Source organism: Microcaecilia unicolor, chromosome 11 (genome assembly GCF_901765095.1).
Source record: "Microcaecilia unicolor chromosome 11, aMicUni1.1, whole genome shotgun sequence".
Lineage (NCBI taxonomy): Eukaryota > Metazoa > Chordata > Amphibia > Gymnophiona > Siphonopidae > Microcaecilia > Microcaecilia unicolor.
Genome location: NC_044041.1, coordinates 38,080,450 through 38,144,809, shown reverse-complemented (window position 1 = coordinate 38,144,809; position 64,360 = coordinate 38,080,450). Strand labels below are relative to the sequence as shown.

The following is a 64,360-nucleotide window of genomic DNA, read 5'->3' as shown; positions in this document are numbered from 1 at the left end:
AAAGCTGTTACAGAGGACTGACTTCTCTTTCTTTTATTTGGCAAACAGATAATAGTAAGTACTGATATAACCAGTTTTTATTTGACTGTTCTGGGCTCTGATTGACCTGGAGTTTTATAAATTACCCAGCAGTGGCTAACTGTTGCTTCAGTTTTGGCCTTTGAAGAAGAGGGAGACGGATCTCTTTACTAAGGCTCTGTGAACAATTATGTGTCCCGATCTTCCCAGGTACTGTTTAGACAGTATATAAATGTTTAGTTAGCGTTATAATTGATCCATATTTCAGTTACCTGTTATTGTTTGCCAATTGCACATTTTTGTCCACTGTTTCAAGTTCTGAGAATAAACACAATTGTTCATTCTTCCTGTCTGGCCTGATAAAGAATCCTGGTGCTTTGTGTGCTGGGTCTCTGAGTGCTTTCTGAGAACTGAGGGACCACTGAGAGTGTGGGCTCCAGTAACCTAGAAATCACTGGAGATAATTTGGGAGTGGGAAACTTGCCCAGAGGTGGTTGTGGCCCAGTCAGTAGGAGGATGCTAGTGTAGAGCACAAGTAGCAGGTGGACCTGAGCTGTGCTGGGGGATAAACCCTCTAAGTGGCTGTGGGGTAACCCTAGGTGGCTAGCTATGCGTTTCGTGACAGACCTTTGGCCTTTTTTTTTTTTGGTGGCAGCTTGATGGGATTGTCAAGCTCGTTGTGTGGCATGAGGGTCACCATCCACTGAGTGGTTCAGAGTCTTTTTTTTTTTTTAATCTGTAATCTCCAAACACAGAGCACAGTGAACAAGTGCAGCAGTAACAGGGTCCCTTTCCTTTTTTGTTTTGTAGTGTTGGGAGATTAGCAGTATGCTGATGGCAACCGGTAGTGGCCAGCAGACACTGGCAATGCCTGTTCTAACACAAAAGCAACCAGATGGCCTCAGCAAGGAGGCGCTGCAGGAATGGCCTGTGCAGAGTTCTGAGGTAAGAGTAGACTCCTGGGCAGAGGCCTGTGAGTTGGCAGGGGCCAGATACCACAGCAGCTGAGATCCGGCAGATCTACATGCTAGAGCAACAACGGTGAGAGAAATGCGAAGACCAGCTGCAGGGAGAGGAACGGGACTGAAGAATGGGAACATGAATTCCAGCTGCAGAAAATGAAGTTGGAGATGGACATGGCTTGTGTTGAAAGCTCCGGCCCAATCCCTGCGCCGAGGCAGGATCCACAGCCTGGATCGGGCTCAACTTGTTTTCACAGTTTGATGCCAAAGGTGACATAGATGGATATCTAACTGCCTTTGAAAAAATGTGCTTCCTCAATGAGATTTCTCAGAAAAACTGGGTGTTCTAGCTGGGAGGAAAGCTCACTCGTAGGCACTTCAAGCACCTCGAATATTGTGTTCAATTCTGGTCGCCATATCTCAAAAAAGATAGCGTGGAATTAGAAAAGGTGCAGAGAAGGGTGACGAAAATGATAAAGGGGATGGGACGACTTCCCTACGAGGAAAGGCTAAAGCGGCTGGGGCTCTTCATCTTGGAGAAAAGGCGGCTGAGGGGAGATATGACAGAGATCTATAAAATAATGAGTGGAGTTGAATGGGTAGATGTGAAGCGTCTGTTCACGCTTTCCAAAAATACTAGAACTAGGGGGCATGCGATGAAGCTACAATGCAATAAATTTAAAATGAATTGGAGAAAATTTTTCTTCACTCAATGTGTAATTAAACTCTGGAATTCATTGCCAGAGAATGTGGTAAAGGCGGTTAGCTTACTGGAGTTTTAAAAAAATGTTTGGACGGCTTCCTAAAGGAAAAGTCCATAGACCATTATTAAATGGACTTGGGGAAAATCCACTATTTCTGGGATAAGCAGTACAAAATGTTTTGTACTTTTTTGGGGATCTTGCCAGGTATTTGTGATCTGGATTGTCCACTGTTGGAAACAGGATGCTGGGCTTGATGGGCCTTTGGTCTTTCCCAGTATGACAATACTTATGTACTTATATATGTACTTAAGGACTGTCCCTGAAGACGTGCTCCCAGTTTGAGGATGTGCGCAAAGCTTTGTTGAATCGTTACACCATTCCCCCCCCCCCCCCCCCGAGACCTCTAGACTAAAGGTCTAGACTTTGCAAAAGGGGGTGTATAATACAGTGAGTTTGTGGTACAGTAAGATACCAGCATCAGTGGTGGCTCAGTGGAGCTGAAGTTAAAACACCGGAGGACTGCCAAAACCTGATAGTCCTGGAGCAGTTTCTTTAGTATTGTTGTCCAGCGGTGAGGGAACATGTTCAAGATCACCAGCCCCATACTCCAGCGAAGGCGGCTGAGTTGGCTGACATCTTTATGGCTAACCGTCCCTAGATGGCAAAGAGAAGCTGTCTTATCCATAACAGCCGGGAGCTAAGGGCAGCCAAGCCCCTAAGCCAAATATCCCTGCAACGTCAGAGGCTGTTAGCAAACCCTCCAGTGTTTCCCAAAAACCTAAAGCCCAGGCATGAATGTCCTTGTTAGTGTGGACGTACAGGACATTTCAAAGCAGATTGCCCAGATAATCCCAAGCCTGCATTAAACAGCATTTCAGTTCCTGCCTCAAGGCTGGTGGCTTTCGTGGGTGGCTCCAGTCCCGTGAAGGAGGCCCACAGAGTTGCCGCAGCACAAAAAGTTACTGGCCATCAAGCAAGGAAGCTACATAACACTACAGCACTCCAGTAACTGTGGACCAGACCTAGGTGGCTGGGCTTGTGGACACTGGATCTAGCATGACTTTGTTACAACCGGAGCTAGTGCCAGAAGCTGCTGTTCTACCAGGGCGCACTGCAGAGGTAATGCTAGCCAATGGATCCAGAGAGACTGTACCCATTGCTCGAGTATTCCTGGATTGGGGTACCAAGCCTGGATACAGAGAAGTAGGCATAATGAAAAACATGCTGGTACTAATGCTGTGTGGGATTGACATGGGTCCAATCAACATTACCCTTGATAGCGGAGTCAGCATTTCTCTATGGTGACCCGTAATCAGGCCAGGGCGGCCTGACATGCAGAGGCAGCAGTGATCACCTCTCCAGATCCTGAGCCAGTCCAGGTGAAACCAGCTGACCAAGTAACGGGAGGAGTTGCTCCAGTACTTCCAGCAGCTGTGACTATGGAACACCTGTTGATCAGATTGTTGACTCTGATTTGTCAGAGTCACCAGCAGCGACCCTTTCAGATATGGATACTGATATAAGACATGGTCAGCCAACCACTGAGACTGGTAAAGATTGTATTTTATGTAAAGGGGGCTTGTATAAAGAGACTGATCGTAATAGGCCCTGGACAGCAGGCAAGCAGCTTATAGTGCCCAGGGCATATAGAGAACAACATTTTGTACATAACATTCCACTTGCAGGACATCAGGGGCTGACATGCACATGCACTAGATTGACCCAGAACTTCTAGTGGCTGGGAGTATCTTGAGCCATAGCTGACTGGGGATAATTTGGGAACAGAAGAGTTGCCCAGAGGCGGTTGTGACCCAGTCACTAGGAGGAAGGTGCTAGTGTAGAGCACAAGTAGCAGGTGCAGGTGGACCTGAGCTGTGCTGGGGATAGACCCTCTGAGTGGCTGTGGGGTAACCTGAGGTGGTTGGCTAGGTGTTTTGTGATGATGTAAAAAAAAATTGAAGCCACTAAGGTTAGTCTATGTTTCCCTGTCCCTGCGCAGCCATTGTGCATACACTCAAAACAAACAAACCTATGAGCCGCTGCATCCACATTGTCATTCTTTATTGTTGGTAGCATTTTTATCAAATCTCACTTATTTTCAAACGTGCCAGCTTGTGCAGCATATGGATGTACACAGAGGAATTATAATAATGGAATAACTTTTCACATGTAGTAAAGTAATTTGTTACAAATTGTAATCCATGTGTCAGTGGGAGAGGCTGTGGGTAGGGACACCCTAGCATGTGTTATGTTTGTGCAGAGATTTTTTCCTCTGGTAATGGGCCACTTTAAACAGACATTATGTTATGAGAGTCAGGTAGTCAACATTCACAGATTTTATCTATTTATTACTCTTCCTCCTAATCATTTCTAGAGCGTTGACATATGCAGTGCTGTACACATTATTGATAGGTACTTTTTCTGCCCCTAGAGGGCTCACCATCAAAGTTTTTTTTTTTTTTTGTTGTACCTGGGGCAATGGAAGGTTAAGGGGCCCTTTTTACTAAGTTGCATAGGTGCCTACACCTACCTAATGTGCGTCAATTTGGCGTTACTGTCCAGCTACTGCATGCCCTTGCGGTAATTTCCTTTATGATGCGTGTCCACTATTTGCACTGGGAAATAATTTGTATTGTCTGGCATGTGCCAGAAATCGGCCGGTAATCATCAGTCAGTGACCGTATCCGATTACCACACGGATAATGCGTGAGTCCTCACTGCTAAGTTAATGGCTGGCAGTAAGGTCTCAGACACAAAATGGATGTGCCTGTTTTTATATTGCTGCACACCAATTTTGGCAATAATTTAAAAAAAAAAAAAAAAAAAGTATTTTTTTTTTACAGGTGTGCTGAAATTTGCACACACCCAAACATGCGCCTATGCTAAAGTAGCCCCAATTTTGTTGCACCTTAGTGAAAGGGCCCCTAAGTGACTTGCCCAAGGTCACAAGGAGTTGCGTTGGGAATTGAACCCAGGTTTCCCAAGATCAAAGCCCGCTCCACTAACCATTAGGCTACTCCTGCACTCATTTACTTATTAAACAGGGATTAGGTTGAAATCTGGGCGCATTTAAAAATACCCCCCCCCCCCCCCCCCCTTAGATCAAAAGTCATAGACGGTTTGTGGGAACTTGCTCCTTGTGCACTACCTTTTAAGGCACTGCCTCTCTAACCGGCACAGCTTTTGAGATGGACCACCTGTAGGAAGTCCATTATTTCTACTAACGTTTTACTGTGTGTTGCTTTCAATTGCGTTTGCTATTGTTTTGGGTGTACTTGTGACTCCGCCTACTGCCACCAAACTACGCCTACTGGCTTCAACCCATGGGCTAGATAGCCTACCGTCGCTCCTGTTCTTAAGCTAATTTCCTTGAACGGGACAGACGCCGGGATGTGGCGCGTCACCTGTCAATCACGTGACTTGGCGAATGTCACGTGATTGCGGCCTGTCTCCACCATGGCGGCGCACTTGTCCTACGGGCGGGTGAATCTGAACGTGCTACGAGAGGCGATGCGCAAGGAGCTGCGCGAATTCCTGGACAAATGCGCGGGTACTAAGGTGAGGACTCCCTCCTCCTATCTGCTCTGGGTTTTTTTTCTCCTCTCTTCTTCCCCCTCCGCCTCCTTTATTCCCTGAGCTAGCTCCCCTTCATCCACCTCTGATTTATAAGTCCAGTTAGAACTTGCAACCCCACCCACCTTCTAATCCCTTTATGGTTAAAGCATGGCAGTGACAGCCTTCAGGAGGAGTTTACACACCAGTGCTGTCACAGACTAGAAACTACATCCCTAGTTAGAACTTGCACCCCACCCCCTTCCAACCCTTTGCATGGCAGTGACAGCTTTCAGGGGGAGTTTACACACCAGTGCTGTCACAGACGCTAGGAAACTGCATCCCCGGCCACGGACAGTCTGATGAAAAACACTTTGGGTTATCAGGATTCCAAACCTGGCGCTGGTACTTCTCCTTTCCTAAAATCTTCCTTATAATATACTTATTCAGTATAACATTTTGTTTCTAATTCAGAAACTCTTTATCTCTGGCCAACCCCCTATTCTGCTGTAACATCTGTCACCTCATACTACCCTCCGGGCCTTATGTTCATCGGATCAATACCTTTTAGTTATGCCCCACCCCCACACCTTTTTTTTTTTTTAACAACTGATGCCAGTTAAACCTTTTGGAAAACGTGTTTGTTTATGGACACATTTTTTGGAATAGTCTCCCTTCAGAATTACAGCGGCTACACTGTCACTTAGCATTCAAAGCAGCTCTTAGGCGCATATATCTAAAAAAATTATATGTTTTATCATATCACTTTGGGCCTTGCTGTGCGGGCTCTTGGTGTGGAGCCTTTGAGTTGGGACATTAGGCCTGTTGTTCGCTGTCTTCTGATACAGTTTTACCTAAATTCGCTTAACTCCCCCTTCTCTCTCTTTTTTTTTTTTTTTTTTTTACCTTTATTAACTGTTTTGTTTCCTGTTATTTTTCCTATGTACAAAGTGTAGTTTATTTCCTATTATAATCTCTTCTATTTTATTGTAAACCTCTATGATGTTATGCACCCTTTGGTGGTATATAAGAAAGTAAGGAAACTTAATAATATATGTTGAAGGTATTTTCCCCAAAGGTAGTTCAAGTTAGCTTCAACTCCTCATGCTAAGACCCTGAAAGCGCTGGTATGTTGACACTTGTGAATGGCTCTCTTTAGTATTATTTGTGTTTTAACTATGCCTCGAATTATTTATTTATTTGTTGCATTTGTATCCCACATTTTCCCACCTATTTGCAGGCTCAATGTGGCTTACAGTATGCCGTAAAGGCGATCGCCATTTCCGGAACAAGAAATAGAACGTATTATTACATTAAAGTTCATAAATGTTGAAGTAAATTATAAAGTAAGTTGGATAAACAGTTCATTTCAGGCATGAGAGATAGGGGGGTAGGACGTTAACTATGAATCAACTAGAGCTTCTGCATTTATTTTCCTGGTGCTTAGCCTCTGGATTAATCTTCCTCCTAGCATCAGAGCCAAACTCTCCCTAATAAAGTTTAAATCATTATTGAAGATCCATTACTATTAGCTGAAATTCAATCTACTCACCACTTAGATGTGCCTCCAGTGGCCTGCATGATCACAGAGATACAGTGTTTAAGCTTAACTTTTTCTCCCCTTCTCTTCCTAGTTCTTGTTAATGACCAAAGTATGAGTGAGCTCCTTTTCTTATCCTCCCTCTGATTTTATCTTTTGTAAACACCTTCACCTTTAGTTAACAAAGGAAGTATATGGAACTCTGGAATAAACATAAATATAAATCATTAACTACAGGTAGCAAGGACTTCTCTAAATCAGTGATTACCACCAACCAAATAGTATCTAGAGAGATGTCAGCTGATCTGATTGAAAATGTACCTGAAAGATTAAAGATAGTATCTTAAGTCATTAACACCTACTACACCCAAAGTTACAGTATGCAAAACAAGAATCTCCATGCCATCTTCCCCAATGTGACACCAAGTCCTCCTGCTACCTGTAGATTTTCCAGAACCGAGATAGTTGGAGGTATATACCCCACTTTCTCAATGAGCTGAGTGGGTGAATCTTCCTAGCATTCTGCCAGTAAACCACTAACTTTGCAAGCAGAAGAGTGTGAGGATTACGGTAGCAGGGAAGGGGCCTCAGGTCCGGGTTTAGTGGTACTTCCAGCCCTTGGGACTGCTTCAGTGCTCCTACAAAATGCCCAGGCACTGCTCCAAACCACAAAGGTATCAATAGGGCTGCTTGGGGTGCATTAAAGTAGGTGCTCCACTAATGAACACAACCTACTCTACAATTTCAATGTGAAAAGCAATAACACAAATGTTCAAAAGTTAAGAATAAGAAACCAAAAAGTCTTGATTGCATAAGTCTTCATAGCTGAGCAATGATGTAATAAAGTGTAGTAATAACAATTATTAAACTGATGTGATATTTTGTTTTGATTTTTTTTAAAGGCAATAGTTTGGGATGAGTATCTTACTGGACCCTTTGGATTAATTGCACAGTATTCACTATTAAAGGTAAACTTCAAAGATTCCCGCACGGAATTCAGTGATATAATGGACAAGACCTATTTCAACGTTTTTCAACCAGTGTGCTATGGAAGTTGAAGGTTATTTAGCTTTTAAAAGTTTTCTTCTCCAAGCCCCTTGGGAGTCAATGCGTTATGGCCGCTTAGGTGTTAGTGGGGGACAGCAAGGGGGGGGAGGGGAGTTGGGGGTTAGGGATAGGCCTACACATATAAAAATGTTGATGATAGATGTCTGCAGAGAAGTGTACTTGATGGTTATTGATATGATTGTTTCTGATGCATAATAATATCTGTTATATTGGATTGTCATCAATAAAAATTGTTGAAACATAAAAGTTTTCTTGTCTGTAGCGGTCAGCAGCAGCAATTCATGCACCCTGTTTTTGCTGACCCTGGAGCCTTCTTTCTGATGTAACTTCCTGCTTCTGCATAGGTGCGAAGTGTCAGAAAGAAGGTTCTGGTCTTGGAGTGAGTAAGATGTATGAATCGCTGCTCGCTACCGCCAACTGCTAGAGACAGGAAAACATTTAATAGGTATAATGGGGGGGGAGAGAGACAAGAGGAGATACCTGGTTTCTGGTTGGAAGATGCTGGACTATTTGTGAAGGAGAAGAAGAAATTGAAGTTGGGGGGGGGGGGGAGATGGTAAATACTGGACTACTTGGGGATGGGGAGAAGGTAGAATACTGGACCATGTGTGTGGGAAGGAGGTAAAATACTGGACTGGGTGTTGGAGGGGGGAAGAAGGTAAAATGCTGGACTGGGTGTGGGGGGGGGGGAGAAGGTAAAATGCTGGACTGGGTGTGTGTGGGGAGGGGTGGGGGGGAAGAAGGTAAAATGCTGGACTGGGTGTGGGGTGGGGGTGGAAGAAGGTAAAATGCTAGACCATATGTGGGGGTTTGCCTTGACAATTTTAGCACAGTGTAAGTATACAGTAAGATAAAAAAGTTGAAAATCTCTACGTATTTGGATATAAGCTCTTTGAAGCATATGTAGTATTCAAACAAAGCAAAGGGGGACACAAAACTTCCACAGTAAATGAAGACCAAAAGATGGAAGTAAATGTTCCAGGATAAATCAGAACAAAGTCCAAATGTCTAAATACTCTTTATTCTTCAGTGGTTGCTCAAATAGATGTACAATCTTGACCCCATATTTGGGCTTTGTTCTGATGTATCCTGAAACATTTACTTTCTCCCTTTTGTGTAGTATTCAAAAGGCATATATTGCAAACAGGAGACTGGCCTAAAGGTTTCCCAAACCCTACAGTAGTAGTGTAGAGATGCATCGGTCCATATTTGTTCAGTTGTGGTGTTACTGTTCTAATGGTTATTCTGTTTTAAGTTGTAATACACACAAAACAGTATGGCACAGGATTGGTAGAATATAAGATTGTTAAATGTGTATAGTATTGTGTGCTTCTCCATTGCATTGGGAGGGGAAGTGACATGATTTGGGAGGTTATGCACACATTGCTTGTGTGACCCTTTCACTTATAAATAATGCCACTGAATTGTATTTTTCCTCAGGAACATGAAGTGGAAAAAATGTTCACCCTTAAGGCTGGCCGCCTCCCAGCAGCAGATGTCAAAAATGTCATTTTTTTTGTCAGGCCTAGACTGGAGCTCATGGATATTATTGCAGAAAACGTACTTAGGTAAAGTCTGTAGTTTTCTGAAAATATCAATTTGTAAAAATAATTAGGAGCCTCGTGGTGACTCTGCAGCTGTGCTGTGCACTGTTCAAGCTTCATTCCTTGGCCTGGTTCAGCTCCCTACGTTAGCTCTTGACGAAGCAGAGGGCGTAGTTCTGCAATCCCTGCAACAGAGGGAGCCCCAGTTATCAATGATAACATAGTAACATAGTAGATGACGGCAGAAAAATGACACTAGTAATTGGACCTGGTGCCCATGATTAGACCATTTTGATGGAGAATTATGGTGTGTGGCTGCCAACCAAGGACTGTGACTGTAATGACAAGGTTAAGAGAGTAGTTGACTTTGGAATTCAATTACCTGACACTTAAAAATAGCTTAAAGCTTAACTATTTGTACAGTACTTTGGGCTCTCAGGATTTGGGGACGATTGAATTCTAGGATTGCATTGCTGCTAGGATGATTTTCTTATATGATTTTAAAAATATTGACATTGGAGCCTTTTTACTATAGCTTAGTGTGTGCTAAATGCTAAAAAGCCCATTGGTCCATTAGTGTGTGCTAAACTTTAGTAAAAGGGCCCCATTATGTTTATATTTTTTACATTTGGGTGTGTTTTTTGTTTGTTTATTTAAACATATACTTTGTTAGGCTAAAGATTTTATTGTTATAATAATTATTTATATGCTGCTCCAGCCAAGAGCTCAGGGTTGTTTACAATAAGAAAATCATCAAAATTCAATAAAGATATCTTTATAAAAAATCTTACAATGAGCTAAGCAGAAATGCACTAATGCTATAATCTGCATTCAATTTGGATCTTGGACTTTGGAAAAGTAGAATGTAGATTTCAAATTAAATATAAAATACAGAAAAAAAAATACCTGGGGAGCTGTGAATAAAGATTGATGGTCCCAAAGCCAACAGAGGCCGGTTCTAATTGAGCTAGAATGTTTGTCTGTTATTTCTTTTACTGTTGTATTGTAATTTTTTGTTCATATGCATTGTCATTTTTCTCTTTCTTTTTGCCTGTGGTGTTTTGTCATGTTCTGCTTGTTAATGAAAAGATTAAAAAAAATAAATTAAAAATAATTGAGGATAAGCAATTCTGGTCCTTGAGTGCCACAGGTACATCAGGTTTTCAGGATATCCACAATGAGTGTGTGTGTGAGAGATTTGCGTACAGTGAAGGTACTACATACAAATTTTATATCATGCATATTTATTTTTATTATTATTTTTTTATTTATTACATTTGTATCCCACATTTTCCCACCTATTTGCAGGCTCAATGTGGCTTACATAATACCGGAGAGGCGTTTGCAGACTCCGGTGTGAACAAATATGATGTGATGTGGTAAAATAAAGTTCATGTAGCATTGCCATATTAAGGAATTGTGCAATGGAAGAGTTGTTATGTCCATACGTACTTTAGTTTTGTTGTGTTGCAGAGATCAGGTATTTAAGTTGGATCGGTAGGGTATGCTTTTTTAAACAGGTTTGTTTTTAATGATTTCCGGAATTTTAGGTGGTCGGACGTCATTTTCAAGGCTTTTGGTAGTGCATTCCGCAGTTGCGTACTTATGTAGGAGAAACTGGATGTGGAGGTTGATTTGTATTTTAGTCCTTTGCAGCTTGGGTAGTGTAGATTTAGGAATGTACTTGTTGATTCGGATGAGTTTCTAGTTGGTAGGTCGATCAAGTCTGTCATACTACTACTACTTATCATTTCTAAAGCACTGCTAGACGTACGCAGCGCTGTACACTTGAACATGAAGAGACAGTCCCTGCTCGACAGAGCTTACAATCTAATTAGGATGGACAAACAAGAGATAAGGGAATATTAAAGTGAGGATGATAAAATAAGGGTTCTGAACAAGTGAATAAGGGTTAGGAGTTAAAAGCAGCATCAAAAAGTATCCCGGGGCTTCGCCGTGGATGATTTTGTGAACCAGGATGCAAATTTTGAAAGCAATGCGTTCTTTGATTGGGAGCCAGTGTAGCTTTTCGTTGAGGGGATTTGCGCTTTCAAATCGCGTTTTTCCAAATATAAGCCTAGCTGCCGTGTTTTGTGTGGTCTGAAGTTTCTTTAAGGTTTGTTCTTTGCATCCCGTATAAATTCCATTGCAGTAATCTATGTGGCTTAGTACCATAGATTGTATCAGGTTGCGAAATATTTCCCTCAGGAAGAGTTGTTTCAAGCGTTTGAGTTTCCACATTGAATGGAACATTTTCTTTGTTGTGGATGCCACTTGGATCTCTAGCGTTAGATTATGGTCCAGCGTGACACCGAGGATTTTCAGGCTGTCTGAGATAGGAAGGGTGTAGTCTGTGGTGTTCATACTTGTGGGGTTGTCCGAGCTGTGTTGAGATGAGAGGATGAGACCATGTGTTTTTTTTCTTTATTGAGTTTTAGTTGAAATGCATTTGCCCATGAGTCCATGATGTTCAGGCTGAGATTGTTTACGTTAGTGATTTCTGTCAGTTTGGTTTTGTAAGGAATGTATGTTATGACATCTGCATATATGAAAGAGTTGAGGCCTTGGTTGGATAAGGTCTTGGCTAATGGGGTCATCATTAGGTTGAAGAGGGTCGCTGATAGCGGTGATCCCTTGTGGTACTCCACAGTCTGCTTTCCACAGTGATGATATGCCAGAGTTTGATTTTACTTGGTATTTTCTTGTGGTTAGGAAGCCCTTGATCCAGCTAAGTATATTCATTGCGGATATCTTGAAAACCTGACCTACCTGTGGCACTTGAAGATCAGAGTTGTCTGTCTCTTAGTTTATAACTGAATCTTTTAATTTTAGGTTTTAACCAATAAAGCATCACTGATGAAAATAAATAAAATAGATGTTTATTGTCTATTCACGAAAAATTCCTCATTTCCCCTTCTCTGCCTTGGCTCCTGTGTCCTGTTTTCCTGACTTTTCTATAGGGATGACTCAGATACGCAAACCCACTAGAATTATCTGCACTGCAAAAACATAAATTAATACTGATATTTTTGTGTCATGAAAGAAACCCTAATTAAATGGAGCATAAACACCTAAATTTACACTTTAGATGTTTGTAAAGTTAGATACCCTCTTGGTAATGGTGCATTTCTCATGTACACATAGGTTTAAAATTAGAATTTATACAAAACCTTTCAGGCGCATTGGATTTTAAAGCATGTTAAGTCCTCCAGGTCTGGGATGGGGGGGGGGGGGGGGGGGGGGGGGGGGGGGGGGTAGAGGAGGGGTAAGGGGGAGGGTGGGTGAGGATAGATACATCCTGATGGAAAGAATAAAAATGTTGAAATATATATATAAAAATCAAAATTGCTGTAGTTAGTTAGCAAACTACTGTATAGTTACATCGAGGTTTGATGGATGTTATATGCAGAGCTCTGTATGGCAATGTTTATGTTGCTGCAGTATCAATAAAAATCGTTTAAATACAAAAGCATGTTAAGTCATAGCGTTACAGAAACCTACATATAGCCACCCCCCTTGGATGACCTGGCAGCACTTTCTGACAATTGGTGTACATGACATGAGAGTTAGAATAGAGGATGACATGGGGGACAAAGTTTGTCCCTATCCCTATCCCCACCCTGTCCCCGTGAACTCAAATTCCACTGAAATAGTTCCATCATTTTTGATAAAAGACAAATTGCTATTTCAGTGGAATTTGAGTTCACGGGGACAGGGTAGGGATGGGGTCAAAGCTTTTGGGGACAGGAATAAACTTTGTTCCCGTGTCACTTTCTAATGTGGAATAGTTTAACGGTGAAAGCAGCAGGAGAAGCCAATATTCAAATCGCCCCTCCTTCTGTTGACCCTCCTTGTGATCTTAGGCAAGTTATTTAACTTTCTGTTGCCTCAGCCACAGGCTGTAAGCTCTCTAGGTCAAGGACATACTATATCTGTATTATAAATCACCTTGGGAATGTGAGTAGACAAATCTAAGGGAAAATCCAGTTCCTTGGAGGGTTAGGTGGAAGGAATAGGGTTATTTTCCAGTTATAGATGGTTAAACAGCATGCATGTCATTTTGGTCAATGTCTTTCTCAGGCCTTCATGATCAAAAGCCCTGCGCTGTTCCCTTACATGGTCTGTAGCCCCGCCCAGCGCATCCCAGGATGCAATGGGCGGGGCTGGGCGCCGCCATTTTTCAGCGGCGTCGACAGGAAGAGGAGGGAGGCAGGCAGGCTGCGTCCCTCCTCCAACAAAAGGTGGGGGGGGGGGCGGCCGGGAGGGACGGAGGGTGACCACGGACCACCAGGGATTCAATGCAGAACGCTGGGGGGGGGGGGAGGAGTTGGGGTCCACCAGACCTCCAGCCCCCACCCCCCGTCGATGGATAACAGGGTGTGTTAGCTTTTGGCCGGAGGCGGCCACCACGATTTATGGGGGTTTGGGAGGCTGGAGACCCAACGAACCTCCAGCCCCCCCCTCCCCCTGTCGCTGAGTGGGAGGGTGGGACAGCGTTTGGCCGGAGGCGGCCACCACGATTTATGGGGGTTCGGGGGGGGGGGGGCTGGAGACCCACTGGATCTCCAGCCCTCCCTGGGCATGGAGGGGGTCGGATCGTCGGGGGGGACCGGAGGTCCACCGGACCTCCACTCTCCCATTTGCGTTTGCTTTGGGGGGGAACGGGGGCCTGCCAGCATGCAACTGCATGCTGGACAGGGCTCACCATTCCTCCCCAATGATCCGCAAAGTCTAACGCCAGCTCAGAGCTGGCGTTGATTTTGCTGCGGCCAGCAACCCAATATTTGGCGCGCTGGCCGCTGATCATTGGGGATGAATGCGTTAAGCGCTGATTAGCATGCATTTGCAAGCTAATTGCGCTAGAAGCCCTGTTTAGCATGCATTTGCATGCTACTTGTGCTAAGAGCCCTCCAGTGCATTGTTTCAGGCGCTCGAGGGCTCTGATCATGGGTCGGCAGCAAACTCCGGCGCTAGTATGGCGTTAACAGCCTCTAGCGCCGGAGTTTGCTTTTGATCATGAGGGTATCAGTGAACAGTACAGGAGGATTTTGTGTGCTCCATTATTTTAATGCATGAATTAAGGATTAAAGTTTAAGGCAGTGCAGTAGGCTTATGCTAATGATTACTTGTACAAACACATTTATTTTCTAGTGAGGATCGTCTTCGCTGTCCAAGGGATCTTCACATCTTGTTTGTACCACGACGTAGCTTGCTTTGTGAACAGCGGCTGAAGGATCAGGGGGTCTTGGGCTCCTTTGTTTACAGAGAGGAGTACGGTCTGGATTTAATTCCATTCGATGGTGATCTGCTATCTATGGAGTCTGAAACATCGTTTAAAGTAAGTGTTATTTGGGAGGAAAATCCTTCAGAGAGAGTTTGTGATTTCCTCAGGTAGTTATGCTCTTTGTTCTTTCCTGCCTGTTGGCAGCCATTACACAGGCATTCTGTTGGACACCTAAAAAAATCAAGTTCCATTTACACAGGACTCGAGGTCCCTTGGCTCCATCAAGAAGCATATTGATATCCAAACAGCACAGGACAAGTAGTGGTGTGTTTTTTTTTAACTGCCCCTATGCATTTGCTTGCTAGCTGTATCTTATTAATCTGTAATATGGTCCTAGGAGTGCGCGAGTTATGGCAAAGCAGAGGTTTAAAGGTCCCTGGTAGCATTTAGTCTTAATATAGCCTGCTCTGGTGTACAAGTCAGGAGTGATGGGGGATGGAAGAGCCCTGACCTGAAAGATTTTAGATTAGAAATATTTAGCACTGTGCATTTTACCTAAACCAGATCAGGGTTTAAACTGCCCTTTATTGTTCTCTGTTAACTCTGTTTTCTTCTATGTTGCTTTTCATTAGGAGTGTTATTTAGAAAATGACCAAACAAGCCTGTACCATGCTGCAAAGGGACTGATGACTCTGCAAGCTCTGTATGGAACAATTCCCCAGATCATTGGGAAGGGCGAATGCGCTCGGGTAAAAAAAAGTTTCCTCTCCCTCTCTCTGTCTAATTATTATCCTCTTTGTGTTGCATTCCATTTGCAGTTCCTTTGCACTCTGGTGTGTCAGCTTTTGCAGATAGCAGGCCCAGACATGTTCTCACTTCATAGTATGTGGCTCTGTTTAGCTGCAGTTCTTGTGAATGACAAAACTTGTAGCACCCCTGATGTGCGCTAATTAGCTCATTGTGTGCAATGGTTATAGAAGTAGCTGCAGATATGTAAGGACACTTTACAGGATTTCTGTGTTTTGGAACCTTTCTCCACAGCTTACACACCCATGGAACACTTTCCTACTGCTACAAAGAGAGCACAGTTAATTCTGACTTTAGTGACTCCAGCTCGGACCAGCAGTTCAATGGTAGTGCTGCTCACTGTCATGCAGAGGAACTGGGTTTGATTTCTTGGACTGGCGTAAAACCTAATGTCAGCGCTAGAGGTAATTAGCACCAGACTAGCAGTGATGCTAATGTGCACAGAAGGCTCTAGGGCAGGAAACAACGTGTGCACCAAAGATTGGCACACATTGCATTTCCTCCCACTATTCCAGAACCTGTGGAATAGTTGTGTCCATCAACTAGCAGGTGGAGATAGAGAACTGAAAACTGAGCTTAGACAGATCTTTCTTGGCATCCAGTCCAGCTCCTCCTGCAGGTAGATGAACACACTTTTCAGCCTCTGGCTCTGATGGGCCGATGATCAGAAGCAAACGCAGGCACTGGAGGCTGTTAGCGCCATACTAGCGCCTGCGTTTGTTACCGCCCCATGATCAGAGCCCCCGAGCACGTGAAACAATGCACTCATGGGCTCTGAATGCAACTAGCATGCGAATGCATGCAAAACAGGGCTAAACATATTCATCCCCAGTGATCAGCACGCCAAAGATCGGCTCGCTGGCTGCAGCAAACCCTATGCCAGCTTGGAACTGGTGTTAGGGTTTGCAGACCATTGGGGAGGAATGGTGAGTCTTGTCTAGCATGCATTTGCATGCTAGCAGGCCCCCATTCCCCCCAATGCAGCAGCCCCCGCAGGAACCCCGAGCCAAGTCAACCTGATTGAGACCCCCCCCCCCCCCCCCAAGCAACGGGGCTGGAGGTCCAGCGTACCTCCAGTCCCCCTGACTCAGGTTCAGGAGGAGCTGGAGATCCAAGGGGTCTCCAGTCACCTCCTAACTCCCCCCCAGCATTCCTGAAATGTCCCTGGTGGCCCAGTGGGCCGCGGTCAATCCCCCCACTCCCCTACCTTAAGGTGGAGGAGGAAGGTGGCCTCTCTCCTCTTCCATCGGCGCAACTTCAAAATGGCGGTGCCCAGCCCTGCCCAGTGCTTCCTGGGATATACCCCAGCCAAACAACAATTGCAAACTACATCTCCCCCCCTACCCCCCTAGAAGAAGCAGCATAATAAGTATCATCTACCACCTAGCTCTTAAAATTATTCAAAACCTGCCTGTGAGCCTAGTGGGAAATATAATTAGGACTCCCAAATTAGCAGGAAGGATTTCTGTCTCTTTGGATGACCTCGGGCCCCATTTAATTCCCATATCAACTCATGTAGCTTGTTTCTCCAGTACCAGAAACTAGGTGCCTGTTCTCTCGACCAATGATTGAGGATGCATTTATTTCTCAATTTATACACTTTTTGCAAGAAGAGGGTCTTCTCCTTACAATTAGCTCCCATGGAGACTATATTGCAAAGAACCAACCTCTCAAAGGAAAACCTGAGAAGGTACCCAAGCACCGATTTTAAGATGCCTGACCAGAAAGATTTAATCTGTATACACTGCCAAAACCCATGTAACATGGAAGAAGTGCTGGATTTACACTTGGGACACTGAGGGGAAGACACACACCCCACATGGAATGCCTGTCGTTGTGAGGAATATGCCCTGTGCATTACCTGGAATTGGCATTCCTTAATTCTGGACTATGGACTGCTGCCAGAATATCCCATAGAACTCCCCTCAAGAATGACATGACAAGAGGACGACCCAATTCCTTGGACTATGCCTCCAACAACACCACATAAGATTTATCCAGTAAGTATGAGCTAAGTCTTTTATGAAACCGTGAAACTTGACACCTGACCCTGGGTATCCCCTTCTAAGAACTTCCGAAGCCTACTTCCCATGGATAAGCAAAGATTTGACGGTGCCATGGAACACACATAGTGAGGCACTTGTAAATAGGCAAAATAATCAGATTCCCTGAGAGAAAAACACTGTCTAAGGTCCATAAACCTCAAAAGAGAACCATACAGCTGCATCAGATATTCCACCAAAAAGATGCTCTGTGATTCTCATCGATGAAAGACCTCGGATTCCAACCCCAGATGAAACTCAGCGTTACCCACTATGGGTAGGAGAACCATACACCAGCGATTTCCCCCCTACCCCCCCCCCCCCCCAATGGAGCAGAAGCTCCTTCCAGGTAATCCAAAGGGGTCTCAATAACAGGCTAGACGTTCCCATCCCAGGGAGACTTGACCACTCTGTATGAAGGAGGTAATGAAGGTACCATGGATGAAAATAATTCCACTCATACATCCATGAACAGTGTGGAACCCAAGACCCAGTCCCTTATGTGCCTCATAAGGCACGCCTGATTGTACAGCCTCGGGTCTGGCAGACCCAATCCACCCTGACTCCAACTACCCAGAAGAGAAAACCACTTTAGTTTCACCTTCAGGCCATTCCACAGAAATTTTCCCAAAAACTTTTTCAAAGAAGCAATATCTTGTCATAACAGGCGAATAGGAATTGCAAATAGCCAACACAGAGCACCATGTGAAACAAGCAAATTCTGCCCATTAAAGACAGAGGTAGAGTGCGCCAGGTCTGCAAAGATTCTGTAAGACCCGACAACCTGAGATTATTATGTCTCGATCTATTCTCCAGGTCATCAAAATGCTGCTCCAAGGCATCTATCCACTTCAAAAACTGCTGGTGGGCCTGAGATAGAGTTGGTCTGATCTTCTAAGTCTCCGGTCTCTTGGAGTTGCGCGTTTAAATCTAGATCAAATGCATCCAATCTCTCAGCCTCCTTGGCTCTGTCGAAAACTTGCTGTAGCTTTTTAGGTGGAGCTAATGGAAGGACTCTGAGGTGAATGGGGAGCCACCGTCTTGCTCTCCTGACCACGCTGCTTGTCCTGGTCCTTTGCTTTCAATGATCTAGCGGCCATCACACATTGAAATTGCCAACTAAACCTACACCAAAATAGCAGATGGTATCCCACAAGTGGGAGATAAGGTAAATACAAACTAGGGTGGAAAAAAAAACAGCATCTTAGTGGCATGAGAAGTCTGGGCACAGAGGAGCTGTACTTTTCAGCTACCGCGTTCTCTCATCATGTCACATGACCCATGGCTTTGGTCTGTTTAAGGGGCCGACTACAGAAGACTTGCTTGCGGAGAGTGGGCCGCTTGCAGCATCCTTCTCCTTTACCATGTCCAAAGTGCAACCTTAATTTAGTCCTTTGGCTGTGCAGAAGCCTCCTTTTGCGCTAATCCGGAAGGTTGCCTTGAAAGATCTTATGCTAAAGACAGCATTCTTGGTGGCTGTTGCATCGGAACGTAGGATTTCAGAACTTCAGGCCACTTTTCGGAGGCGGGGGTCTCCCTGGGCACAGTTCCTTCCCTTCTTCCGAAAGTGATATCAGCATTTTATTTCAACCAATCTGTGGAGCTTTTGTCCTTTTGCAGAGAGGATGAAGAGGCTCAGTATTCTTCCTTGAAGCTTCTCGATGTGCGTAGAGTACTCGTTAGATATCTGGAAGTCACAAATGAGTTTTGCAAATCGGACAGACTATTTATGCTTTTTGGTAACAGTGTTGCTAAATGGCTCAAGGAGACTATCGCATCAGCTTATTTTCTTTGGAGGAAGCAGGCTCCTCGGGCCTTGCTGGCTCATTCTACAATGTGTACAGTGACATCCTGGGTGGAGACTACCTTACTGTCTCCAGTGAATATTTGCAGGGTGATGATGTTGTCGACGCTGCATACCTTTGCCAAGTACTGCAGGGTGGACGTTGCTTGGAAGCTAGTTTTTGGGTGTTGGTCCTCAGGGTGGTAGCCGTGGCAGGATCCTACCCACTCTAGGTATTGCTTTTATATATCCCACAGCTTCTGGAATAGCAGGAAGCTAGATAATAGGAGAAATTAGGTCTTACCTGATGTTTCTTTCTATTGGTCCTTCCCACTATTCTGGAGGCCCGCCTGAGGTTTGAGATGTTTAGTTGGTGTGAAGTAATGGTCAAATAATGTCACCTTGCATGGTGCTTCCTCCATATCTCTTGATCTTTACAATCTGTCCAGAGACGAGAGATCCACACACATTTGCTCATCAGTTGAGGTCATTGGCTGTTCCCTCCCAATACGAGAAACAGTGCACAAAAAAAACCCTGCCCTTATGCTGGAAACCTACCACCAGCTCCGAGGTCACGTTGAGTTGTAAGAAGAGAGGATTTTTCATGATTTTCCTCTTAAAATCTTCCAGTTTTTATTTTGTTTGAAAGAGGAAGGAAGTCCATGCAAGCCTCTGAGCTGCCGGTGCTGAGGAACAAATGTGTGCGATTCCAAACAAAACCGAAAGTGGACGCACACATTGGCACCTGTTTTCTGCATGTAAATATTTATTTATTAGGATTTATTTACCACCTTTTTGAAGAAATTCACTCAATACGGTGTACAGCAAGAATAAGTTGAACATAAGCAATAGACAATTATAGCAGTAAACGTAGTCAAACAACAATACATAGTACGGCATAGTATGCTAAGTTATTGCAAAACGTTTGTATACATGCACCAGGCACATTCCTTCCCCTTGCACAGTGCACATATATAATTTGCATGCTGTTAACATTGAGTACTAAGAAGTTATTTTTCTTTGCTGCTTCCGCAGTATTTTCTGGCACTGTTCCCTATAGTGCTGGAATTCTGAGCATCAGCCCATCAGAGAAGGGAGTCCAATTTATCACTCAATAGCAACTCTTAGCAGCTGGATTTGGGGCCGATGGCTACAGGGTTCTAGAAGCAGCCTTGGGGTCTGACCTCCTTGCTAAGGACTGTCACCTAGGTGAGTTAGGAGGGGAATTTTAAAATCGGGAAGGAAAAAATTCCCTGGTAGTTGCAGAGGAAGGCTTCTTATGCTAGGTTTCAAACAAGCACAGGAGGAATCTCTGGGTCAAAAGTGAAAAAAAAATCTCATTCCTACCCCTTTCTCCTATATCTTATGTGTTCCCACTTTGAATAAAACACTTCATTCCGAAAACTGTGAGACTGAGCACAAGTCAACGAGTTTGTTTAACTTTTCTGCAGAACTCCCATGCTACCATCTCCAACTTACCCCAGGGGTGTTTTATTTTCAGCATGTGACGAATATGATGATGAGAATGAAAAGGGAATTCACAGGCAGCCAGAACTCAATCCTTCCAGTCTTTGACACTCTGTTGCTGCTGGATCGTAATGTCGATCTGTTAACACCATTAGCCACTCAGCTCACATATGAAGGACTTATCGATGAAGTCTACGGAATCCAGAATAGTAAGTGGTAGATTGTGTAGGTTTATAGAAAACGCATATTAGATATTTTTTCTCCAAAATCTATTAAATCAGCTAGCGAGACCTCTGCAAGGCAAGAAATCTGGTTTCAGTTCCTAGGACCAGCTTATGCTTCCTGGGTCAGCCACATTTGTAGCCCCTGGCTAGCAAGAGTGTCCCACTATTGCTGACAGTGACTTAGGGTACACAGACTCCAGGTTCAGGAAGACCAAAGATTGGAGCCTGGCAGTCAGAAAATAGGGAGAAAACCTGGGTGGTTGGGAATTCTGTCTGGATACATGGTATTAAAAATATTTTGTACGAGAGTGCATAAATATTTTTATTTTTTATTCCAGTTAGTCTTGGATTGTATGGGCTTTTTCCAAGCAGTGAGAGAGGCAGAAATCATTGTTTTGCTGGCTTTGATTGGGGGTTAAGCTTCTTCTGTATTTTGTGGTGACTTGTGTGTACCTGTCTGTTTCAGCTCACGTGAAGCTGCCACCAGAGAAGTTTGCTCCTAAAAAACAGGGTGAGGGTGGAAAGGAGCTTCCCACAGAACCCAAGAAGCTTCAGCTCAATTCTGCGGAGGAGCTGTATGCCGAGATCCGGGATAAGAACTTCAATGCAGTGGGTCCAGTGCTGAGCAAGAAAGCCAAAGTCATTTCGGCAGCATTTGAGGCATGCCTTCTCTCCTCTGATTTCAGTGATTTATTGCATCTGCACAGCATTTTCCTGCTATCATAAGAGGAATCATAGTAACATAGTAGATGAAGGCAGATAGAGACCTGCACGGTACATCCAGTCTGCACAATAAGATAAAATCATAGCAAATGATGCAATATAACATATATATTCTTGAGCAGTCCTTGACATTTTCAGGGCACAGACCGTAGCACTGGACATACTCCCCAACTACTGGAGTTGCTGTTGAAGCCCACTCCAGTCCATCTAGATCTGTCTAGTCATAATCAGGGCACAGGCTGTTGAAGTCTGCCTAGCACTGGCCTTTTCACAATTACTAGAGTTCCTGTCTAAGAACTGCAGTTTTTGTTTTGATTCATTCTCTTTCCAGTCGACTTGCGTAACTGACACAACACATTAATTATGCTATTTGCACAGTGCTTTTATATTCTCCTTTCCTAAATGGGTTCCATTCACACATACACTTTCTTCTCTACATCCTAGTAACTTTAAACAAGGGATTTGTTTTTAGAAACATTTATCCTCACACATAGTAATGTTATGGAGAATTTAACATGTACATTCTTATTGTCATACAGTGAGACTCTTGCTTCAGGCAGTAGAAGATCCCATGTTCCTGCCTATGCAGCTCTGTACATTCTCTGGTGTAAAAGACCAGCACAAACACCACACGCCATAGGCATTGACCTGCTTGTGTTCCAGAGCCAGACTGCAATGCCACTTTATGACTTGATAATTGTGATGAAGGAGGCTGTGTAATGTCGCCAATACCTAGACCGTCCCTAGTTCCAGTGGCGTACCAAGGACAGGGCGATGGGGGCGGTCCATCCCGGGTGCACACTGCTGGAGTGTGCAGAGAGCAGCTGCGCGCCTGTCTGCTCCGCTGGTTCCCTGCTCCCTCTGCCCTGGAACAGGTTACTTCCTGTTCCGGGCAGAGGGAGCCAGTGGAGCCGACAGGCACGCGGCTGCTCTCTGCACCCTCCAGCAGGTAAGAATGCACCCGGGGGGGGGGGGGGGTGTCGTGCTGCACCCTGGGGGGATGGACTCCGCTGCTGCCGGGGTGGGAGGGGTGCGCAGCGGCGATCCGCCCCGGGTGGCAGCCGACCTAGGATCGCCACTGCCTAGTTCCTTAAAAAAAAAAAAGTGAATTTGGGAACATTTCTGTTCAAGAGTTTTTAAAAGAGGGGAACCCCTCCACCCCTAGTAACTTACAATAAGAGATTGCACGTAATCCTTCCTTTCTTCCCCCATAATAAACATAGGATTTGTTGGTTCTTTCTCCAGTCTTCTGCTGTGACTTTGCACAGTTCCCAAACACAGTAAGTATAATATGCAGTTTATCACACAGAAATAATGTAATGCGTGCTGATGTTCAGTATTAACTTCCTAAAGAGAGGAGAACGGGAGCCAAATAACTGGGGAGAAGATTCCCAGCTTGCCAGATTTAATAGGTGATAATGAGATTGAAATATCCCAGCAGCAGAGGGCATTTAAATTGCAGACTTCATCATCACTTTTCCTGCCTATGCTTGCCCACAAGCTGCCTAGAGCTTGGCAGGGTTCATGTACCATTCTGCAGTTTTATCTAACATTAGTTTCATGTACAAGATAAACACAGATCAATATGTGGATGTAATTAATGATTCTTACAAGTGCTCCAGGAAGCATAGGTAAGGGCACTCACTGCGCCAAGAGTAGAGAATCTCATTGGGAAGCAAAGGAGACAGAAGATGAGGATATTTCTAAAACCTAAATCTGTAGACACTGAGAATTGATGCAGTGCCATGGTAGTTGACAGGAAACTTAGTGATTAGTTCAATGGACTACGAACCAGGGAAGCTGTGGTTCAAATCACATTTGTGCCACTGCTGCTCCTTGTGATCTTGAGTGAGTCACTTTATCTGTTATTGCCTGAAGTACCCACTTAAATTGTAAGCTCTCCATGGCAGGAACATAGTTATAGCTGAATACTTCTTACCACTGTACAGCATTGCTTTTCCAATAACAGTGTAAAGATAAGTAGCACTTGTGCTATCAGGGCAGCGTCTCCTGCATAACTGTATACACTGGAACTCCATGCTAGAATACACCAGTGGCGTAGCTAGGGTAGTTGACACCCGGGACTGGTCATTTTTTAACGCCCCCCCCCCCCCCCCCCCGAAATCCAGTACTAGGCATACCAAGAATACAAAACACTCAGGACCTATAGAGCAATTCTACCATACCATAAGCAGTAATTTGTACGAGTCACACAAGGAAAAGGAAAGCATCTTAAACACTACAGTGAACACTAGAACATCAATTCACCTATTGTAAAACGAAAACAGACAGATTAGTACAGATCGTCGATCCTGCACAGTCAATGCCAACCGAAAGCCATGTCTTTTTCACAAATAGATACACCCTAATCCACTATAGAATAAGTAATCATAAACTTTCTATTTAGACAAAAATTAACTGAACCACCGATGCCAGACTCTGCATACAATGCAACAGCACAGAAACAGAAAATGTCCTCTAGTACTGTGCAAAATATAAAGACAGCAGATGTAAATTTGAAAAAACTAACAAATACCAATCACCACTTTACAAATTAACAAATAGAAATAAAACAAATAATATTTTATTGGACTAATACATTTAGCTTTCAGAGGCCAAAACCTCCTTCCTCAGGTCAATTCAGTATAGTATTGTTACAGTGTCCTATCCTGACCTGAGGAAGGGGGTTTTGTTCTCCGAAAGTAAAATGTATTAAAATTAGTCCAATAAAAAGATTACCTTATTTACATGTTCTATTATAAACATTTATTAACACAGCTACAATACTACTTTATCCTAAAGCAAAAAAATAAAAATACATATTTACAGTTCGTTGTCTCTGGTTTCTGCTTTCCTCATCTTTTCACTGTCTTCCTTCTATCCAGCATCTGTCTTCGCTCTCTCTCTGCCATCCAGTGTCTGCCCTCTCTCTCTGCCCCTTCCATCCACTGTCTGCCCTCTGCCATCCACTGTCTGCCCTCTCTCTCTGCCCCTTCCATCCACTGTCTGCCCTCTCTCCCTTCCATCCACTTCTGCCCCTTCCATGCACCATCTGCCCCAGTCTGCCATCTCTCTCCTCCCCCTTCCATCAACATCTGCCCTTTCTCTCTGCCCCTTCAATCCGTCTGCCCTCCCTCTCCCATCCATCCAGGGTCTGCCCTCCCTCTCCCATCCATCCAGGGTCTGCCCTCCCTCACGTGCCCCCCTTCCATCCAGGATATGTCCCCTTCATCCACCACATGCCTTGCATCCCCCCCTTTCAGCCCCAGACCCATTCTCCCACCTGCCCCTGGCATGGACCCATTTTCCCTCCTGCCACCTTGTCAGACCCCACAGTTCCAGCTTCAGACCCCTTCTCCCATCTGAGCACTCCCCTCCCCCCTCTGAGCACCCCCACACTCCCCAATCCCCTTCTCCCCTCCCTGAGTACCCATCTGAGCTCCCCCACCTTCCCTAATCCCCTTTAAGCACCCCTCTGAGCTCCCCACCCCTCCCCAATCCCCTTCTCCCCTCTCTGAGCTCCCCACCCTCCCTAACCCCCTTTAAGCACCCCTCTGAGCTCCCCCACCCTTCCCCAATCACCTTCTCCCCTCTCTGAGCTCCCCTACCCCTCCCCAATCCCCTTCTCCCCTCCTTGATGCTCTCCCACCCTCCCTAATCCCCTTTAAGCACCCCTCTGAGCGCCCCCACCCTCCCCAATCCCCTTCTCCCCTCCTTGATGCTCTCCCACCCCTCCCCAATCCCCTTCTCCCCTCTGAGTCCCCCCCCACAGCTGTTTTTTTTCGAAGCGCCGGAGAGTGGCAGGCAGCGCGCCTCGCGTCTGCCCTGCTAGTAAAGAAGATCTCGCTGATGTCGTCGTCCTTCCCACACTGAGTCCCGCCTGCCCTCGCGGTAATAGGAAGTTGCCTCAGAGGGGGGCAGGACTCAATGTGGGAAGGGCAACGACGTCAACAAGATCTTCTTTACTAGCAGGGCAGATGCGAGGCGTGCTGCCTGCCACTCTCTGGCGCTTTGAAAAAAAAAGTTTTAAAGGCGGAGCAGCGGGAGCGGAGCACCCCCACCCGATGACACCCGGGGCGGACCGCCCCCACCGCCCCGCCCATGCTACGCCACTGGAATACACTAAAGTAATCCAGAACCAGCTAAGAAGAGCATATTTAATTTTCAAGGTTTGAGGTGATTTAACCTAGCCTGGAAGCTCAGACTTGGAGTAATAATCACTGACCTTTTCTGTTGGTTACAAATAAGATGCACATTGCGTCTGACAAAACATTAATTTTAAACCCAGAGGAAATTTACTCTCATGTTAAATGTGCAGACTGGTTTTATACATAACATGCAGGCCTCTATGTGCAACATAAGTTTATTTGTTTGTATTTTGCTCACAACATTTTCAGTAGTAGCTCAAGATGAGTTACATTCAGTTACTCTGGATATTTCTCTGTCCCTGGAGGGCTCACATTCTAATCTTGTACCTGAGGCAATGGAGGGTTAAGTGAGTTGCCCAAGATTACAAGGAGCAGCAGTGGGATTTGAACCGGCCACCTCTGGATATCAAGACTGGTGCTCTAACCACTAGGCCACTCCTCCACAGTTGTCCTAGTTCCCTCAAATACTCCAGCCTTAAATATGTCTTCCCCTAGACTCCACAAACACACAAAAAGTGGGGGAAGACCAATGAAGTTCCAGCACAGGAATATTTATTGATGATCGATCAACTTTGAAAATAATGTGAACCTGGAATTTCATTGGTTTCTCCCCAATTTTTGTGTACGTGGTTTCGTCTGTTGTCCATGGGGAGGGGAGGACCTCCTTCCCCTGGACTCCCACATCCTGTGGTCTTCAGGCCAAGCTCTAGAAAAGCAAACAGTGGAGGATGAGGAATTAGGTCTGGAGCTGAAGAGATGTTATGAAAAGGCAGAGTATAATCGAGTGTTATTTGCTGACTTGAATCCACCCTTTGAGTTTGGCTGTTTTTGAAGAAGATGGTGAGAATTGTGGCCATTGGGGATGAAAGAAAATTATATATTTGGGGAGCCCTAATGAAGTGTTTAAAGGAGGAGGGTTCTTCAGCTCTTGACCTTGAGATAACCAGAGATGGTACAGGGCTTTAACAAGTTATTGAGTTTTGAGTTCATAAGAGCATTGAAGATAAGGGGCAGTGAGCAATGTCTCATGATAAGCCAGGTTTCCCACAGCTAGTGGAAATTACCAGAGCTCAGAACTACTACTACTACTATTTAACATTTCTAGAGCGCTACAAAGTGTACGCAGCGCTGTACAAACACAGAAGAAAGACAGTCCCTGCTCAAAGAGAACCACTTCACAGCTGGAATAATATATATCTATATAACAGCATCATATGGTGTCCCAACATGTTAACTCAGTGGTTCCCAAACCTGGTCATGGAGGCACCCCATCCAGTCATTTTCTTTTTCAGGATATCCACAATAAGTTTTTGTGAGCGATTTGCATGCACTACCTCCACTGTATGCAAATCTCATAAATATTCAGTGTGGATAGCCTGAAAACCTGACTGGCTAGGGTACCTCCAGGACCAGGTTTGAGAACCACTGCACTAACTTGTATAGTTGTTTTGTAAAAATGTCATTTTTTTCCCCTTAATATTAGTACATCTGTAGCTTCTTATTTCCCAGCTATGAACTGTGGTGGTCTCTAACTGTGGTGGTCTCTATTTCCAGTAGTTGGTTCCTGATGGGGAGGGGCCTCAGAGGAGTGGCCAGATGCAGAATGAGAATCATCAGTAACAATAGTCCAGAAATGACTGGGGATACACATTCTTTGCCTTGGTCCGTATTTCATGCTAAGGTTTTAATTTAGTTTATTAGAGATTTGATATACTGCCCTTTAGAACATATCGGTTTAAAGTCAATAATCAGAGTGGAAAAGAACTCTATTGAATCTGAGAGCAGAGGAAAAAAAAGAGAAGCACTAGTATTCGAGGGCAGACGGCTGGGTGCTAACGTACAGTTGCTAGAGAGGGAAAAGCTACTGCAAAGAGGTGTACCTGGAGGGCCTGAAAACGGGGGTAAGATTGTTCCTTGTGGAGGTCAAGTGGAAGAGTGTTCCAGCGGGAAGGGGCCACACGCACAAAAAAAAAGCTGAACAGCGGGTGGACTTCAAGTGAGAGCAGCAGGTAGGGAGAGGGAAAGATGATAGGAGGGGGCCAAATGTAAGGACCTAGATGGAGTGTACAGCAAAATAAGGGCAGACAGACCGTGCTAAGTTTTATCACATGATCCTCCTTTTGGGCAGATGATTTTCCTTGCTCTAGCTTCTGATTTCTGAGTATTGTAATTTGGCATTAGCAAAGCAGTCTTGCCAAGACCCTGTGTTTTTGCTGCTTGGTCCACAGTCTTTTAAATGTTTTTTTTGTAATTTTCAAGATATAATTGTATATGCGTTGAAACTGCAATTTTTTTTTTAAAGGAACGGCACCACGCTAAAACAGTTGGGGAGATAAAGCAGTTTGTCTCACAGCTACCACATATGCAGGCAGCTAGGACTTCATTGGCTAACCACACATCCATCGCCGAGCTCATCAAAATTATAACAAGTAAGTGACGTTTACAATTGGTGCTGGCTGCAGCAGTTCTGAAACCCAAAGAACTCCCCCCCCCCCCCCCCCCCCGGTCATTTACTAAGGTGCATTAGCGTTTTTGACACACCTACAAATTTAAGACGTATTAAACGCTAGCGCGCCTATACATTTCTATGGGCATGTTAGCGTTTAACGCGCATACACCGTTTGCGTGTGTTAAAAACGCTATCGCGCCTATAGCGCCAGTTAGTAAACCTAGCCCTACGTTTTTTGGGGGATTGTTTATTGAGTCATGATGGATGAGTTCTGTTCTTGCAGGTCTTTACAGGGTCTACAGACCACCAGCACTGGCTCTCAGTGAACAGCAGGGGGTAGTAATGTGCAGCATTCTGTGGTCAAATGATTCCTAATAGACGTAAAGAAAGATAAGTGCATTATAGACCCTAATTACTATTAATACTGTTAACCCTTCAGATATGATTGGGCATGCCAAGATTTGATTTTCACCCCTTTGACAAACATTACACGATTATCTCAGGAGGTTTTAAAGAACAGTTCTTACAAATGGGATCCCAATGTGCTTTATAACTGTAAGATTTTAGGTAGGTACATGGCACATCTGAGGTGTCTGGCCTAGCATTATTTTTCTGGTATCTCAGCCACATGACGGCTCAAGAAGGAAGGAGAAAACCACAGCATTGCCAATAAGATTACTGAGCTCTAGTTGGGCAAATAGGCACAGAGTTTTGGGAGAAGGTATTGACTGTAGGACTGAGGGTTCTCCAAACTTGCTGCTCAGGACCCTCAAATAGCAAACTATAATGTGTGAGACCTGTTATTCACTGACAGTTCTCGAGGGCTGCACATGGGTCAGGTTTATGGGAAACCCCTAATGAATATGCATAAGAGATGTGCCCGCAAACCACCTCCATTGTGAACAGGTCTGCCTTACGCATATTCATTAAGAATATCCTGAAAATCCAAACCCATTTGCGTTCCTCAAGATCTGCCTGAATATCTCTGTGTTAGACCGTGCAAATGTGTCTCTCGCATGTTTGCTGTGAAGAGCCTGCAAACCAGACTGGTTGAGAAACCTTTATCTAGACCACATCTTCTCTCAACACCTCTGGATGACTTTAGAGGCCAGAGAATGGTAGCAGACAACGATGCTGGAATGAAGAACATAAAATATGATTGCAGACTAAAGGTGATCCATGTTTCACAGACAGCAGGTAGCACAGAGTGTACATGTTTTATTTCTAGATATTGTCTTGCTATAATTATATTTGTATATATATTTTAGCTTCAGAAGCTTTTCGTGATAATTTAACTGTGGAGCAAGAATTTATGCCGGGAATAGACACAGATAAAGTAAGTGAAGTAATAACCAGATTCTTCTCATACATGCTTTAATATTTTGGTTTTTTTGTTATGGGCCTGGCATGATGCTAACATAATTTTAAGTAGATTGTACATGGCGATTTGTGCGCATGGTGCTAGAAAGCCATGCACGTAGGAGGTAACACCTTCGCGTTATCCAGACTAGTGACCGTAAATGTAATTTTCCACTTGTAATCTTTTTTAATGTTATATGTGAATTTTTAATGCTATAGTAGACGAAGGCAGATAAAGACCTGGATTATCAATTCACGATTAAACAAACAATGGATGTGGTATAAAAACACTTGATCCTGGTATTTCTTTGCCATTTTCAGGACTGTAGAAGTCCACCTGGCACTGTCCTTACGTTCCAACTAGTGGAGTTGCTGTTGAAGCTCTCTTCAGCCCATCCTAATCTGTCTTGCCATATACGGGACACAGAAGTCTGCCCCGCACTGGTCTTAGTTCCTTACAGCAAAAGTTGCTGTCTAAGCACCACTCAACACATCTACACACATGCAGTCATCTAAGTTTTGATTTTTTATACCATCCATTTTCTAATTAGGGATCTTCTGTGTTCATCCCACAACTTTTTGCATTCTGTCACCATTTTTTGTTTCCACCTTCCTTGGGAGGGTGTTCTAGGCATCAACCACCCTCTCCATATTGTTCAGTGTGGCAGCCTGCTATTTGTTAATTTAGAGGTACATAAATAATTTTGGATTTTCAAAGTCAGCTTGATGTGAAATCCAGTTTCTAAGCAAAACAAAAACATGAAAAGGGAGTTTTGTGGGTTGGTTCTGATCTGTAGACTGTATTTGTAACTTTTTCTTGCTTTTCAATAAAAAATATTGTGTGGGGAGGGGAAAAACTCATGAAAGTATTCCGAAGATATTAATATTGTCCTGGCAAGGAAATGGTCAGAGACCTACTTGCAAGTACCCCTGCCTGCAACTGTATGTCAGCAGTCTAAGGAGAGATTTTGTGAACTAGACTCTTGCGGGTTCTTTTAAAGGTTAACAATTACATAGAGGACTGCATTGCTCAGAAGGACCCACTGATCAAGATTTTAAGGCTGGTCTGTCTCCAGTCTGTGTGTAACAGTGGACTCAAGCAGAAGGTGCTGGATTACTACAAGAGAGAAATTCTGCAGGTCAGCAGACATGCTTTGTGGTCTCTAAGATGACAGGAATATAGGACTGGGATCAGAGGAAAGTTGCTCCACTGCCTCCGTGGCTGCTGGTTTTCTTAAATATACATCTGTTAACATAGTCAATAAAGCCCTGAGTCCAGATTTGATCAGGTTTAGCTTTAATTCCAAACCGGTTGTGATAAAAAGAATGTGTTAAGACTCTAAGGACCATGTTCACTAAATATTAACATGTGCTAACTGCTGCTATGTCCATGTTGGTCATATGGATGTGGCAGCAGTTAGTGCGTGGTAACAGTTAATGAACATGACCCTAAACGAATAGACCTTTGAACTCAGTTTAATTAATGTATACATAAAACTTATGTGGCTATTATTAATCTACAGATGTATAACTGAGGCTGTCTTTCATGTTCAGGATGTCTGAGCTCCTAGTAAAGACTGAAACAGCTCAGACACACTGGAAGTTTTAAAATATTTTCTGTTCCAAAAGATTGGCTTCTATGTTTCTAAAAAAAACACTTTTTATCACTCGCTCTGTATAGTTTACCGAAAACTATAGTGCATCAGCCACTGGTTTAATCATTTCTCAGTACACCGGTATATTCATATCTCCTTAACTGGGATGTGTCACTTTAAAGAAATTCTTTTTATTATAGACGTATGGCTATGAAAATTTGTTAACCTTGAACAACCTTGAAAAGGCCGGACTCTTAAAATCTCAAGGCAATAGCAGAAATAATTACCCAACCATCCGGAAAACTCTGCGGCTATGGGTGGATGAAGTAAATGAGCAGGTATTGTATGCCAGGACAGCATTGTTGCCGGGGAACACTAGGAGGCAAGTTGCTTACCTTCCTGTGTATGTACTCCTTCCCACCTCTGGCATTTGCTAGAAATTCCTCCTGCATGGCTCCTCACCTAATAGTTTATATCCTGTCACGCTCAAATATTTATAATCCCCCAAAATGATCAGGATTGTTCTAGGTAGCAAACGGCACCATTGACAATCATTACATAAAGAGACAAAACAATATAAAAAAGCCAAAAAATTATTACTGAATGTGGACCTCAGACTTAGCAAAAAGCTTCCTGAAACAAATGAGCACTTGATCGCTTTCTGAATTGCAAACATTAAACTGCAGTATACATTTTGAGCTAGCTAGATGCAGCTCTCTAGAGCTACTTCAAATTTTTACTCTTCTGGCCATTGCCTTGTGAATTATTTGTTGTGTGACATACATTGTCTGTAGTGCATTGGTCTTGGAAAGCATTTTCTGTCTGTTCCCTCCCCCACTCAAAAAAAGAAAATAGAAAAAATTGTTAGAAGCTACCCAATGATGATTCGGCCTTGTGGCTTAGGAATGTGGCCATTGCATGTTTACAGGATCCAGATTCAGGTCCTCGATCTGTCTGGGCTGATCAGGCGCAAGGCAAAAAGGAAGATGGTTTATGCTCTTATGGCATCCCTTTCTTCCCTCCCTTATTAATTCATACAATTTCTAGCTCACCTATTGTACATCTTACTAGGTAGGTTACAGTTTACATTGTGTGAGTGTAATTAACAATTATCTCTTGCCAGCCATTGAGTGACACCGAGTGTGTCTGCAGAGGTGGTGCCCCTCTATCACTCTGTGCAGTCTGGAGAGTGGGGAGTGAAGATATTGGGATTAAAGGGAAAAAATAAAGAATATAAACCCTAAATGTTAATTTTTCAAGAATATGAAAACATATTTTGCTATTACAGCTCTTTTCCAGTTTCCTAATAATTTCAAAATCACATTTCTACATAAACTTTAACCTGTGCAATTCATCTTAATGTCATTAGAGATTGTTGCTCTTGTCTCTGCTACACAGAATCCCAATGATATATCCTATGTGTACAGTGGTTATGCCCCTTTGAGTGTACGCCTGGCCCAGCTGCTCGCTCGACCCGGTTGGCGGAGCATTGAAGAAGTTCTGAAGCTGCTTCCGGGACCCCACTTTGAAGAAAGGCAGCCGTTACATGTGGGACTGTTGAAGAAACGTAAGCTTGCTGTATTGTACACCTTTAAGATTTTGGTAGCACCAGAAGGAAAGGCATACACAGGATTATAGAATTGTGTTATGGTATCAGTATCTGAGGACAGAATGAAACTACAAAATTTATATTATCATTATTAATGACTCTCTCTACACTATTTGAAAACTTCCTTACGAGTAGGATTGATTCAGTGGCTAAAGTACTAGACTCCAATTCAGAAGTCATCCTGAGACCTAAGCTCAAGATACTGTTGCTCTGGGCAAAGGTAGTTATAGCTCTCTGTGCCTTCAGGATCGAGTTGAAGCCATGTGTGTTTCCTTGATCTGTCTTGGGGCACAAATAAAAACAGAAGCTCTCTGACTGTCCTAGAGAGAGGCTAAAGTTTAGATTCTGATGATTGCAGCTCAGTTAAGGCAAAGTTTAGCCGTGGCATTTTCTGAGAAGGTGCGGTCCCTGTCGGATGGCAGTCCTAAATTGGATTTTAGTAATCTAATTGAATGTAAACGGGGATTGTAAAATGTTTTAGAAACAAAATCATATTCGTCTCTGAAAAAGTGGAAAGTTCTTGTCTTTAGCCCTGTCTTTGTGGATCATAATTACGGCTGTACCAAATATTCAATTTGATTCAGTCCCAAATAGTGCCCTGAATACATTATTTGTATTCGGCCGAATAGTGATTTAAATTTGAATAAGAATAATCCAGGGCACTAATGTGCTAAATCCTACTGAAATAAACATTGGATCCTTTTATATATATAAACTTTACTGCAACCACAATAACACCAAAAACACTTCACAACACAATACGTCTTGCTTATTTTCCATTTTACCCCACCTACCACAGCTGCAAACTCTCCCCCCCCCCCCCCCAAACCTTAAGGAATAATAGAGACCGAACAGTTCAGATCGTTCATGTTGGTTCTTTACAGCAATCTGAACTCAAAGCCTTAAGGGCAGGAACCATTATCGTCACCCTCCCCCCAAAATCACGTGCTCCAGGTTACAAATTCAGCAGTTAACTAAGGGCGTGATGTGGCAAATGGTCCCATATTGGAGACCAAACTTGTTGGAAAAGTTTCCATGCCCAAGGGACCTCTGTCCAACATCCAATCTCACAGAAAACAAAGGGGCAGACGATCTGCAAACTCCAAGATGGAAAATATATAGAGCAGATCGTTGAGAGATAAAAATGATTTTTATTAATAAACTAAAATATGCATACAATAGCCCGACACAGGCCGTGTTTCGCCCTGCTTGGCTGCTTCAGGGGCTACAAAACAAAATAATATATGATAAATAATAAATAATCATAATGAGAACATAAAACTAAAAATTAAAAAATATATAACATCCAAATCCCACAGAATTAACATATATATGAAAAAACAGATAAATCATTTACAGCCCATGAATGGGTTGTATATGATTTATCTGTTTTTTCATTTTTATCTCTCAACGATCTGCTCTATATATTTTCCAACATCCAATCTCTCCATTTTCATCAAAAGAAAGAGTTCATTCCTCCAGAGAGTCACAGAAGGGGCAGCATCTTGCTGGCAGCACATCAAGATGCACTTTCTGGCCAAGAAGAATAGTTTATGTAAAAGAAGATTAGGACCCGACCTTGGGCCCAAGGAGACAACAGTTGAATGTCCATTCGAAGACGCAGGCATCTGCCCAAGATCATAGATGGATAATTCAACACCCTCACCCAAAAAGGTTTTATCAGTACACAGGTCTGAAACATATGCACCAACGTGACTGGTTCAGCTGTACTCACCAGCTGAGCTAAGTACGCCCGATGGGGAGAAATATACAAGTGAAGCAGAAATTTATACTGTTGCTCCTGAAAGGCTGCAGAGATCTAGGCACTTCAAATGTTTTATAAGCAAGCACAGAGCATCACCTGTTCCGCAGCTCATAGGCCCATATTCCAAACACTGGCCAAGGATTCATAGTCCCAAGCAGGTATCAGACTACGAAAGCTGATCTGATAAAGTGATAAACCTGCCTTAGCTGTTCGAGCCAGAAGCAGAGTTTCAGAAAGCAGGTCCACTGCATCTTCATTTCAGCGTAGAAATATCCAGGGTGTGAACATAATTTTATTTACTGCCTGTTTGAAGGAATTCAATCAAGACAGTGTACAGCAAAAATAAGTCAAACATAAGCAATAGACAATTACAGCAGTAAAAATATTCAAACAACAATACGAAGTATGCTACATGATAATGCCAACACAATATTCAATAAAACATTTTAATAGGCAGCATAGGGTGTAAACAAAGATGGAACATATAGATAGATAAGGTAGAGTAACAGGAGTAAGATAATAAGGGACTAGTTAGTTGCAGCGGAGGTCAGAAAGGTGCTTGAACATTATCTTGGCTAGTGTAGGAGTGGATAAACATGTCCTGCTATAATATGTGCAGCCGATGTCAGGCAAAGTTGTTTGTTTTTAGCCCATTCTTGAATTGATGTTAGGTAGTCAGTTTATTCAGGGCTGTAGATAAGTCAGGCTCAAGGGTATGAGTAGCTGCACATCATTCGCATAAATGTAGAACCAAGTGTCTATTGACTGAATCAGCTTGGCTAGTGGATTGAATTGATTAGGTGACAGTATTGATCCTTGTGGTACCCAACAGGTCAGTGCCCATGGTGGTGATGAGGTGCTGCCAAACACTATAGACTGTTGCCTGATAGATAGAATCTGAACCAGGCAAGTACTGTTCCACTGATACCTGTTTCTACCAGTCATGCTAGCATAATATCGTGATCCACAGTGTCAAAAGCTGCTGAGAAATCTAGCAGTACTAACACTGAGGCAAATCCCCTGTCTTGGTTTCTATGAAGATCATCTAATAGGGATACAAGGTCTGTTTCTGTTCCATGACCAGAACTGAATCCAGATTGACATGGATCTAGCCAGTTGCTCTCTTCTAGCCGATCACTGAGTTGATCACAGACTGTTTGTTCTATAAGTTTCCCTAAAAATGGGATGTTGGATACTGGCCGGTAATTTTCAAGTTTGTCATGGTCAAGATTGTTCTTCTTTAGCAAAGTATGCACCACTGCCCTTTTTAGTGCTGTTGGTAGTTGCCCATTAATGTTGCATTTGTTGATAAGCTAGGCAGTCAGTATCTCATAAACTTCCCTTCTCCTGAAGCTGTTGAAAAGATTTCATGGTCCCTTCATCATTCACCAGATCACGAACATAGGTTAACCCATACTGGGACCAGCGCCATAAGTAAAACTTTGTCGTATCGGGGTCCAAGTCTCTATTACCCCAGAGAGGAAGTAGTGAAGTAGAAGGAAGCTTTATCTGCTTGCAAAGCCACTTCCAGCCTTGGTGCATAGTTTTCAAAATACAATGTGCTGCAGCTATTATTACTCGTGTGGAAGACAGTACAACAAGTAGGTTGATGCGATCAACTGTCATTCCAGACAAGTAGGAGTAAAATAGTCTCTTTAATCCAGTCCACTAAACATCTCACAATACAAGCCACATTATATCGCCTCAGATCAGGTAAACTGAAGCCTCCCCGACCAAAAGGGAAAGATAATTTTTGTGGGGAGACTCTCGGCCTTTTAGAAGTCCACAGAAACTTAGTCAAACTCTTCTGAAAAAGCTCTACATCATGGTTAGTTATATACATCGGGAAGGTCTGTAAAATGTACAGCCGTTTTGTAAATAACAAGATCTTATATTTTATTTATTTATTTTTTATATCATTTATACCCCACATTTTCCCACCACTGGCAGGCTCAATGTGGCTTACAACGTTTAGGAAACAAACAGTAAAGTACAATAAAGTGAAAGGGATATGGATGGCGTAAAGTTACAGGGGTAAGATAAAGTAATTGAGTTCACAAGGTCTTCATAGGATTTGTAGTCCATGAATCACGGATGAAGGACTGGATCTTTAGGGTAAGCTTGCCCAAATAAGTAGGTCTTGAGAGACTTCCTGAAAGTCAGATGATCTTGTTTTACAGATTAAGGCTATACACCCAATAAGGGACAATGGTAAAGAAGCTCACAGGGCAAAAATATCTAAAGGATTTTGAAGGAAGACAGTATAATTTGCCCAGTAGGCATTTGTTGCATCTGTTACTTTGGTAGCCTCAGACTTAGCAAGGTTAAATGACAGAGACTGTGCCGTGGGAATGCACAAAACACAGAAGTTACTGTTATTATTATTTGTTACATTTGTATCCCACATTTTCCCACCTTTTTGCAGGCTCAGTGTGGCTTACATAGTACCGGAGATGCATTTGCAGACTCTGGTGGGAACAAATACATAGTGATGTTGAGATAAGATTAAGTTCATGTGGTCCAACCACATAAGGGAATCGTGCAATGGGAGAGTTATGTTATGTCCGTTTCGTGTTTTAGTTTTGTTGTGTAGCAGAGGTCAGGCATTTATGTTGGATTGGTAGGATTTGCCTTTTTAAACAGATGAGTTTTTAGTGTTCTCCGGAAGTTTAGGTGGTCGTACGTTGTTTTCAAGGTTTTTGTTAGTGCGTTCCACAATTGCGTGCTTATGTAGGAAAAACTGAATGCGTAAGTTGATTTGTATTTGAGTCCTTTGCAGCTTGGGTAGTGCAGGTTTAGGTAGGTTCGTGTTGATTCGGATGTGTTTCTAGTTGGTAGGTCGATCAAGTCTGTCAAGTATCCCGGGGCTTCACCGTAGATAATTTTATGAACCAGAGTGCAGATTTTGAAAGCAATGCGTTCTTTGATTGGGAGCCAGTGTAGTTTTTCGCGGAGGAGTTTTGCACTATCAAATCGGGTTTTTCCAAAGATAAGCCTAGCTGCCGTGTTCTGAGCGGTCTGAAGTTGAGACAAAGATCATCGCGGATGGGTGAGGACACAGTATATCATCAGCAAAAGCCATACATGTTTCCATTTCCCCAGCAATAATAAGGCCACTTATTATAAGGTCTGCCTGCAGTGCTACAGAAAGGGGCTACAAAGCAAATAATGGTGACAAAGGGCACCCCTGACGGGTGCCCCTCACCAAAGAAAAGTACTGAGAGAGCCCACTATTGATCAACACCGCTCATAGAGGATTGGTATATAGGTTCTTTATCATATCCAAGAAGGGTCCCCCAAAACCATATTTATCCAATAAAGAAAACAGATATTCCCAGTGTACACAATCAAAAAGCCTTTTGGGCATCCAGGCTAACTAAGAGTACAGGGGTATTCCCAGTGATACAATGCCCCAAGGCTGCCATAACCTTACGAACATTCCAGACTGCCTGTTGGGATTGTACATAGCCCACTCGATTCTGAAGAATGAGATCTGGAAGCAGACCCGCCAACTGAAGTAGCAAGGATCACGGCCATCAGTTTCATATCAACATTAAGTAGTGAGATGGGTATATGAGTCCAACAAAGTGGGGTCACGACCAGGCTTAGGCAAGACTACTATTCTTATTGAGTGATTCGTATGAGCTGGAAAACAACTACTTCACAAATTCAAAGTAAGGCTCCAAAGAAGGGTAAATATGGTGCTGTAAAAGTTGTAAAATTCAGCACTTGAGTCCGTCTGGTCCAGGAGTTTTAGCTAACGGGGCCTACTTAATGAAACAAAGAATCTCCCAAGCTGAGTTTGGTGCATACAAAAGCTCAGGACCCTGAGAGCTAACACAGGGCAAAACCAAGGAGATCACATACGACTGAACCTCCACAGTAGCCACAGAGGTCTTCCGATAAAATCAGGCAAAATACTGAGAAAACAACTTTGTCAAGTGCTCCATATTTGAAACTAAATTACCTTTCTGACTTATAGCCTTACAAAACCGTGGGTCGTCCCAAGGGTGGACTAAATGAGCTAAGAGCTTCCCAGTACAATTCCCATACCAGTAAAGCTTATGCTTATAATACAGCCTGGACTTCATCACCTTCTTATGAACATGGACATTAAGGGCCATCTTAGCAGCCTGTAAACTATCTCTAGTCAACGAAGAAGGATGCAAAATCCACTCCTGCTTACAGCGATCCACCTGATGCTCCAAATACAACAAATCTTTGGCCAATTTTTTCCTTTTAGTAGCCACATTTCCCAAAATAGGACGGGGTCTGACAAGCTGGGTATTGTCTGCAAGGTAATGCTGCCACTTCAGGGCAATTTATGTCTTAAAATTGGAATCCCAAACACTGGGTCATCACTCGCTGAAGACTCCCTGCAGGTCCAATCGAATTAACAAATGATCAGATAACGTGGGAAGACCTATGGCTGCATCCAATACCCAGTAAAAATGAGAGGATGTCACAAAAATGTAGTCTATGTAGCAGTGGCGTAGCCAGAAGTCAATTTTTGGGTGGGCCAACAGGTTGGATGGGTGGGCACTAGACAGTGGTGTGCTGGTAAATGTTTAACAACAGGCTCTCTCCCCGGTCCACCTCTGCGCCCGTCCACCTCCCCTTAAAAATTGCAGAGCTGGCTATAGCCGGGGAGAGAGCCTGGGGGGGGGCAATGCATTACTGTCTCCAGGAAAAAAAAATTAAATGATCCCAGGTTCCAATTTAATTCATGTTTAATGTGGGATAAAATGCCATAAATAAGTAAATAAATATAAACTTTTAATGTTGAGCACCTGATTCTCAAAGTGGACATATTCCAAACACTATAATGAAAATAAAATGATTTTTTTCTACCTTTGTTGTCTGGTGACTGTTTTTCTGATCATGCTGGCCCAGTATCCGATTCTGCTGCTATGTGTCCTCTTAACTCCGTTTCCAGGGCTTCCTTTCCATTTATTTATTTCTTTACTTCCCTCCTTTCTTCTTCATTTCTTGCTCTATATCCATAAGTAAAAGCTGGGTCCTCTGCAGACTTGACTGTCTAGTGGATCCAGCTTCTGCCTATTTTCTTCATCCATGTGCAGTTTTTCTCCTCTCTTCCTTTTCCCTCATCTCCTTCCTCATTCTTCCATCCCCTCCATCCATGTCCAGCATTTCTTCTCTCTCCCTTCCCTCTCATCCATCCATGTCCAGCAACCCTCCTCTCCCCTTCCCTCCATCCAGCAACCCTCCTCTCCCCTTCTTCCACCATGTCCAGCAACCCTCCTCTCCCCTTCCCTTCATAAAGCAACCCTTCTCTCCCCTGCCCTCTCCTCTCCCCTTCTTCCACCATGTCCAGCAACCCTCCTCTCCCTACTACTACTACTACTACTACTATTTAGCATTTCTATAGCGCTACAAGGCATACGCAGCGCTGCACAAACATAGAAGAAAGACAGTCCCTGCTCAAAGAGCTTACAATCCCCTTCCCTCCATCCAGCAACCCTCCTCTCCCCTTCTTCTACCATGTCCAGCAACCCTCCTCTCCCCTTCCCTCCATCCAGCAACCCTCCTCTCCCCTTCTTCCACCATGTCCAGCAACCCTCCTCTCCCCTGCCCTCTCCTCTCCCCTTCTTCCACCATGTCCAGCAACCCTCCTCTCCCCTTCCCTCCATCCAGCAACCCTCCTCTCCCCTTCTTCCACCATGTCCAGCAACCCTCCTCTCCCCTTCCCTCCATCCCGCAACCATCCTCTCCCCTTCTTCCACCATGTCCAGCAACCCTCCTCTCCCCTGCCCTCTCCTCTCCCCTTCTTCCACCATGTGCAGCAACCCTCCTCTCCTGTCTGCCCTGTTTCCTTCCGGGCCCCCCCCCCGTACCTTTAAATATTATAGTTTTGCTGGAGTCGCGGGCAGCCGGCATTGAAGACATTGGCAGGCTTACGCCGGTTCCAGCAGCCTTCCCTTCCCTCGTTGCAAGTCGGATGATGGCTCCGCCCTCGTAGAAACAGGAAATACGTCAGAAGAGGGTGGAGCCATCATCCGACTTGCAACGAGGGAAGGGAAGGCTGCTGGAACTGGCGTAAGCCTGCCGATGTCTTCAATGCCGGCTGCCCGCGACTCCAGCAAAACTGTAATATTTAAAGGTATGGCAGGTGGCGGCGGCCGTGGCAGTGGCGGGCTGGGGAGGCAGATGCGGGATCGGAGCTCAGCCTGCTCCCTCCGCTCCGCTGCCTCCACTGCTGGGTGGGCCTGAAACAAAACTGGGTGGGCCTGGGCCCACCCAGGCCCACCCGTGGCTACGCCCCTGCTATGTAGAACATGCTTTAGTGTGCCCTGGCAACATGAGTGAAACCTTTGTCTAAAGGGTGGAAAATCTGCCAGGGATCTACCAAACCTAGAACCTTGAAAAACATTGTAACCCTTGACTGGCTGTAAGCTCTACATTAGCCCCTCCCCCAATCGATCCATAGAAGGATCCATTGCAGTATTAAAGTCCCCCAAAATTAGAATGGTCAAGTGCAAATAAGGCTCTACCACCTTAGTCGATGCCTGAAAAAAGGAAAGAGAAAAAGTGTTTGGCGCATAAACATTAAGTATGACCAGTTCTGTATTATTAATAGTCAAGTGGACCAACACATAGACTAACGCGTATGTACACTCCCTACCCTACAGGCACTTTATGAATCTGAATTGGAACAAATTTACTTTTCAAAAGCGCCACCCCAGCACTATGGGTAGTAACAGAATAGTGCACAGTATCCACCCAACTACACTGCAGCTTTTGATGTTCCCCATCACTGAGATGGGTTTCCTGTTTGGTTTTCTGTAGGTGTTAACTTTAATACATCTAATAGAGTCTAAAGATCATCTTTCAATAAAGTTTTTTTGAAAAAAAAATGGGTTTCCTGAAGCCAACCTATATGATTCCCTTTTTTTCTTTAACGCTTGCAACATTTTTGTTCTCTTCATTGGAGAATTAATACCCGTCACATTCCTCAAGGAGGATCCCACAGTATAACCATAATATGCTTTTCCAAAAAAGAAAAGCAACTCTAGCAAAGGGGACCTGATGCCCAGCCCCCACCAGGTCAACCCCACAACTCCATCACTTTGCTTCGGCAAAGTAATATTTTTCTGTATTCGGCTGAATAGTAAAATATGCTTTTCGGTACAGCTCTAATCATACTGTAGTACAAAATTCAGCCTTGTTCTGATTGTCAGTTTGTAACTAAAACATTTAATGGTCTGAATTTTTACTTGTACTGATTTCCTGTTTTCTGCACCCAAAACCATATGCAAATATTAAGAACAGGTGCAAAAAAAATCTGTTTATAAAGGGTTACACTCATCTTTTCTTCTAATACCTGTTGTGGAAATGAAAACTCAGATTGACTTTTTTCTTGCTGCCTTGTGGTTCAACCATTACCCTAAATTCTGCTTACTTTTTATGTTATCCAGGGCAACAGGGAGAAAATAAAGTGACACTGGTGTTCTTCCTGGGAGGTGTGACTTATGCAGAGATTGCGGCGCTTCGGTTTCTCTCTCAGATGGAAGATGGCGGGACAGAGTATGTTATAGCCACCACTAAACTGATGAATGGGACCAGCTGGATCAAATCTCTGATGGATAAACCAGAGGCACCGGCATTCTAGAGATGAGACTGGCCTTGTCTCCTTCCAAATGAAAACGACGGAATTCTAACCTGCTGGAATTCTTTCATAACGGGGGAAGAATCCACACAGAGCTGCCTAGGAGAGACCTGTAATATGCACACACATTCCTCTGACAGTACACAGGTTATAGAGAAACTTCAGATGTACATGAAGAGATTCATATTTGATGTACCTTGCTCGCTGCCAGTACATGATGCTGCCGCCCAACATGATCCTGAGACACTGCTGCAGTAAGATACAGAACTTTGGAAAGATTTTCACTTGTCAAAAGAAGAAAAGTTGATTATTTAAATAGTCAATTTTTGTCTTCTTGTTAATCTGACAGTGTCTTCTTTGGCTGTAGACGCAGAGCTCAGACTATTTATAGACATTCTTTGCGTTTTGTTTCTGGAGGCCCTGGAATGTCTGCTTAGACACAGTTCTGCATTGCTTCTTCCTGCCTGATGCTCCAGCCTGTGGAGGATTTATTCTGACTCTTTCAACCATTTCTTTGTTTGTTGGGGAAAATGCGCACTTCAGGCTACCCCATGAAGTTTTCTCTCTTTCACAGGATGCAGTCCTTTCACCGCTGTGGACCGTTAATTCATGCACCTACTGCCTATGTGTCCAAAGTTTGAACTGTTTGGAGAGTTTTCTAAGTAATATTTGAGAAATGCTCAATGTGCAACATAATAAATTAATACAATGTGACCTTTTTACTTGGACCTCACTTTATTACAGGTGATGAACATCTTGGGATCATGTTAGCAAACTCTTCTTGTGAAGACTTTGCTATTTTGTATGGCTTAATGTCTTTGGCAAGACTTTTGTTTCATACAAAAGGCACTGGATAATTCTTATTTTGTTTAAATGTTAGGACTTATGGTTATTAGTGAGAGAGGGAGCTGACTGTACGTGACTGGAAAGTGAGTTAATACTACAGAATCAGGAGAAAATGGCCTCCGTAATGTGTTTTTTGTTTAATATATGTAAACAAATGGTCAGAATAGTTAAGAGTTAACTATTATCACTAAATATTTTTGTTTTATTAAATTTAAATTAAACCCTTCAGCCCCCCACTTACCTAATCGTAGAAGTAATCCTACTGGATTCGAGCAGTCCCAGGGTGCTGGTTTTGAATATTCTTAGCTGATCCACACCCTTGTCACCTCTCGTTTAGACTACTGCAATCTGCTTCTTGCTGGCCTCCCACTTAGTCACCTCTTCCCTCTCCAATCGGTTCAAAACTCTGCTGCCCGTCTCGTCTTCCGCCAGGGTCGCTTTACTCATACTACCCCTCTCTGCAAGTCGCTTCACTGGCTCCCTATCCGTTTTCGCATCCTGTTCAAACTTCTTCTACTAACCTATAAATGTACTCACTCTGCTGCTCCCCAGTATCTCTCCACACTCGTCCTTCCCTACACCCCTTCCCGTGCAATCCTCTCCATGGATAAATCCTTCTTATCTGTTCCCTTCTCCACTACTGCCAACTCCAGACTTCGTGCCTTCTGTCTCGCTGCACCCTACGCCTGGAATAAACTTCCTGAGCCCCTACGTCTTGCCCCATCCTTGGCCACCTTTAAATCTAAACTGAAAGCCCACCTCTTTAACATTGCTTTTGACTCGTAAGCACTCGCCTCCACCTACCCTCCTCTCCTCCTTCCTGTACACATTAATTGATTTGATTTGCTTACTTTATTTTTTGTCTATTAGATTGTAAGCTCTTTGAGCAGGGACTGTCGTTCTTCTATGTTTGTGCAGCGCTGCGTATGCCTTGTAGCACTATAGAAATGCTAAATAGTAGTAGTAGTAGTAATATCTGGAGTCTAGCGGCCCCATTGAGCTCAAAACATTTTTATTTGAAAATACTTATAGTTGAGTCGTAGTCCTTCCCGGAGAGGGCCTGTGGGGCAAAGCAAACATGCTATTTTCCTGTTTGTTCTCTATCTTTTTCTATTCTGTCATATATTGTAGTTCCCTCCTGTCTCTCTGATTACTCCTGGGGTTTTTTTTCCTGTCCCACTCTTTTTATTATTTATGATATTGCAAACCGCCCAGATAACCCTGCTTGATGTGCAGTATAGCAGGTATTGAATAAACTTGGAAACTTTAGGGAATAACATTCTTCAGCCACCTACATATGGCGGGTGGCAGTCTAAAGTGGTGGCTTCATCTTTTCAGTTTCTACTGTGATGGAGATTGTTGGGGTTTTAGATGTGCTCAGGCACTGCACAAGTCTCTTGAGGAGTAATTACTGCTAATGGCCTTCCTGAACAGCAGCTTAATGTCCTGTCCGGTCTGAGGTCTGGCTTTCAACCAGGCATTAATTGGATACAAAGCAAAGCTGATTATATTAAAGGCCATTTGCTCCTGGTTGCCAGAGTATAATACCTTTTCTAAGAAGAGAGATTTGATTTTCAGTGGATAGTCTGTTCTCTGTTCATGCTTTGGTTGTCCCTGTTGATTATAGCAGGGGAAAAAAAGAAAACCCTCTGTATACTGTGCAATATTCAAACAAATACATGTACCAAATTGTCAAACTATAGATTAACTATTTTACTGTTGTCATTGTATAAGCAAAAATTAAACATCTTCCCTCAGTTTTCCTAAACGGGTGAGGGCAGCCCTGTTGACAACAGTTGCACACACAGCACATGATTTCAATTGTGTTAAAGGGACTGAGGCAGAAATCTAGTGCACATGGAAACACTTAGTCTATGCATGATGCAGAAAGGGGTTTTCTCAGAAGCTAAGCTTAACACGAAACAACACAATAGACACCGGTGCAGCATATTAAAATCGGTAGTAAGGAAGAGGCATATGCAGAAGACTTCAAGGTGAGCAGGAACTTGAGCACCATTTCTGAAGAAGCATAAAAGGGTTGGTTCGTTCTTATGCAGTAGCATCTGTGAAGATTTAATGCCCGTTTTTTCTTTTTCCTGCTAGCTGCACAACTTTTTAAGACAACAGCGCACAGGTTTGAGCAGAAAAAAAATATATTGGCACATGTAGTGGAATGTCTGATGCTGTGTTCTTGATAAGGGGAAGCGCGTGCGGCTGTCAGCGCACAGTTCTAATGCAAGCTTTTCTGCATTGGCCCCAAAAGTACTTAAGCTATGACAATTTGATCAGTTTCTTCCGTGTGGATTCCAGTTGATTTTTTTTTTTTTAAGATTTGATTTGTTTTGGGGATAATTATAGCATTTTCTAAGGGTTTTAGAGCCTCTGACTTACAAATTGATTTGCTGTAAGAATATTGGGGGGAGGGGTGAGAGTTTGCTTTGCTCCTTTTTATGTTTGTTGTGTTTATTGTTATTTAATTGAATTTGGTTTGCTGCAGTCCTATGTATTATGTTTATTATTGTTTATACAGATTGCATTTCATCACGGAGCTGTAGTTATATCCCAAACAGCAGTAATAGGATCAGGGCTGGCCCTTCCACTAGCAATTATTGGCACCCCCCCAGGCATGGTTTAGGGGGTGGAACAGGCACAGCAATCAACATGTCTGTGTTCAGCATCGCCTTATCTCACCCCCACCCCACAGGGTTTTAAATGGTTTCCCTTCCTTACCTTTTCTGCAGTGGCATCGGCATGTCAGTCAGCTTACACAGGGCCTTGACCATCTGCATATGCTCAAGACCTGACTGCTCCTTCCCTCTCTGAACTTCCTGTTTCAGAAGAGGTGGGACCCGGTGGCCCTTGAGCATGTGCAGAAGCTCAAGACCCTGTAGTGTTAGTTTATTGAATTTACTGCTAGGCTTTTTGCTTAAAAAGTTCATTGTGGTGTACAAATTTTAAAAATAATACAAAAGAATTTTTTTAAAAATCAGAAAAGAACTACAGTAGTTAAGGAAAGAGTCAATCGTACAAGACCACTCATACTTTTAGCAAAAGTAGAGGAGAATCAGTTACTCAGGGCCCAACTCCAGTCAACCCTTGGAGATTAATACCAAAGACAAGAGCAAAATAATGAGCTTTAAGTAACTGCTTAAAACATTTCAAAGACTTCACAGCTCATACCGTCGAAGGAACCGCATTCTACCAGAAAGGTGCTAAATAACAATAACCCCCTTTCTGGTGGCCACAAGACGGGTCCTAGTCACTGGAGGAGTTGTCAACATCAACATGTGTTTAGAATGTAATGTCCTAGTTGGTTTAATAAAAAGCACCTCCAACGTTCTGAAGCTGACTCCGTGGCTTCAGTGAAGGGTTCATAACATTCATAAGTCTGTCACATCTCTCTCTGCCCCGCCCTCGCGTCAAAACGTGATGAAGTTGAGGGTGGGTAATCAGAAGGCAGGACTGAGGGAATGAACTCACCTTCAACGTTCTGAAGCTGACTCCGTGGACAGCCAGGGCTTTCAGTAATGCCGCCACTTCGACTGAGCTAATCTGGGGACACAATACAATCGCTGGGTGGCTGGAGGGGGGCAGGAGAGAGAGCAGAATCGCTGGGTGGTTGGAGGGGGGGCAGGGGAGAGAGGAGAATCGCTGCATAGCTTGAGGGGGGGGGCAGGGGATACAGGAGAATCGCTGGGTGGCTCGCACCCAGTCTCACTCTCTGTCACACACATACGTTCACACGGTGCTGCCAATCACGCAAAGGGGGGCAGAGGCAGGGGGTCCTGAGACCACAGGGGAGGGGATCCTGAGACCAGAGGGGGGAAGGGTTCCTGAGACCACAGAGGGAGGGGGGAGGTATCTCTATCACACACACTCTCTCTCACACTCACAGTCAGTGTCTTTCTCACTCTCACACAGTCTCTCACACTATCCACCTTATTTTCGAAAGTGATGGGCGCCCAGATTTCGACCCAAATCGGGAGATGGGCGCCTTTCTCCCGTGGGCGCCCAAATCGGTATAATCAAAAGCCGATTTTGGGCGTCTTCAACTGCAATCTGTCGCGGAAATGGGCAAAGTTGACGGGGGCGTGTTGGAGGCGTGGTGAATGCGGGATTGGGGCATGTTTATTGGCTGAGAAGAGATGGGCTCCCTTGGCCGATAATCGAAAAAAGAAAGGCTTTTTTACCGCGAATTTGGGTCATTTTTTGGACCCTTTTTTTTTTTCACGAACAAGTACCCTAAATGACTACATGACCACCGGAGGGAATCGGGGATGATCACCCCTGACTCCCCCAGTGGTCACTAACCCCTTATAAAATAACAAACTGTAAGAACTTTTTTTTCCAGCCTGTATGCCACCTTCAAATGCCATACCCAGCTCCATCACAGCAGTATGCAGGTCCCTGGAGCAGTTGTTAGTGGATGCAGTGCACTTCAGGCAGGTGGACCCAGGCCCATCCCCCCCCCCCTACCTGTTACACTTGTGCTGGTAAATGGGAGCCCTCCAAACCGCCCCCAAAACCCACTGTACCCACATGTAGGTGCCCTCCTTCAGCCATAAGGGCTATGGTAATGGTGTAGAGTTGTGGGCAGTGGGTTTTGGGGGGGGGGATTTGAGGGGCTTAGCACCCAAGGGGTGGGAGCTATGGACTTGGGAGGTATTTACATTTTTTTTTTTTTTTTACATTTTACAAGTGCCCCCTAGGGTGCCAAGGTTGGTGTCCTGGCATGTGAGGGGGACCAGTGCACTACGAATCCTGGCCCCTCCCATGACCCAATGCCTTGGATTTGTTCGTTTTTGAGCTGGGCGCCTTCATTTTCCATTATCACTGGAAAACGAAACCGCCCAGCCCAAATCCGCACAAATCCGATGCATTTGCCCGGCACAAACTGTATTCTCAAAAAAAAAAAGATGGACGCCCATTTTTTTTTTTTTAAATACGGTCTGTCCCGCCCCTTCATGTACCTGTTCTTGGACATAGACGCCCATGGAGATGGGCATTCGCGTTCGATTATGCCCCTCCACATCTCATACTGTATCACATTCACTATGTGTCACACGGTCACTCTCACACACTCTCGGTCTCACAGAGAGTGTGTATCACACACATACTCTCACACTCTGTCTCACACACACTCTCTCACACATAGTGTATCTGTGTGAAACACTCTCACACAGTCACTGTGTCTCACATATGCACTCGCACACACTCTCATTCTCACACACACACACACACACTCTCTCTGTCACAGACACACTCGCACCCAGACTCACTCTGTCACACACACACACTCGCACATTCACTCTCTCTGTCTCACACAGTCACTCTCACACACACTCTCTCAAACATACACACTCCGAGCAAAACCTTGCTAGCACCCGTTTCATTTGTGTCAGAAACGGGCCTTATTTACTAGTATAGATATAATAAACTAACAAGCATCTAAGGAAGTTTTTCATAGTACGCCCTATGTGTAAGAATTATCAATTTAAATAAAATCCTATACTGCACTGGTAACCAATGATAATACACATACAGCGGGGAGACATGTTCAAACCTATGAGCTTTTCCTAATAACCGAACCACGGTGTTCTGTAGTGGCCGTAGCTTAGATTCATATGTGTAATTCCCATCAGTACTGCATTTGCATAATCAAATTGAGTCATAAAAGCGCATGCAATTAAAAAAAATGCCTTCTCATCTATATAACTCCTTATGGCTCTGAATTTATGTAGAGTTGTGTACCCACAAAAAAACTAAGGCACCAACATGGTCACTAAAAGTTAATTGAATATTGGGGTTATATCTAGCTCTCTGGAAAGAGCTGTAGTTTGGAGTCTGTATATATCTTTGATAGTGGAGTTCTAAGCTGGGTAGTGCTAAATATTGAATTTTGTTTCTCATGATTTTCTGATTAACTTTCTCCCGCAATGTCGTGGACTTTTAATAGTTTAAAATTTTCTTCCTTTATTCATTTTATTAATGTTTTTTAATCTCTGTTAGAGTCTTACCTAATTGCTATAGGGTTTTATCAGTTTTCTAGGAAAACATAGGGAGGTCAATACCATTCTGGACTGTTGTCATGCTTGGGGGAATATATGACAACAGCATTAAGAGGTCAGGTGAAAGATAGGGGTAAGAAGGGCATATGTATTAGGTTGCCGTTGGGAATTTTATGTGCTTATATTACAAGAGCATGGATCTAAACTGTGCAGACTGGATAGTCCATTTTGGTCTTTAGCTGTCACCATTTGGTATGTTACTCTAAGCTGCTCCAAGGGCAGTGGACACTCTAGGCCAGGGGTTTTCAACTTGGTCCTCAGGGCACACCCAGCCAAACTGACTCCTTTGGCCTGCAGCCTCCCCCTTACATTTTGATAATTAAGAACACAAGTGTTGCCATACTGGGACAGACTAAAGGTCCATCAAGCCAAATATCCTGTTTCCAACAGTGACCAATCCAGGTCATAAGTGCCTGGCAAAATCCCAGAAGAATAAAACAGATTTTATGCTGCGTATCCTAGAAATAAGCAGTGGATTTTCTCTAGTCCATCTTAATAATGGCTTATGGACTTTTCTTTTAGAAAATTATCCAAACCTTTTTTTAAACCCTGCTAAACTAAGTGCTTTTACCACATTCTCTGGCAGCAAATTCCAGAGTATAATTCAATGTTAAGTGAAGAAATATTTTCTATGGTTTGTGTTATATTGACTATTTAGTGGCTTCACTGCACGCCCCCTAGTCCTAGTATTTCTGGAAAAAGTAAACAAGCAATTCACGTCTACCAATTCTCCTCCACTTAGTATTTTATAGACCTCTATCATATCGCCCCTCAACCATCTCTTTTCCAAACTGAAGAGCCCTAGTCACTTTAGCCGTTCTTCGTAGGGAAATCGTCCATCCCCTTTATTATTTTCATCGTCCTTCTCTGTACATTTTCTAATTCCACTCTATCTTTTTTGAGATGCGGTGACCAGAATTGCACACAGTATTTGAGGTGCACTCGCACCATGGAAAGATACAAAGGCATTATAACATTCTCATTTTTGTTTTTGTTTTCTATTCTTGTCCTAATAATTCCTAACATTCTATTTGCTTTCTTAGTTGCTGCCTGCACAGTGAGCAGAGTTTCAATGTATCATCAATGATAATGCCTAGATCCTTTTCCTGGGCAGTGACTCCTAATGTGGAACCTTGTATCACATAGCTATAGTTTGGGTTCCTCTTTCCCACATGCATCACTTTGCACTTGCTCACATTCAATGTCATCTGCCATTTGGAGGCCCAGTCTCATAAGATCAATTTTTCACAATCCTCTTGTGACTTCAGCAACTTTGAATAACTTTGTGTCATCAGCAAATGTAATTACCTCACTAGTTATTACCATCTCTAGATTATTTATAAATATGTTAAAAAGCAGCAGTCCAAGCACCCCCCCCCCCCCCCCCCCCCGGGGAACTTCACTATCTACCTTTCATTGAGAATACTGACCATTTAACACCACTTTCTGTTTTAACCAATTTTTAATCCACAATAGGACATTGCCTCCTATCCCATGACTTTCTAATTTCCTCAGGATCTTTCATGAGGTACTTTGTCGAAAATCCAGATACACAATATCGACTGGCTTACCTTTATCTACATGTTTGTTCACTCCTTCAAAGAAATGTAGTAGATTGGTGAGGCAAGACTTCCCTTGACCACATCCATGTTGGCTTTGTCTCATTAATCCATGCTTATGTATATGCTTTGTAATTTTGTTCTTTATAATAGTCTCTACCATTTTGCCCGACATCAGGCTCACCGGTCTATAATTCCTCGGATCACCTCTGGAGCCCTTTTAAAAACTGGCTGCCTTCCTATCTTCTGGTACCATGCTTAATTTTAAAGATAAATTACATATTACTAGCAATAGATCTGCAATTTCATTTTTCTTCAATTCTATCAGTACTCTGGGATGTATAGCATCCAGTCCAATCGTTTTGCTGCTCTTTAGTTTATCATAGTGCCCTATTACATCTTCCAGGTTTACAGAGATTTGTTTTAGTTTCTCTGACTCGTCACCATTGAATATCATTTCTGGCACCGGTATCTCTCCCACATCTTCCTTGGTGAAAATTGTAGCAAATTAAACTCAACAAGCATGATCATCATACAACAATCCTTTAAAAGATAGGTTAAAGTATGCACTGATTGCTCTTAGAGCTCATATGGCTATCAGGGCCTATTATTTTGCTCTTTGCTGCCCCAAGTCAGTGGTTCTCAACACAGTCCTCAAGGCACAACCCAGTCAGACGATGTTCAGGATATCCACAATCACTAAAGATCAGACAGATTTACATGTACTGTATCATTTGTATGTGAATCTGTCTCATGCAGACTCTTTGTGGCTATCTTCAACATTCAGCTCAGTGGGTGTATCGCAAGGACCAGTGAAGCAGGTTGCTAGCCACTCACCCATATTTCTTTTGAATTTCCCCTGATATGTGCAGATTACCCATTCAGGCACTCATATGAAGTCGGGTAAAATACTTAGCTTTACTGCATACTGGAATAGGCCAAGAACTGCAGCCAGGCATAGCAAGCAGTTTGTCAGTGATTAAGGGATAATAGCTGGCTCCAAACCCCTCTTTGCGTGTCTTCAGAAGCTGATCGGAGCAGGCCTAAAGGGAGATAGAAAGTGTGCCAAAACTATAGAAACACAGTAGAGATTATATCCTTTTGTGCTTGAAGGGCAACAGCCAATGGGAAAGCAAATAGCCATGAAAAAAAAAATAGGTTTGTTCTGAGAAAGACAGAGGGGCTCCTGTAGATATGAAAGGTGTGCAAAACGTCATTTTGTGCTAGCATGGGCTACGCCAGCCTAAGCGTTTCAAAAAGACAACATTATCTTACTAAGTATCTAACTTCACTAGGCCATACTGCCTGAACTTTCATACGTATAACTGTGTTTGCTGTGGCTCATATTGACTGGGTTGAGACCCTCTGGCCTGGGTGACCATCTAGTCTTCCTTAATAGATGGGCTGGCTCTGATGTTACTATGAAGTAATTGGATCCTGTTCCATGTGCAGTCATTGGTGTTAACTGTGCCAAATGCCAAACATAGCTGCTCCCAGTTTAGAGTAATTTTAAGAAAACAGCTTAAAGATTCATAAAAGTTGCTGAGACTGAAATAACAAAGTCTTTACTGAAATGATACAAAGGGCATGTACCACACAGCATTCTTTTAGAGCACACCGATTTTTAAGTCCTACAACCGGGCTTCCCAAATCTGTCTTGGGTACCCCCAGAGCTAGTTATGTTTTCAGGATAGCCACAATGAATGTGCATGAGATAAATTTACATGCAGTAGGTCTCAATGTATGCAGATTAATCTCATACATATTCATTGTGGTTATCCTGAAAGCCTAACATAAAAAAAACAATACGGATTTCCACCACCACTTGCAAAATTAACACACTACCAACAAAACTACATGTGGAATAAATGTAGAAGTGCAAAACAAAAAGGAGGAAAAGACCTCAGAAATGTCTGCAGACTCAAACAAACTTTAATGATGTCTAAGCAGACTACTTTCAATCATCAGCCAAAAACCTCCTTCAGTGTGCATAATCAAGCTTGCACTGAATCGCTATTTATAATGCAGTTTTTAATTATTTTTAAAACCTTTCACTTGTTCAAAACATCTTCAATGTCATATTCATATTATCTTTAGTATGTTCAATAAGTATTACTTATCTCTGTATTCCCGGGGGGCTCCTGTTTCACATAGCCGCTTCATCAGGGGACTATTGTGCTTTGTTTGAACCATCAATTAAACCACTCAGCAAACAAGTAAACTTGTTTTTAAAGAGAGGTTTTGAAAATAATTAAACATTGCATCATAAATAGTGATTCAAGTACAAGTTTGATTATGTACACGGAAGGAGGTTTTTGGCCGATGATGGTAAATGGTCTGCTTAGACATCATTAACGTTTGAGTCGGCAAACGTGTTTGAGCTCTTTTCCTCCTGCTCCTATTTTTGTTGATATCCTGAAAACATGACTGGCTGTGAGGTCCTAAGGGAAGGTTAAGGAAACCCTGCCCTACAGTCTCTAATGAAGATATAATTGTACTAAAGGATGGACTTGGGGGAAATCCACTATTTCTGGGATAAGCAGTATAAAATGTTTTGTACTTTTTTGGGATCTTGCCAGGTATTTGTGACCTGGATTGGCCACTGTTGGAAACAGGATGCTGGGCTTGATGGACCTTTGGTCTTGTCTGTTATGGCAATACTTATGTATTTATATATCTCTCCTCAGCCGCCTTTTCTCCAGGCTGAAGAGCCCTAGCCTTTCCTCATAGGGAGGTTGTCCCATCCCCTTTATCATTTTCGTCGCCTTTCTCTGCACCTTTTCTAATTCCACTATATCTTTTTTGAGATGCGGCAATCAGAATTGAACACAATATTTTAGTTGTGGTCGCACCATGGAGCGATACAAAGGCTTTATAACTTCCTCATTTTTGTTTTCCATTCCTTTCCTAATAATACCTAACATTCTATTTGCTTTCTTAGCCGCAGCAGCACACTGAGCAGAAGGTTTCAACATATCATTGATGACACCTAGATAGGATAATTTAGATAGTGAAGAGGATAGACTCAACAAAGCACATCTCTAAAGTTAACATTCAACCAGTCAGGATGAATAATTTATTTTTGTAATGGCTGTTAGAAGTGGTTAGCCAAAGAAACCATGGCATATCTTTAAAACCTGTGACTATAAATGTCATCCTGGATCGTGAGTTTCCCAGTTTAGTTAGCTGTATGGCCAGCGGTTCTCAACCCAGTCCTCAGGGCCCACCTAGCCATCAAGTTTTCAGGATATCTGACAATATACACGAGATAAATTTTCATGCATTAACTCCATTGTATGCAAATCTAAAGCATATTTATTATGGATATTCTGAAAACCTGACTGGCTATGTATGTCCTGAAGCCTGGATTGAGAACCCCTGTTTTTACATACTTTTTTATCTGTCTATATTTAACTGCTAGAGATATAAAGATATTTATTTCAGGGATGAAGATACGGCTGTATATCTATACAGGGCCAAGGCTGACTGAAAATTCATCCCAATGTGTGCAGCGGAGCTTGACTTCTTTACGTTGGGAATCTTATTCCCTCCCCGGAATTCAGCTCTGACTGTACCCAGCATACCAAACCAGAAATATGAAAGGTTTCTATTTATAATTTCTCGATCCTATGTTAACAGCTTGTCTCATTTCCTAGAAGCCTATTAGGTTTTTTTTTTTTGTTTTAATGTTTTGAAAGCTTATTGGACTGGGCCACTCTGAGCATCGTGAACACCCATAGTCTGCTGGTTTCATCTTCAGCAGAACTCCCGACCCTCATAACTCTGAAAAGTTCGCCAGTAAAAGTGCAAAGGCGTCAGAAGGAAGTATTACGCGTAAAATGTTGTCCGCCTTTTCTTTAAGAATTGTGCACTCAAAGTCATAAAACAAGAAAAGGAAACGTAACTGAGCTGCATGCAAAGTGAGATTTTCAGGAATCTGGCAGTTATGGCTGCTTTAAACGTTTTATTCCGCTGTTGTAGAGCTGAGAGACTCTGTTAGTCCCCCAAAATGAAAACGCATATAGAGGCGAAAAGCAGACTGAAGTCTGGAAGGGAGTTTCTGAATACAGAACGTCCTCCATCTGTGTGACCACAGTCCTGGGCGGGCCTCTGTTTGTAAAGAGTAAATCTTGCCCTAGTAGGATAACAGAAATATTGTACTTCAAGGCAGCTTGGAGGCCGAGCACAATCTATCACAGTCTTCGGTTAAATAACGAGCTGGGTGTTACCTAGACTACATAGTTTCTGTCTGTAGTCTGCACAAAAAAAAAAAAACCTTAAGGGTTTATGTCATCCGGAATAATCGGTTTGGCCACACCTAGACCACTCCTAGTTGCTGAGCTTAATAGCTTTGGTTCTTGGGATTTACTACCGAGCTGTGAAGACGACCTACAGAGGAACGAGAGGCACCAAGATACTCACTTCCAGGGTATTAGAAACTTTTTAGAGATAAAATCACCTATACAGCAGGTAAGTGGAGAAGAATATATTTATCAATGCAAGTACTTCAATTAATATTCAAATTGTGCTCAAGGTCAGTCTAATTAAAAAAATGTACTCTTTAGGTAGATCATTTTGTAGTTTGACTGTTAATCTTATTTTTGAAAATGTAATTAATAGAAAAATTAATCGAAATCAAAATTGGAGCATATTTTTCAACATTTTAATAAAAAAAAAACGCACCGTTTGGATGGGGCGCGGCTTAACCTGTCAATTAGAGACTAATATGTAAAAATCAATGTTATTTGTGGCATGTTAAATCTTGAATTAATAGTGAAATCCTCACACAAAACAAATGGCTATTTTCCGGAAGCCCTAGTTTTGACAACTCCAAGTCCATAAGCGATTATTTAGATGGACGGGAACATCCACTACTCATTTCTAGGATAAGCAGCATTAAAAAACTGTTTTGTTGTTCTGGGATCTTGCCAGGTACTTGTGACCTGGATTGGTCACTGTTGGAAACAGGATTCTGGGCTTGGTAGACCTCGGTCTGGCAAAGCTTATTTTCTTATGATTTAGAAGCAACAAAACGAGCTAGCAACTTTTTTTTTTAAGTTTATAAGAAGTTTAATAATTTATTGGACAGTAGTATCTTAAGGGATGTAACAGATACGCCGACAGGCTCATTTTAAAAGCACATAGATCTTTAAAAATGAGCACCTTAATGTAATATAATTAAAGCATCAAATTCTCATAAAGCTGAAAGTCTTCTCCTTTGCGAGGAAAGAGACCAAGCAGACATTCTGTGGCATGTTCCTGTTTTTGTGCTCTCAGTAAAAACGGGGTGCTCAAGACTCCCTTCTCGCTTGTCAGCTGCCTTGGGAGTCTTCCAGCAAACGCAGGCTCTCCCTCCTATAACTGTGTTCCTGTTTTCGATCGTAAACACGAGATATTTTTGTCAGATAAATGCATCTACAGCAATTAGAACATCAAATATTAATGCTCGGCTCCCAGATGGAATGGATCAGGGGTTTTTTTTATGGTAAGGCAGCAACATGAATATTTTTTTGGCTGCTTAGCTACAGATTCGAATTGAACGAGATGATTATCGATTGGGGAAAAAACAAAAAGTAATCCGTGATTTCTGAAACTCCGGCTTGTTCTGCTTCCTGGAATACTAGATGGTGGGGAAAGAGATTTAACTGTTGTTGTTGTTATTGTTATGTTTTTCCTTTTTGGTTTTCTGCTCCTGCTTGATCGGAAGTCGTAAGCTTCTGGAGCTGAAACGTTGCGAGTCCTTAAAATGAAAAGAAATTGTGACACAGCTCCCTTAAAATACACCACTGTAACCCTATGTCACAAACAAAGGTGCTAGTGGGACTGGCATTACTGTGATACACTGATGTGTTTTAGGTCCCACCGGTGACATTTTGGGCTGTTCATGTGTCTTAGATAATGCCCTTAAAGGGGCCCTTTAAGTTTCACTACATAAACTGGTTAAGTAGCTGCTTTGAGGGGTGGAACTGAACAGTACCAGTGTCGGTCTTGGGAATTAAACTATTCACCGAGTGGTACAAGTTCCATGCTGATAGATTCTCGGTCTTTTTGTTGCATCCCACAGGTCGAACAGGAGAGAAAAATTCGGGATCCGAGTCGAGTTGGAATATACTGTATTGGGGGATGGTTGTGCGAAGATCAGAGCGAGACTGCTTCGCTGTCCACTACCTGAAGGTGCTGAAGGAGCTGCTGGCGTTTGTGCTGTTCAGTTACACGGTGCTGATCGGGGCCTTGCTGGTGGCCGGATGGACGACCTACTTCCTAGTGCTGAAGTGAGGCCCTGGAACTTGCCGAACTGGGACTTGGAGACTAACTGGCCAGCTGGTAGATGTGCTGGGATAGTGTTTTTGGAAGCCAGCATACAGTAGTTCAACCCTACAGTACTATCCCTAGTTTTCAGCACCTGCCTTCCAATTAGAGCTGCAACGCCCCTAACAGTTCAGTTTCATAGCTATTGGTCTCAAATGCAACAAGTTATGGTTTCCTAATTTTAATATCGCTGCTCTGCACAGCAGAGAGTAAGTGATCTTTGCACTGTTTTAATAATACAATGGCAATTTTTCTGTTAATTTACACAATTCATCTGTGGTTGCCTCCATTTAGGCATCCAGATGCTGGGCACCCAGACTCCATGATGGAATACTAGTATAGCCAGTATCAGTGTGTCTTACATCTACACATCCACACCAGTCACATAAATATGGCAGGGATGCATTGTAACTAACAGTATTATACAAGTTACAGGTGTAAGTGGCAGCCCCCTACCTGTGTCCCTCATATATTCCACCCTTGTGAACACCCCCTTGCATTTATGCACTAAGCCACTTACACTTAGGTGCTTTGCTGCCATTTACACAAATAAGTGGTGATCCCTTTTTTTTCTTTACTTACAATTTGTTTTTATTTTATTTTTATTAAATACCAATAGCACAAAATACAGAAGCCAATGAAAGAAAATTACAAAATGTTCACAGCAGAACAACCATATCTTGTAGGTTCCACTATATATACCAATAGCTTGATAAAATTATAACCCATATAGCCACAAGCTCCCTCCCTCTTCCCACCCCCATTCCCTATAGTATATACCAAAATGCATACACACTTGCTATAGTTTCAGAGTCTTGGAGTACCCAAATAACTTTGCATGAGACCCCAATATTTCTCAAAGGAATACAGCTTATTAGCCTGGATAGCTGTCAATTTCTCCATAAGGCGCACATAACACAACTTTTGTGCCAGTCTTCCAGGGTAGGTAGAGAAAAATAACATAAATGTGGGTGCCCAGTTACAGAATTGTCCTGAATAAGTCTATGATAATCAAACAGAGGTTGGCAGATTCCAAATATGTAATGCAGAAATCATGGTCTGTGAACCTCCTGACAAGCAATTTGCAATTCGTTTTCATTTTTGTGATTCTGGTTGGTGATTCCCAAATTCTCTGATTGTGGTTTATGATTTGCTATTTGTTATTTCACAACTGTGAAATTAATTTCCTAAAATGTTGGTGTGACATATTTACAAATTCAGAAGAAAGTCTGAGATCTATAATATTATCAAACCAGAAGAAATCCTACCTTGAGCAAGCATACAAGAAGTGTCTATTATTAATAAGTAGGTTTCTGCAGCTTACACTAGGGCCTCCTCATACCAACAGCTTTCCTTTATTGTAAACAAACAAAAATGAAAGCTAGTTCTTAAAATAATGGACTAGCATTCTAGAAAGATTCCAAATGCATTTCACAGAAACAGCAGAAATACATTATCATGGCACGACAACATTATAGCGAAATATGTCTATTCAGTTCAATTCAATTTAGATTTTATATATCATTTATATCCCCTGTATAGGGTTCAGTGCAGTTTACAGTATTAGTAGGACAGCAGTTACAGATTTATAAGTAAGACATGGGTGAATACATTCTATATGAACTTGTTTACTTATCAGGATGTTTGTGTCCCACAATTCTTGTTTTGCATACAGCTGTTGGGTGTTTCGTGGTAGAAAAAAGATCAAAAATAAAAGGAACTGATTTCCTCCTAAAGTGCAGATATTATAAAAATTGGCTCAAATACATGATTTTATACAACCATGGTAGAGTACCTAGCAGAAATGCAAGACAACAAAAGAAGTGTAATGATTACACCAAAACTTTTACTAAGAAAAAGGGAGATCAGGAGTGCAAATGCTGCTCAGACACAAAATCTGCATGTGTTTAGATGCCTTTTACACCTAAATCAGCTATATAAGTGAACTTTTAGCCACCAGACAGTATGGCCTTATTTTCCAACATATGTATGATTAGCCAAATAGGAAAGAAGTATTCAGAGGATGGGAAAGAGAGATTGTTTCAGATGTGTTTGGAAACAACAGATATCCAGTTCATTTTTTTAAAGTATGCATGCAGGAGGCATGAAGTTGACGCATGCATGTCCTTTTATACACCTAACAAACTGATAATCAAACACAGTTGGGGGTCTTTTACTAAGCCATGGTAGCATTTTTAGCATACGCTAATGATGGCATGTGCTAAATGCTAGAGACGCCCATATGTGTCCTTACAATGCTCGCAGGTTGTTGTTTTTTTAATTACATTTGTACCCCGCGCTTTCCCACTCATGACAGGCTCAATGCGGTAAGCAATGGAGGGTTAAGTGACTTGCCCAGAGTCACAAGGAGCTGCCTGTGCCAGGAATTGAACTCAGTTCCTCAGTTCCCCAGGACCAAAGTCCAGCACCCTAACCACTAGCATGTTATCCCCTCTCACATTACTGCCACTGACTTCCAGATACAATTTAAAATCCTCACTTTAGTTTTCAAGGCAGAGTTTTTCTCTATGCCTTCTTATCTCTTTAATCTTCTTATTCCCTACACACCACTGCATTTTCTTCTATCAGCAGACCACCTTCTTACCCTTCCCTCCCCTACACAACTCCAGCTAGCAATTTCTCATGACACCACTTTCAGTTATTTTGGTCCCAAACTTTGGAACAATCTTTCATCAAGTATCCGTAATCAATCCTGTCTCCAGACCTTTAAACGAGCTCTGAAGACCAATTTATGAACTTAAACCTTTCCTTCAACCTCACAATATCATTTTTGTTTGTTTTTTAATTGCATGTATTTTATGTATACTGTTATTATTTTTAGATTCTTTTATTATGTAAACTGCTTTATACCTATTTGGTTAGGCCACGGCGGTATATCAAGTTTTATTAAATAAATAAATATTTTCCTATGGGTGTCTCTAGCATTTAATGCATGCTAAAAATGCTACCATGGCTTAGTCAAAGACCCCAATGTGTGTGGATTACCTTGCTTTTGAAAATCATCCGAGTTGTGCCAGTTGAAGACTATACACATATACAGGTGGTTTAAGAGTTTATCCATAAATGTGGCAATTTTTTCTTGCCTTTGCAGACTGGACACTAAAACTTTGATAGACAAACTTTCCACCAAGTTGCTGTGTATATGCTGCTGACATATAATTGTGAAATGTGCTGAGGTCCTATTTGACTGAAAGGATAGTTGCTCTGGAAATCCAAATCTATTTTATATAATTTTGCCTTATTTATTTATGAAATGTGATCAACTATTTAAATAATGTTTCCCTTTGAAAAATTAAATGGTTTACTAATTAAGGGCCTCTTTTATCAAGCAGCGCTAGAGGTTCCCATGCAGCAATGCCGACAGAGCCCATTCAAAGTGACATTACTGTACCAGGAGCCACTAGAATGGCTTGATAAAAGAGGCCCTTAATTAGTAAACCATTTAATTAATAACTTAGGGGTTCTATTTTTAATTATTTATAAATGTTAAATGTGTTTAATTAGAAATTTTTGAGGGGATGAAAAATGTATATTTTTCCCCCCGAAAATGAATGTGTGGCAAAATCAAAATTACCACACGTCCATTTTGGGTCTCAAACCTTACCGCCAGCCATAGACCTAGTGGTAAAGAATTTGTGCAGTAATGACCTACGCTCATCAGGTGCCACTTGGCACACATCCGCTACGTGTGCCAGAAAATAAAAAAATATTTTTCAGATGCGCGTAGCGGATGTGCGCCAAAAATTAAATTACTGCAAGAGCGATGCAGTAGTCAGGTGATAAGTCCATTTTGGCATGCGTTGGGCACACGTAGACACTTACGCAGCTTAGTAAAAGGGGCCTTAAGTGACTTGCACAGCATCACAGGGAGCTGCAGTGGGAATTGAACCCAGTTCCCCAGAATCTCAGTCCACTAGGCTACACCTCCAAATGTGGTGTCTTTTGGTCATGTCGGCTCATGAGAGATGCAGCACTGTGAATGCACTTTCTTCACAGAATATAGGGTGATCCACATGATTAATCATAGGACACAAACACAGGTAGGATATTTCAAAATAATTAGTAAAATAGGCCTTAGAAAGACTGGAAACAAAGACCCTTCCTCAGGGACTCTACTTTAAGGGGGAAGTTTTCAAATGTCCTGCTTCGGAATAAAGCCTATAGGTGCCTTTTACATGTGAGCTTTACACTAATTCTCAAAAAGGGAAACTTCTTGTGGGTATAACTTGCCTATGAATGTTTGCACCTGTTTTTAATGTGGGTATTGTAACAGAAAATAATGTAAATAGATCTGAAAATGCAATTCGTATGTGTTATTGTCCTCCCTGAACCTAACCCCCTCCCCTTCAAGAAAAGCTCCCTTTCAGTGATGATTTTCTTCCAGGTCACTGATCTGGAACCTTTTGTCACCTCCCCGATCCTTTTTGAATTTGCTTCCTTTTTCCCCACTATAGCTGGAATAGAAGGGGGAACCCACTCTGACCCAATATCTGTTTTTAACGACTGCTAATTTTCCAAATGTGACTAAAAGTAGACACCGTGTAGAACACTGTAGACAGCAGTTTTCAGATAATTGATTTATGTGTTTTGCTTGTGCAAATGGCTTTGAAAATTGAGATCTTACTGAAATCACTACCCCAAATTCTATATATGGCACCTTAAGTTGTGCTTGCTAATTTGGCCACACAGCCAAATTGCGTGCACAACATAAACAAGCCAATCAGTGCTGATAAGTGGTGCTTAACCAATTAATGTCACTAATTGGCTTTAATTAGAAAATGTTGATGCAGTCGTCCACTGGTGGAAGAAGAAAATGAGAGGTAGGGAGTGTATGGCTTGGAGGCAATGGTGTGTGAACCAGGCTGCAAGGAATACGTGAAAGGGATGAAAAGATTTGAAACTGAGTTCTAAGGACTTCATTTGAACACAACAAAGTATGCAATACTGTAATCTTTGGGATAATTGAGTTTGTTCTGTTTTACTTTGGGAGGCTCTTTGTTTAGGAGTAATATAGGTGTGGATTTTGATTGTTCCTTTTGCATTTCAATTCAAATATACCATTTTGAAAAGGCAAAAAGAGAACTTAAGTACTTAAGAAACCACATCTACAGTATTCAAATGATAGAGTGGAGTGGAGTAGAGGAGTAGCCTAGTGGTTAGAGCACCAGCCTTGATGTCCAGAGGTGGCCGGTCCAAATCCCACTGATGCTCCTTGTGATCTTGGGCAAGTCACTTAACTCCATTGCCTCAGGTACAAAATTAGATTGTGAGTCCTCCAGAGATGGAGAAATACCTGGTGTACCTGAATGTAACTCACCTTGAGCTACTACTGAAAAGATCTGAGCAAATCTAAAATAAATAAAAATAGTAAGTGAAAATTATATGGTTTAAACTTCTTAATATGCTCAAAGTTATAGTAGTTTTATACATTGAATTTTGCATGCACTGTCATTCATGCACAATGGTATAGACCCTACATTATTCCTGGCACCAAATCTCCTTCCTGTGTCTGCAGCAGTAACAGGCTTTTTTTGTTTGTTTGTTTGTTTGTTTGTTTGTTTTGAATTTCTTGTTCCCTGAGCTGTACTGCCATCTGCTGTCTCATAAAAACATAAGTGTTGCCACACTGGGACACAATTTTCTAGGCATATTCTATAATGCAGTGAATGTAAATATGATGTAACACTTTATACCATATGTAATGAGTTTATCTTGTTGGGCAGATTGAATGGACCGTAAAGCTCTTTATCTGCTGCCATCTATTACGTTACTATGTAAATTCTCATGTGTGCTGTTGAAAAGGAGGCATGGCCATTGGCGTGGAATGGGTGGGATGTAGGTGTTTCAAAAAACTATATGCACTGTTATGGAATACACCCGATCTGTGCTTAAGTTAGGAGTAGGTATTTAGGTTTGGTTTTAGGTGGCCTAAATGAGTGCACCTAAATTTTAGTTGGAAGAATAGCACATGCTTATATTCTTTAGGCATAGTTTATAAAATCATGCTAACCATGTGATTTTTCGGCACCGATTTTTAAGGTGTTATTTATAGAATTTGGCCCTATGTTTATTTCAGTGATGTCACTCAGTGGAACATACTGTCCTTGCTGGCCAGTAGAAAACTAATGCTCAAACTTCAAAAAAACTAACTACTTAAATAATGAAATGGGAACCCTCATAAAAAATTACTCATACAGCATCCATACTTAAAGACACTTAAAAGTGAATTAATTTTTCTTTCATCAGGCCACCATTAGTGCATCGCCTCTAACCCCACTTTAACATAATCCTGTACTCAATAGTGCACCCTTGTGATTCTTAACCCTTATAAACAAATCAATAAAGTCTTCTTAAAATTGTAAAAATTGACCACTTATTCATACAGGGGCCCTTAAGCCATGTAAGCATCTACGCATGCCCAACACGCACCAAAATGGAGTTACCACCCTGCGGTAATTTCATTTTTGGCACGCGTCCAATACGCAAGTCTGAAAAATATTCTTTATTTTTAGGCGTGCTTAACGAACGCGCGCCAAGTGCCATTTGGCGTGCATATATCATTACTGCCTGGTTACCATGTGAATCTTTACCGCTAGGTCAATGGCTGGTGGTAAGGTTTCAGACCCAAAATGGATGTTCGGCAATTTTCATTTTGCCGTACATCCATTTTTGGCAAAAATTTAAAAAGGTCTTTTTTACAGGTGCGCTAAAAAATGGATCGCCGCACGCCCAAAACCCACACCTACACTACTGCAAGCCATTTTTCAGAGTGCCTTTGTAAAAGGACCCCACAATTTGTGGAACATAAGTCACGTTGACCATACTCTGCTGTGAAACCCAACCAATTCTCGACTTTTTGTAGGTGCCCTTTCATGCTTCACTAACGCCCAACCATGGGTTTCATTTTAACAACTTTTTCAAGGACTCAGGTGACAACCTCTGAGCTCATATGTTCTTCCAACGTCAAAGCTCTTGGTAAAAATCACCATATGTGACATAAGGTGGGTGACTCAATGGAACTTGACATTGCTGTATTAGATATTTCATCCTATTACTGAAAGCCCAAGCTAGGGCTGGTTATGAGAAGACAGGTGATGTTGTATTTATACAGAGACTCCATTGGCATAAGAAAAGATGGTTATTAATCAGGTACAGGTTGCTTCCAGTGTTACATTAACTCAGAAGGGAAAGGGAAGGGATGGGATTTATGTCTTTTTCAATACTAGCTCAAGGTGAGGCACGTTCAGGTAAACTTTGTATTACAAGCTAAGTACCTGAGGTAATGGAGAGTTAAGTGACTCAACCAAGGTCACAAGAAGCAGCAGATTTTAACCCTGCATCCTTGGC

General features: G+C 42.7%; 1 protein-coding gene across 2 annotated transcripts; it reads left to right on the top strand.

Annotated features, from left to right (window-relative positions):
- Nucleotides 1–5,091: 5,091 nt before the first annotated feature.
- VPS33A (VPS33A core subunit of CORVET and HOPS complexes) lies at nt 5,092–42,924 on the top strand. Of its 2 annotated transcripts, XM_030218631.1 has the most exons (13): nt 5,094–5,242; nt 7,679–7,744; nt 9,285–9,412; nt 14,540–14,726; nt 15,245–15,361; nt 20,746–20,920; nt 21,402–21,595; nt 28,109–28,235; nt 29,524–29,591; nt 30,616–30,753; nt 31,410–31,547; nt 32,608–32,776; nt 42,020–42,924. In XM_030218631.1, exons 1-13 carry the CDS (start codon nt 5,141–5,143, stop codon nt 42,211–42,213), a joined length of 1,803 nt encoding a protein of 600 aa, XP_030074491.1. In that variant the 5' UTR covers nt 5,094–5,140; the 3' UTR covers nt 42,214–42,924. The 2 variants fall into 2 exon arrangements, with proteins under 2 accessions (XP_030074492.1, XP_030074491.1); XM_030218632.1 differs by lacking the exon at nt 30,616–30,753 and having other exon boundaries at nt 5,092–5,242.
- The last annotated feature ends 21,436 nt before the right edge of the window (nt 42,925–64,360 follow it).

Coding starts and splice junctions, on each gene's coding strand:
- VPS33A (XM_030218631.1), top strand. CDS start 5,141: ATGGCGGCGCACTTGTCCTACGGGCGGGTGAATCTGAACGTGCTACGA. Junction 21,596..28,108: donor TCATTTCGGCAGCATTTGAG/GCATGCCTTCTC, acceptor TTTTTTTTAAAG/GAACGGCACCACGCTAAAAC. Junction 30,754..31,409: donor ACAAGAGAGAAATTCTGCAG/GTCAGCAGACAT, acceptor TTTTTATTATAG/ACGTATGGCTATGAAAATTT.